The following is a 62,537-nucleotide window of genomic DNA, read 5'->3' as shown; positions in this document are numbered from 1 at the left end:
TTTTTGTTTCTTGCAGAAGAAGTAAAAGATGCATCCTCCACTTACACCACATAGACATCCAATGTGTCTGGAGGTGAGAGTTTACTGTATTTTTAGTTTCAATCCTCTTTTTGTGACTGCGTCTTTGAGAATAATATGATCCTAGTTTCTTATCAATCTTTTAACAGTGTATTTAGAGCTGTATGCAGAAGAGATGAACGATGTTGTAGATATATGCAATATCATCTCTAGCTTTAGTAAATCTTTGCAATGCAATTTAAAAATTGAGTGGAGTCTAGCTACATAACTGCATTTGGAAAAGAGTAAACCTTGCAGAAGAAATCAATTTGATCTCTTTTCTTGTTGTTACTAATTATTTCTGTTTGTCATATGTTTGCTAGATAATTGAGGAATTTCAAAAGTGTCATATAGATCATCCGATAGGGAAATTCTTCGGAGAATGTACAGAGCTTAAAGTAAAGCTTGATCGATGTTTCCGCCAAGAGGTAAGCTACTAATAGCCGATGAAGTATGTTTCAGTTCCAGCTCAAAGTTTTCCTTTCTTTGGGGGTGGAGTACATTGTCTTAGAGATATCTATACAATATTTTGCAGAAAGCTATGAAGCGGAAGGTAAATTTCGAACAAAGCAAGAAACTTCAAGAAAGACTGAAAGCTATAAGGAAAGAAGAAACCGCAGAGACTTGAGCATTGTTGGATTTCAATCCGATAAAGAAAATATGTCTATTTCAAAAGAACACATTTCTAAATTAATCCAGAAAGAAGAGTTTGATACTCTTTTGCCTCGTAAATGAGTGAAACATATAGTATTACACTTCTATTGATTAGGTTTTTTAGCGTTTCGAAATGAAGCAGTTATTGGAATGTAAGGCTTATTAGCTAGGTCTGCAACAAACATTGCTCTTAAACCTTTATTTATGGAAGTAGCTACATACTTCCATTTTATTGTGGCTACAAACTAGTTTTGCACTGACTTCTAAAGTTCCTTACCATTGGTTCTGTTTCCAAACTGGTACACTTCTCAATCTTATGTTCGATCACCATGACCGTTTCAGAGACTGTTGAGTCTGGGTTAACAGCATCTCTAATCTGAAAAAAATGTCTTCTTGGACTCTTAAGTTTCACCTTCTTTTTACTTGTTATACAACAAATAGGAAAAAAAAATAACGGCTCCGACTGGTAACCATTAAAAGAACAAAAAGAAAAGGAATAAAAAGAACAATACGGAATGGAATAAACAATTTTTGAGGAACGAAAAGGAAAAGATGCAGAGAATGAATAAAATGTACTATTACGATGAATGGTAACCAAACTTTTTTTTTTTTTGTCATCCAATTATTAGAGCTCAAAAGAGTCATTTCTGAGGAATGTTGTTTACATAGGTGATATGAAGCGGTTCTGTACGAACTTTTCGTGCCAGATTATCCGCCTTACATTAAATAGTAAATAAAAATATCTTTAAAGATATATTAAATAGTAAATAAATCAAATTTCAATGAAAAATACTAAATATATTTTTTTTTTAATTTGAAAATTTGTATTTGAACCTAAAATTTGTGAACTAAATTTATATATATCATTTTAAATAATAATATTTAATATTAACATAAAATAAAATTGAAAGAGTAATTTAAAATATATTATTCTTTTACAATATAAACATTTTTAAATTTATTTTACTATTTATATATTTTTCAAGTGAAGTCTTAAGAGTAATTCAACATGAAATTCTTATCAAAAATATTTTTTATGTTAATATATTGTGAAGATATGAAAATTATTATATAATAAAATACAAATATTATTGATAAACTTTATTTTTTATTTATTTTAAAATAAAAACGAATTTTAATATTTGTTCCTTTTTTGTTCCATTTGTTTCTCATCAATTTTGGAGAGGAACATTTTTGTTCTAGTGCTCCTCTTTTGGTGAGGAATGTAGAAGAATGATGTGGAAAAAATATTACATGTAAATGGTAAAAATATTGAGGAACAAAGAGGAATATCACATTCCTTCTCATTATTTTCCTAAATTATGGTTACCAATTGAAGCCAACATCGGAATTAAAGGACTGAGTTCAAAGAAACATGAAGCAAATGTTAGGAGCTATGTCTTTTTGCAGTTATGCTTTGCTTTAGTTTAGCAAGTAAATTACATAACTTCAAAGTAACGCTCATTAAATGTTACAGACCATAAGGTTTTTTTTTGTAATCAAAATTTTGTTCTACACAGATTTTATAGCATTGAAACAGAAGTGGTCAAGGAAAAATCACCCTTGAGGCAAAATCAGATCATGTGTTTGTTAGATTTCTGTTACAGAGTGTTTTGTTGGCACGTGGTCTCGAACATTTCAAAGAATTTTCTTCCAGAAGTCATCAGAAGAAGAAGCCAACCATTTGACTGATCAATTTATTTCGCAAGTTTCAAGAAAAATACTAAAAAACAACAATGGAACATTGTTTGATGCAAATATTTGCATTCGAGAAAACTCGGGGAAAAAATTTGCATGTGATTGAGGAAGTCACCACGTATGAGCCGACAAGGTTTCAGGGTAACGGTTATTTTGCTGGATCTTATTCTAATCATCACATGCTTTGTTTTTCTTTTCTATTTTTATTGTCTATGATTTGTTGGACCAATTTAAGACCAGAGCCACCTCCATATTCTCATTCTCACTTGTGTCCACTGTCCATGTATCATAAAAAGTAATTTGAACCAAGAAGTTAGAACTTTAGTGGGTTTTTTATTTTGTATTAGAGGTGTTATAACGAGCCAAAATCTGTGGGTTGGTACACTTTGCTTTAGGATTAGCAAGACCAGAACCACCTCCAAAATATAAGATATGTAAACTGTAAAATAAATAAAATTTTAGTTTGATACTGAAAATTTCGAAGTATGGTAGCCGGCCAGTGAGATACTTCGGTTCTCAAAGCGTATATTTACCATAAGCAGGCATAGTGAATCGATTCGCATTGAATCAATGAAAGAACTTATAACGGATGGACCGACCTGGTTTGACACGCCTAATTCAAATGATTGAAATCAGAGGTCAATCTTTATTGCACCTTTTTTTTTTGTTGGTTCTTGCGGATATCGTAAGTTTTCTGGACAAAAACATTCATGACTTTTCTTTTGTGACACTTGATGCTTGAACTTTATTACTGAGAAACGTTTTCTCGTAGAACAATACTCACTAGACGTTCACTCGTCATGTCGTACCATAATAGTGGGGTGGAATGGTGGATATATATTTGAATCTTGAAAATAACAAGAGTTTACTATTTAACCACCAAAATGCTATCTTGCGGATTTTTTGTTATGAATCGAGTTGTTTCAAATAAATGTCATCGTGTTATCATATTTAGGTTCAACCTAATTTAATGATCACATTCACTTGTGAATTGACGATCATAATAAGTTATATTTATTCATAAGTGAAAACAAACAAATTTATAGTAAGAAGCCGCAAGACCGAGAACATCTCACATTCATGTTTTAAATGGATATTTCGTGTAGGCGGCCCAAGATATTTATTTGTTTATTAACGATTCACATATAAATTATATATGCATACTAGTATAAGATTATATAGAGCATGTGACATTTCCAATCTGTGTATATTAATGAACCAAGTATCCTTCTTATGCCCAAGGCACGTTTCCGATGTATATATGTGGGTCACTTTCAATTCTTTTCAGTTCACACCGGATTTGCCAAATTGATCGAATACTAATTACGGCCTAAAGTCTATGTTCCCATTAGATGTACTTAATTGCACTGGAAAGAAAAGATGAACATAAACAGTAGTTTAAAAAAAAAAAAAAAATGAAGATTTATTTGTTCAAGCTAAGTGCAACCCTAGTTGTCACTCACACGGTTACACATTTTATCTGTAATAATCTATTTTTTCTGGAAACAAAAAAAAAAAAAAAGAGAACTACATTTTATTAGAACAATTAAGAAAGCTTTTGTACGATGTTCTCTATAGGTGGTGCTTTGATGGAGTATCTTGTTACTGAATGATATGACATGAACGCACAATTGGGATATTCTATTTCTAAGGACATGGTAATGATATCTTGACTGGTCTCAAGTGTCTAATTAATGGATATTAAATTTGAATTGATTGATTATATCAAATCGTGGGATTTTTTTCTTCTTGAAACTCAAATATCAAATCGTGGGTTAAGCCGACAAATGAAAAATGTAGTTGACAACGAAATCATGGGTTTAATTTGAGAAAAAAAAAAAGACGTAGATATAGTTGAAACCACTAATTTCGATTTGAAATTTATGTTAAGAAAATGCTTTGATTTGTTCATTTGGTTCTTGTTCCTCCAAGTCTCTTCATTCCAGTCCTCAATATGCTTACACAGTTACACTATAGATAATAATCATAAAGAAATTATGAGAATGGGTAATTTTTAAGGAACAAATCCATATTTTCAATCCATCGTAATTATAAGAAAACATGAATAATTTTATGTGCGTCATCAGATATCACCAAATATAGACAGGGCTTGATAGGCATTTATACTAATTTTTATTCCAGGTTGAATTTTTTGGTTAAGGTTTCAAACGAAAATATATATATCCTGTACCGGGAGAATATGCGTCGACAGAAAACAATTCGTTTTCAGATATCTATCTATTTAGGATGATATTTTTTTGAGATGAGTGATGAAAACTTGAGCTACCATGCAAATAAACTTAAATATAAAAAGTGGTAGAGCCTACTTGCGAGATTCTATGGGTTACATCAAATTATCATTGCGAACGATTGGACTGGTTTATCAATTTAGATTTCCGACAACTCATTTTCCTTCAACCAAATTCATATATCAATTTTACAAAAAAAAAAAAAAAAAAATTTGGTATTTTAAAATTAAAGATTGATTTTTACTAGACAAAAGTATTGTTACCGGGTTGGTCGAGGTTTGGCGTTAGTTGCAATTTCTTTTGGCTCTATTTACCGTGTTAATCCTTTGCGTTATACTATCCTCTAATCATTTTCATACAAGCCGAGTCAATGTTTCAAAGCCTTTTAACGCGGGAAATTTCCGAACATACAGCAATAATTTCTCTCCACATTATAAAGAAGAAAAAAAAAACAATCACAATTTTTGTCCCAAAGAAAAACAATCAGTTTTAACTTTTAAGCAAAGAACATTTGCTTGATAATCTAGTCGTTTCCGACCGAAAACCAAATTATTTTCCAAAACCTAAAAAAATAGGTACTTTTATTATTTAAATGTATTTACAATACCTAACCATAATCAAAATTGTAGTGAGAAGATTTGAAACAACCCTAGTTCTCAAACCTCATGATGAAATTTACAACCACTAGATCATTATAAATTGTCTACCAAAGAGAGAGTTTTAGGAAGATATCAAGCTTAAAAGAAAAAAAATAAGATTGCCATGAGGATGTGTTTTACTTGTGTCTCAAAATGTGTTTTTATTAGTATTTTACTTTAAACTTAAAGCGAGATTTTTCAAATAACGGGTTTCATTATTGATAAATAGAAGTGATTAATTAATCTATTTTTATTTTCAGTTGTTGGAAATTATATGTCTAAACTTCAAAATTGTTTGGTTACTCGAAAAATACATATATAGTGCTCTTTTTGTTTAATTTTATATGATGTTTAAGGGTTTGGCACATAGATTAAGGAATTATTTTATTTTTTATTTTTTCTATTTTAAAATATTACTATAAGTTATATATTTAAAAAAATTCAATCAATGAGAAATTAAAGAGATAATAAAATTTTACATTAAAAATTGAAAACATCTTATAAAAGAAAACAATATCATAATGAAATCAATCTCTCTAGAAACAAATTTTGTAACTTTCTTCAAAAAAACCCTCTGGTTGTAAAAAAAATCGAAACATCATTTATTATGAAACTCATATTTTAATTTGGTTTAAAATATGAAATTTCTGACTAGCATCATATTTGATTTAGATATGTTATCAATTATCTGTTATGTTTTAAAATTTGATATGTCCACATTTTACATTTTACGAAGGAAAATTTTGATGTTACATTTTCATATATTTTAAAAGTAGTAAGATAAATAAATGTTAGAAATACGTAATATTAATTTTGCAGACGCAACTTATATTTTCATTTCAGATTTTAGTTGAAACTGCGATAGGTTTGCTACATTTTTTTTTTAACACCTGGTTGCTACATATAATTGTGTAGCATGCGTTGAGGGTACCAAGAAATTCTTATAAACAAACAAAAATATGGTAAATATATTTTTGTTTAAATGATTATCTACAAATTATATTATGCGTTGATACTAATTATTGGAAAATTGATCAGCTATGAAGACTTTTTTATAGGAAACTACGAACATATAAATAAATTTAAAACATTAAATGAAAAAAAAAATGAAAAAAAAAAAACCACATTATTAATCGGAGGCCCAGTTGAGAAGTGGCGAGATCGAATCCGGATGGCCCACTATTGACTCACTAGAGTTGTCAATTAAAAATAATTTCAAGTGGTCCTTATTAGAATTTGGGTAATTTTGCTTGCATCCACTGTTTTATAAAATTAAAATTAATATAACATTTGCATTAAAAATAATGAGGCGGTTAGAACTATAATAGTTATCAAACTTCGCAATTTTTTTAATTTATTAGTAAAAATTATGTGATATAGTCGTGTTCAGTCAAACAACAAGTTTATTAGTCGACAAAAAAAAGAAGTACGTTTATTAATTATCGTAAGAGTACACTCTTGTTCTAAGCAAAGTTAATCAAACAACTTCAATACCTCAGTTGAAATATAAGTTTTGCTGGTCGTCGGATATTCTTACAGCAAATGAAACAAATCGAAAGAATTAGTGATAATTAAAATCAATTATCCGCAAACTTGAACTTTTGTAATTTGCGAAAAAAAAAAAAAGTTGTCTTCGTAGTTTTTCATTATCAAACTTAAGAATCTAAAAACACTTGAAGCAGGTGAATCTAAAGGTCCTTATTATTTATTTCACGATTTGCGAACTAATAAAGTACTTAGATAATGAGTTTCGGTTAATAAATACGAGCTCAACTCAGCTAAGCTAGCTCATAATTAAGATACACTAACTCATGATAAATTGAGTTTAGGTGAGCGAATATGGTCATTTGACACCCTTATCTTGAAGCAATGTATTACACATTTACACCCAATAATGTCTGTGACGTAGCTCTATACGTATTATGTAAAAGTTCACAGAAAATATATAGTAGGATTAGGATAAAGCGAGTGAAAAGAACTCACAAAAACTAAAAGTCAGATAAAGTAATTATACTGAATATGATATGTGGACTAATCAGCAAAGTTTAAATCATCACTTTCTTGATTCACTATTTTCTTCAATTATCCACGTTTTTTCAATTTGAATAAATAACGTCTAAGAAAAAAAGCGTCGGTAATCCCTTAGGCGCTTTTCCTTTTGGTTCTGAATAGGCAAATTGCTCAAAACTCTTTATTTTTTTATGACCGAAATATTCTGAATAAAAAACTCAAATTGATTTTTGAAGTTTATGAAAATTTCTAATATTATTACCATTTCAAAGAATATGTTAGCCACAAGTTGCAAAACATAAAAGACGAGATGTTGTTGGTGCTAAAAATAGGAAAAACAGTATAATTAGATGATAGATATATATATATATATAATATTATATTTGTTTTGGTAAAAATTTAAAAATATATTTCATTATAAGAATTTCAATAATTTGTGAAACATATGAATGACGGATTTTTTTCCTAATATATTTATTTTGTAAGAATAAAGTTTTTAATAGTGTCCCACAACATTAGGAGCAGAGCCAAAACATGTTGCTGTTCCGCAGACGATATTATCTCTTTTACCTTCTTTTTGTGAAGTTGAAAACAAAGCAACATTTGGATAAATGTTAGCAAAGCAAGATTTATGAGAATAATGATCTTTTGAGTTATCCATTACCATAAGTTACAGTTCTTTTAGTATATAATTGGTCGGTGCATCCTATCTTTATCCAAAAGCCGATGTGTTTTTATATAAAAAAAAATATTAGGGTTTAAAAAGCCGATCTAACTTTTGTAAAAGTTATTAAAATCGAAAAAGTTAAATGTATTTGAAATTTGATTTTTGTAATAATACCATCATATTTGTATAAATAAATCTAAGTATTACACATGCATGCGTTAGTCAAAGACAGACGCAAAAAAAAAAAAAAAAAAAAGTAAACTGTTTCAACTTTTGTATGTTGTTTGTTTTTGGGTTTGTATAGCGTCATATATGGTAAAAATCTCATGCTTTCGTTGGGGAAATAACTATTACGTCAATGAAACAATAAACATATAAACAAATAGTTATGTAACATATAAACATTGACAGTGCATATAATGAGAGAGAAAGTAAAAGTCCTCATGTTTCTTTTTCTTGGACCCCAAGCTTCTCTTGCTTCCATAAGTTCTCTTATTTTACTACCGCTTTTTAACGAATACGTACTAATTAATGAAACATAATGTTTTTATATTATTGGGTCTTATCCAGCCAAGGAAAAACTACTGATTAGTTTTCTGATTAATAATTGATCACAATAATTAAGAAATAAACAAACAAAAAATAATAGTACTAGTAAAAACAGTACAACATAGAAGGAAGTGAAAAACATAGAAACGAAGGACGGTGTCCAGACAAGCAAATATTCAAACCTTTGAAAATGAAACAACATCATGTTCTCCAAGACAGCCTCAACTTAATTTATTCTAATAATACCAAATTCATTAATCCCCATTATCGTATCTTGTCCACCACAGATATACAATAAATATACACATTACCCATATCGCATTTTTCTAAGATTTTTGTATTCAAATTCTACATCTGTTAGAACTACTTTACAGGTGAATTTTGATCTTAGAAAATCAAAAACAAAATAACATTACGATCTTTAGAGTAAAACTTTACTTTGATTAGTAAACTATCCAATTTCCAACAAAAAATTAGTTGCTAGTTTTTTTTAAACCCCATATACATATATAGACGTTGCAAAAGAATGTGATGAATAGAAAAAATGATGACTACTCATTAATAAATACTCCCAATTAATGGTGAGTAATTAACAATGTCGATGGGCGGCAAACAATATATTTTTCTTTCAAATATCTGTTTTTTTTTTATTGTCGACATGGTAATACTAAAAATCAAAATGTAAAAAAATTGCACTCGTATGTACATATGCATATGCATATAGGTGGACGTGTATATAAATGTTAGAATTGTGTCTCTCCTCACAACACGTATTTTGATAACCTTCACTTCCCATAATTCTCTCTAACTCTCACTCTTTTTCTTCTTCTTCGTATATCTCTCTTAGTGATTCTCATGGATCCACCATTCAACGAAATATACAAAACCCTTTTGTACAATCAGATCACAAACACAGAAAGAGATGTTCCTGAAATACCCTTTAGCTTCTCCGTCACGGCCGTCTTCGAGGAGGTGGAGCTTCCTGTGATTGACGTCAGCCGTCTCATCCATGGAGCCGAGAAGGAGAGAGAGAACTGTAAGGAAGAGATTGCGAGAGCTTCGAGGGAGTGGGGATTTTTTCAAGTAATAAACCATGGAATATCAATGGATGTGTTGGAGAAGATGAGACAAGAACAAATTAGGGTCTTTAGAGAGCCTTTTGACAAGAAAAGTAAGTCGGAGAAATTCTCCGCTGGGAGTTACCGGTGGGGAACGCCGTCAGCCACTTGTCTCCGGCAGCTTTCTTGGTCAGAAGCTTTTCATGTTCCCATGACAGATATTTCTAACAACAAGGACTTTACTACTCTCAGGTACACAAATATATCAATTATTAGTTTTTCTTGGAATTAATTTACTTATTAATTATGATTTAATATGTTAATTCTTTGGAAAAAATGTGGAGAATAATCCCAATAACAAGATGGAAATTAATTATATACTTACACCTTTTTCTCTTTCAGTTACCTTATAAACACTAGTGTTTTGCAGATTAAAAGTTTAATTATAATGATATAATTCTAATCTTAATTATTGTCCAGTGATTGACTATAAGTTACACAATTTGCAGACAAAATTCATTAATTATTCAACGATTAGACATGGTAGACAAACAGAGTTTTTAATTCAGTATATGGTGGTTTTGAAGCATATATATAATAGAGTGTTGTCATTTATATTTAATTAATACTTTGGATACTTTTAAAAGTTTAATCCTAGAAAATAAAGTTGTTGGGCATTGGGTCAAAGATTTATTCTCCATCTCTCATGCGTTTCTATGTTTTCCATTTTTAATACTATTTTGGAATGCGTCTAATTTCGAGATAGCAAGTTGGCATGTGAAATACAAATAATTAAATAATAAAGTAGTATATCATGTGTACTTGGAAAATATATAAGAAATAAATAATCTAACGTAAAAAAAATTTTTGGTAAAGAATAATCTTAAGATAGTTACTTAAACTCTAGCTAGCTTTAATGTTTTTTTTTCCTTTTTTTGGTTAAAGGGTATAGACGTATTTATTTTTGGTAAAGAATAATCTTAAGATAGTTACATCTAATGTTGGTATTTATTTTTTGGTTCATCGTACTCTTAGGCACTTCGTCAACTTCAAATTCTGTTACATGTTAGAAAATGGACTTCTTAGATTAGTTTGCATTAGCTGCGGCGCATAATGATTTTTTTAATGAAATTAAACCTTTAATATTTTATATATCCAAAATCATTATTTTTATCTACAAATAGTTCTCAGATTTTCACAATAAAAAAATGGCATCCAGACCAACTGATTTGGTCGGTTTTTGTCAGCAGAAATAATCTAAAACCATTAACCAACTCAAGGTTTTTTTTTTTTTTTTTCCGAAGACATAAGTTGTTTTGAAATAATATACAAACATTGCAATATTATACGAATTAAACGTTTACATCTGAAATTTTTTAAGCTGTTAACACGCCTACATAACTGAAACCAACTACACATTTTAAATATACAATATCTTAGTTATAACGTTTTTGTTTGTCCATGGGAAATTATGTTTCTCAATTCTTATGTATTCAAATAACAATTCTATCTTAAGAATGTAAATTTACTCTCCAAAACTTAGGCACAATCTAGAAACACATAGTACACATAAACTTGTGTATAATATAGATTACAGTATTATAGATGGTGATGATAAAAGAAAGGAAGAGTCACGAGAAAACTATCTGTTTATAGCAAAGAGAGATAATGTAATGGAAGAAGAAGTACTCGAACATGCCAGGCTAGCTATATATACATATATACGTATATATATTATCTTGTGATCAGTGTGTACTAAGTACTAACGTGTGCTGGAATCTGTACACATTCTTACATGTACATATATTTGCATGCATGTGGTCGTCTTACACATCTTATGCATTGTTTCAGCTTGTGTGTGTGTGTTTGTGTATGTGTGACCACATACCGTTGCTACTTTTCGTAGTTGGCGTTCTCTTGATAAGTCACTATTAATGGCAATTTGACAATAAATCTAAAATATTATTAATTATAACACTCCAATTCAACATATATATATATAATTATATATTATATAAGAAAATGAATGTGCATATACTTTGAAGACCAAGCTAATCCACCGGATAACAAAGTGAATAGAGTTCATCATTCAAGTGCCAAATGAACTATGTATACATAGATGCATATACAGAGTATCCAAAAAGAGAAATGATATAGAAGACTTAAAATTGGAAAAGGGTCCCATGTTCCTAACAGGTAGGAGATATCTCTATCATAGAGAAACAATGGATCGGACACGTACACGTACATCTCCTCCCAACCTGATTCATACCCATTTTAATTTCCTTTTCTTCTCGCCCTTGTTTTAGTCTCTTGGGACCCTTCTCCATTAGACCTCACATGTAACTCAAACTTCTTGCCATTTCACCTCCTTGCATGTGGACTGCGCCCCGTTTTTTCTCTTTCATCTGATGAATTATTTGTTCTATATGTGTTGACGATTTTATGCATGTTCACCATTTGTGTCATGTAACATGCACCAGAAAAAAAAAAAATCCTTTAGGCCAAGGTTTGACCCAATAGCTAACAATCATCAGCTGTGGACTTCACAGTTTTCTATCAAATCAAATAATCATGTAAATATGCCATTCTGCCATATTTTGAAACAACAACAGAAATTTTATATATTTTTTCACCTTAATTATAATATGGATCATGTCATAATTTTTACCTTTTGTATCCCACAGCTCAACAATGGAGAAATTTGCCTCGGAAGCGGAGGCTCTAGCATATATGTTGGCAGAGGTTCTTGCAGAAAAATCTGGACAAAAATCAAGTTTCTTCAAAGAAAACTGTGTGAGGAATACATGTTATCTAAGGATGAACCGTTATCCGCCTTGTCCGAAACCATCAGAGGTGTACGGATTAATGCCACACACAGATAGTGATTTCCTCACAATCTTGTATCAAGATCAAGTCGGAGGACTCCAACTCATCAAAGACGATAGATGGATCGCCGTTAAACCTAATTCAAGAGCTCTCATTATCAATATTGGTGACTTATTTCAGGTAATTTAGCTTTTTTGTTATAACATTCTACCATTACTATTATCATTATCTGGAGCTTACAAATTAGTTTAGGGTTCGATATTTTGATTTCTAGAAAAACATTAAGGCAATGTATTAACAATGTCTTTAGATTATTAAATTTTGAGTTTTATGTATGTTTTGTTAGGCATGGAGTAATGACATGTACAAAAGTGTGGAACACCGTGTGATGACGAATCCAACGGTGGAGAGATTCTCAACTGCGTATTTTATGTGTCCATCATACGACGCCGTTATAGAGTGTTCAAGTGATTGTCCTGCTTATAGAAATTTTAGCTTCAGAGAATTCAGACAACAAGTTCAAGAAGATGTTAAGAAGCTTGGTTTTAAAGTTGGTCTTCCTAGGTTCCTTAATCATCTCTACTAATTCATTACACCCAAATTTTTATTTATTTTAGATTTTTTATGATTTATTGGAATTGTTTTTGGTTTGATTTTTTTTCATATAATTTATTGTTCATTTTTTTAATAAGTATTTTCTTCTTCATTATCAAAATCGATTAGAAAACCAATTTTAAGTTATACGAGAAAAAAAAAACTGAAATTTATTTTTGTATCATTCGAAAGTCAAATTTAATTTTGTTTTGTACATTGCAATACTAAAAAAAAAACTCAATCCGATAAATTAAAAATAGATATATACTTTGAAATTAAACCGATTATTCTGATTAAAGTGGTTGGTTGAACCTCTATGAGTCCCGCAGGGAAATTAAAAAAAAAAAAAATCATTTTTATGTTATAAATATCCAATAGATTTTTAGAAGATATTAGACGAAGGGTCAATAAATAATTTACTTCAAAAAAACAAAAAGAAAGAAAAAGAAATGGCTTTTCTTTCGGCGATGAAGTTGCAGGGACGTCCACCATCGATCTCATCCAATCTCAACCCCAATTCCAAACCTGCAGGTTCGGATTCCGTTTCCTTAAACACCTCTGAACCTGGCTCCGAACGGAAGCCTCGGAAATTCAGCTCACAGCTAAACCGCTGGAACAGAGCAAGAACCTTAAAATCCGGCGCGAAGCTAGACCGTACGATTGCTAATGGATCAAACAGTACGAACGGTCCGATGCGTCCAATCGAAAGTTCGAATCGCTCTGATGTTTCGACACTTGACAGTGACTTGTCATCATCAAGTAACGGAGATAACGAGACGGATATGACGGCGGCGAAGTCGATTTACATAGTATCTGACGGAACTGGTTGGACGGCGGAACACGCCGTTAACGCTGCCTTGGGCCAATTCGATTATTGCTTGGTCGACCGTGGCTGTCCCGTTAATACACATCTCTTCTCAGGGGTATTCTCGTCTTTCCCCTCTCTCATTTCAATGCTTCAATTTTAGCTAAACCGAAATAAATCCGGTTTACTATTTTAGATTCCCTCAATTGTTAAACGGACCGAAAGTTATTTCTGTTTTCTTTCAACCGGGATTAATTGATTCCGGTTTATAGAAAACCGGAATTGAATCAATTTGGTTGATGAATATTTTTGATATTTTTGAAGATAGAAGATGGAGAGAAGTTAATGGAGATCATAAAGCAAGCAGCAAGAGAAGGAGCAATGGTAATCTACACTTTAGCTGATCCATCAATGGCAGAAGCAACCATGAGAGCTTGCAAGCTATGGAAAATCCCATCACTAGACATTCTTGGACCAATCACTGACTCAATCTCTTCTCACTTAGGCACTAATCCTTCCGGTCTTTCACGTGGCGTAACAAACTCATCCCTTAACGAAGACTACTTCAAAAGAATCGAAGCTATCGAATTCACTATCAAACACGACGACGGTGCCTTGCCTGAGAATCTTGAAAAAGCTGACATTGTTCTTGTAGGTGTTTCTAGGACAGGGAAGACACCACTCTCGACTTACTTAGCTCAAAAGGGTTACAAAGTCTCTAACGTACCGATCGTGAACGGTGTTGATCTTCCCAAGACTCTGTTTGAGATCGACCCGAGAAAGGTTTTTGGTCTGATGATTAATCCGGTCGTGTTGCAAGGAATAAGAGAGGCAAGAGCCAAGAGTCTTGGACTTGGTTCGAGTTTTAAGACTAAGTACTCTGAGTTGGGTTCTGTTAAAGAAGAGCTTGAGCTTGCCAAGAGAATCTTTGCAGAGAATCCGACTTGGCCAGTGATTGGTAAGACTATATATATGAGAATGAGATCAAGAATTTAAGAGAATTTGTCAAAGTTTTAATTTTATATGATTTGTTTTGTTTTGCAGAAGTGACAGAGAGAGCAATTGAGGAAACTGCGGCAGTGGTTTTGAGGCTTTACGATGAGAGACAAAGCAATCGAGCAATGCCTCGCATCTCTAAAAGCTACTAAATGATTATTATTCAAAGATGATTTAAATTAAGGTGGAAGAATATATAGAGAAAATATAAATTGATAAAACTCTTTTGTAAAAGCCCATTGGCACATTTTTACATGACCTTATTATTGGGTCAAAGCTAAAATCCATACAAATATTTCATTATTTATATGGTAGCCCAAGTTGGAGAGAATTGAAAGAGTTTTCTTTTTACCCCCACAAAACTATCAAGTATTAACAATCATATGCAATAATTTTTTATGGATTTTAGCTCATTATGTATCATATCTTTTGCCTACTTTTTGGCATATTATTTGGAACGAGCATATTTTTGGAGTTTGAGTTAGAGCTCCACCAAAAATTAAAGACTGCACTAGCTAACTTTTTGCACAACTCTTTTGGGAAGAAGAAAATGACATGATACACGTCAAGACGATGGGCAAAACAACTTATTTGATCATGGCCTCGTTTCTCCTTGGAAATATTTTTTTGCTTCACCAACCATTATTTTGTTGTTGGAGACAGTCTTTAACATAAGTAAAGACTTAGACCATATATCTTTATTATTGTTTGGCAGTTAAAAACTTTTCTATTCCGTCTTTAGTTATAACAATTGAAACAAAAATTCAAGAGTATTCAAAAACAACTGAAACAAAAATCCAAGAGAAAATAACAAAGCGACTAAAATGTACTATATAAATAATTTTTCTTCTAAAACTCCGATTGCATACCCCATTTCAGAGTTTAAAACCTACACCACAACTTTTATGGGAGTTGTGGACTTGTTTGGCAAAATTTCAACATCAAACTTTTAAAACCATGTGTCAGCTTTGCTTGATAGCAGCAAAATTCAAAATGAATTACATAATGTATATTGGCACGTAATACGTTCTAAAATTTAACCTATGATAGTGGGGTGATGTACTTTATGATCAAAACACTTGAAGAAACCTAAATATGGTAATAGCTTAGGTGAATAGCATGTGGTGACATTTATTCTTCCACGCTTGTGTAGGTTCTATTTGTTAAGATGGTCCATATATTACCCAAGTTTGAATTTTTAGTTTTTCAAAAAAAAAAAACATCAAATCTTAAGTACCTGTATATGGGAAAATGTGATAGTAATATAACTCCATGAATGATGAGTCTTAAAATGGGGGCAGGGCCGGCCCGCAGGACAGGCCACCCAAGCGGTAGCTTGGGGTACCACAATTTTTTTTTTTTAAAGGTTTTTTTTTTTTTTTGGTAAAAAGGTCTATAAAATAAAAATATTTGGTAGAAACTAAAGTCTTTTTCGAAAAAAATAAATAAAATAGGGTCCAAACAATTAAATTTGAATGTAATAATATTCAAAATATCATTATTTTTGTATAATTTACTAAAAATAGGTAAAAAAAAAATTTTAGCCCTAAAACTTATAAATATATTGGGCCTCATTTTATTTTTCGTGTAGGACCTCACAGATGCTCGGACCGGCACTGAATGGGGGAAGCTTTTCTTAAAGGAAATGATTTAGAAACTATTAGCTCTCGTAACAGAAAACTGATTAGATAGGGCAAGGAATATTTTCAAGAAATTCAAACAAAAAATATTGTTCTATTTGACTTATATCAAAATGATTAAAATAGACATCACTTGTTTTATGCATGTCCTTACACTTTTGCAGTTTAGACTTTGGTATGCACAATCACACCCGTCTTTTTATATGATCAGCAAGTCCAATACTTTTTAGAACACAAGCTTCAACATGATTATATTCTACTCCGTCTAGTCTCCAAAAGCCTTCACTTATCACTTGTGGAAGGAATGGGAGTAGACACCCAACTAATCCTATACGCTCCAATCATTGATATAGAATAGAATCACAAGTTTCAACATGATTGTTCTACTCCATCTACCCTTTCAAGCATTCATTTATCATTTGTGGAGGGAGATAAATGGGAGGAGGCACCACCACCGAGTTCATTCTCCTCTTCACCTTGCCCACTCCATCGACAAGGTGATTAGGAACCATAAACTTTCATTTTGCTCTGTTTTACTGAAAGTTCAATTTCATTTGTTCTTTTTTTTTCTGCATTTGTAAAACAAACTTTTTTTGTTTGCTAGTCAAATAAATATCACATTATGAATATCGGAAAAATGAGATTTATTAGAACATATATAACACGAACAGTGTAAACTGAACATACTGTAAGTCTGTAACACGACTCAGACTTTCTCTATATATTTGGAAAAGATAAACCAAACGAAAGCTAAAAATTGCTCACCAGTCACCACAATTGATATGTACACACATAAAGAAGACATACAAGGAAATCAGAACACATTACTCGATAAATAAATGTTTTTAAAAAAACAGAGGAAAAGAAGAATTTAAAAGAACAGAAGAGAAGATTCTCTGTCTTTGTCACAATAGTCATAAACTCTTGTCTTAAGCTTTTCTTTTCCAATCTCCCATATGATCTCGTGCGTGCCCACTTCCCACTTTCTCTCTCTTACTGTTTTCTTTTTTTTGTTTTCCATTTTTTTAAAAAAAATCATACGAAATAAAACTATTATCACAACCTTACCCTCTTCATTTTTTGTAATGTTCTTCTGTCTGATACATCTCCTCAAATGTAGGTCGGTGAGACTGTGGCATGTTCTATGGCCACAAACTTAGGTCGGTCGATGATATATATATGCGTTATATATAATGCTCTTCTTGTGTTTACTATTAGTCTAGAGGCATATCTCCGGGATTGGACTTGCTGATCGAGAGTGTGAATATGATTAACAAGATTGATCCCATGCTTGACCTGTCATAGAAAAATTTAACCCTACATCAATATATTCGTCAAAAACAACTTTACGTATTAAATTGTGATAGATAATTCTGATTTTCAGTAGCATGTCGTACACGACTTATAATAAAATTCAATACATTGACTAATTCAGACTTTTAATAGCTAATATAATGATGCAAATAAATAAATAAATTGATCTATATGCAATCCAAAAATTGAAACTAACAAGATATATAATTACTACTCCCTCCGTTTTCGAATAGTTGTCGTTTTAGAACTTTTTTTTTGTTTTAAATTAGTTGTCGTTTTAAGGTAATAATGTAATTTATGCTAATAACTACTCAAATTATCCTCATTTTATTGAACACAAATTATTTATAAATAATTACATGTCATTTTTATGAGGTTAATATAGTCATTGTATACCTTTTCTTAATTTGTCCAAATATAGTTAAAACGACAACTTTTAAAAAACAGAGGGAGTACTATATATAAAAGATGTATTATCAAGTAATTATTTATAGATCTATCTATGCATTTTGAGTTCTATATTTGTAAATCCTTTTGTTTTCCTCAAGTTAACATATCTTTTGGGGTTAAGTAAATAGATATACTATGATGATGAGATTAAAGGAAGTGTAATAATTACTTACAAAGTTGCAAAGAAGAGGACGATTTTCTTCGGATCAAGCATCCAAGAAGTATGAGAGCGTTTAAAACTCGATTTCCTCGAAAAGCCGAATCTTCTTTCTCTATTTTGGTCGGTGATCATATTTCCGGCGGCCGTGGCAGCCGTAGTAATGGTGATCTGATGAAGCGGCGAGGCTGAAACAGCTGTGGCAGCGGATGTGGCCGTGCCTGCATGTTCTGTGGGCCCAACGATGCTAGGCTTTTCCGGCGTGCTTGATCCTGCAACACATCAATTGCCATACCACAAGCTTTAATGAATAACAAAGAATAATGATTCTTTTTCTTTATTTGACAGGACAAAATAAATTGAATCATAACGTAGTCATTAGTTATTGTATGCCAAATTTAATAACAGTATGAGTGCATGCGCTGCACTGGTGCAGGAGAATTAAAAAGTTGGAATATTGGTTTGTTTGTGGTATGCATAAAGCTAATGTAGCTAACACAAATAACTTCTAATATAAATTATATAATTCAAAATAAAGACAAGAAAGAGATAAACATTAGAGTTTTTCCTATTAGTTGACTTGTAGATATTCTACACACAATGTGTCGTAGATAGATTGCAAGCATGACGTGAAAAGTTAGTTAGTAAGGTGAATGAAATTTTTATTTTAAAAAGGAGAATTGGTGAAGTTTTCAAAATATATAATGTATCAACCTAAAGTTAAGGTTTGCAGCTAAAAACGCATGGGTTGGTCACATAAACTAAAACCTACCTAACACTTCTAATGTCTACCTTTCAAAGACGACGAAAAGATCAATGGAATTTATATAATAAGGGTTAATTATAATATTCAACAATTTACTTAGATTAGGCAAACCAAACCTTCTTGCATTAGAGATAATATATCCAATAACAATTCACGGAGAGAAAAAATATCTAACCTCAAGAAATTCGAATTGCATTATCAAAAATCTGAAATATAGTATTTGTTTTCATCGTAAACACCCACCTTATTTTTGTTAAGTTTAAGATTTAATTATAACTCACAGTCGCAGATAAGCCCAAACCGAATTTATTTCAAGAATCTGCTAGGGCCATTTTAGATACTATTACAATTATATGGTACCAAAAAATAAGCAAAGAAACAAATGTACACTCATGGGCAGTAGAAAAAAATGGCATCTGTCTATCTACGTGAAATTAAAACGTTAATTTAATGTTTAATATATAGTAATTTAATAGACTGTATTTAAGACAATAATAAATCAAGAATATGACGTATATATTAAATTATGAATTGATGATATTGAAGAATCATTTTTACCTCTAAGTGGGGACTGAGGAAATGAGGTCTCCTTGTCATTACCATTTGCGTCAAATTGGAGTTTTCTCTCGTTGTTGCTTCTTGGAGACCCTTTCCTCGATACATTTCTCTGCAACTTTTATTTTCATTATTTATTTCAGTTTCTAAGTTCATATCATAATACAATAAATATCTCAATAATTGAGTTTCACTAGAAACACTCCAAAAGAGAAATTAAAATATCTAGAAGAAGCTTCATGCCAAATGCCAAATATCAGAAAGGAAAACAGAGAAATCCGTGAGATGATAAATAGTTTTATAACACGAAAAATATATTTTTCAAAAAACTGACACATTAAAAGTCAACTTTTAATTAGGGTTTTTTACTTTATTTCTTTACTTGAAAATATTAAATGAGACGAAAAAATGGGCAGAAAAATTGAATCGACGACTTAAGAGTAGTTATAAAGGATATGGGCGTTTCTTCCATGATTCTCACCAAAATTAAATACTCAAAAGACAAAAAAAAAAAAAAAAACAGAGAAGAAAATAGAAACAAATAATTGATAAAAATAGAAATTGTGGTGTTCTTGATGATTAAGCAAAGTTTGGATTTTAAAAAACTTACAGTAATTCTGGGACTAGAAGAAGAGAAGTCTTTGTGGATGACATTAGAGAAACTTTCGACATCGATCGTCACAAACCCATCTGGGTTAACTGGTTTTTGAAACCCGGATCCGATTTCTTGACCCGGAATTGTTCCACCGGTTTCCATCGATCTTCAACTGGTACAAAAACAGAGACATGATCATCAAACATGTTCATGAAGAAACTAGAGAGGAAATATAAAGAAAGATGAAATAAACTTACTTTAGAATTGAGACAGAGGAGATTAAGACAGAGTGGGAACGAACGTCTCTGTTATGCTCTCTGTTTAAAGAAGAAGAAAGGTGATTAAGGTTTTGTTTTGGTTGGAGACAAAAAGGGAAGAGAGAGATTCTGGGGAATGTCGAAACTGAAAGAAAGGAGAGAGAGCCTTTTACTTTTTATTTATGTTGCCCATTTTTTCTAAATGGGTTGGTGTCTGTTTTTATTTTATTTTATTTCTCAAAGATAAGTCACAACTCACACGCACGAGAGAGAGAGAAGAGATAGACTAATGAGTGATTACTTATTCATAATCATTATCATGATTCTGAGATGTTTAATTTATGATTAGTTGATCTTACTTAGTGGAATGGCAGATGGATGAATATGTTATCATTAAAACCCTTTGATCTAAAGTTGTGTTATTTGTGTATGTGTTTGATTTGGTGTTGTCTTGCTCTCTACGATAATTCAAAATATTGTTTCAGAATAATGTTAAAAAGAATAAAAATTAGAATTGTGGCTTGTTCTCGAAATGTAAATCTGAATAAACAAAAATATGAAAGAAGAGTATAGTTACAAGATTCATAGATTTTAATCAAATGAACATTAACTATTATTTGTGTAAGAAAAATTGTTGCGTACCATTCATCAGAAAATTCTAATATTGGTTTAAGTTAGGTATGCTATTTTTTTTTGGAGATTTTAAATATCACAATTTCTTTTTTTTTTTTTGGTAACAAGTTCCATGATAGTTCTCATATGCTGTGGATTGAATTGTCCACGTATAGATAGTATTTTGTTTGTTTGTTACGAACAATATTATTATTTAGAATCTAATCAGTGTTAGGATTTATAAATGAACGTGATTAAGAATAAGAATAAGAATTTTTGGTTATAATATAAAAAAGAAGAAGCTTGGTGATCATTTGAGGAATATGCGATGAAGAATCATTAAGGTGAGCAACTAACTTCCCTATTTTATGATCTGCTTGCATAAAACATGTAGAAAATAGAGAAAGTTGGAGATAACATATCTTTGCATTTTGTTCTTAAACAACTAATTCTTTTTCATCGCGATTGTATAACACATATAAATTTATGTAAGAGAAACCCTCTTAAGTTTCCATTAATTTAAGGATAGTATCTACAATATTGAATTAAAGTGCTAGTTACTTGAAAAGATTAAATTATCAAAATAGACTATATACCTAATCACCCTCAAAACTATAGCAACAAGCACATCAACAATAATTGCAAAACTTTCATTTTAAGATGTTGTCAAATATCATATTTTATCTGTTTGCAGCCTAATAAGTTCGTTTTTTCCAGAAAAGAAAATTAGTTTGTTCCAAAAACAAAAACGATAGCCTCTAAAATATAAGCAATTTTTTTTGTTTCAATATGATTTTCTTAGTTTTCCACCTCGCCTAAGAAATACGATCACATTTACAAAAAGCAACTGAGAAAAAGAATTACCGAAGTCTGTAAAAAGTTATCTTTGCATGTATAAAGAATTTACCACTTTCCAAGATATTTTTTCGTTAATTTTGGAGTCTAATGGGCGAAAAACAAAGCAAACCGAAAAACAAAAATGAGACACATATGCGACAGAGAGAGGACTCGAGCTATATGACAAATTTTAAAATAAATCACAAATAATGAAATATGTTATCGAGTGTTGATGAGAATTGAGAAGAAAAAAATTAAAATAATTAATACTATCTATTATCTAGAGGATCTTTGGACGTTAGATATTTTCAAAAGGAATTGTGAAAAATAAAATAAAAAATTGTGCTGCCAGACATTATCTCCTCGTATAATTCTATCTCCTAATTTGAAATACAAAGGGTCATTTGGAATAACTTTAGTCTTTAGGGGTAAATTTGACGGCTGATTAGTGTTTTAGTCGATGTGTACACTATTTGTTTTCTTTTTGATTACTATTTGTTTATACTGCAATTTGTATAAATTTAAGCGTATACGAATGTACGAAAGTTTAAGTTTGTGCAAGGTTGTCAAGGAATGTACAACAGAGTCTTTGAGGCTTGAGATTTGGTATTTCGATCAGATTCATTGGTGGCAATATTTTTTTTTTTTGGTCAAGCAATATTTAACTCTTAGTGAGTAGTTTGAGTCCAATTAAGTTTAAATATAAATTTCACTACCAGCTTAATGAATCTAAAATGTTGAAAGACTGAAAAAAACATCTAAAACCATCAATCTAATAAGAGGTTTGTGATAAATTTCACTACCAACTAATTAAGTTGATTATTTAGTTCGTGATATTGATACTTTACTTGCAAAGAGTCTCGTTTGTTTTGTTTATTTTGCGTTTTCATAGACTATGATAAAAAATAAATTGATTGTTATGATTTTGTCTTATTATGTCAGTAGAAAAACTAGCTAGGATGCATCTAGTCAAGCTTGTACGTTCCAAGCTTTAATCAAAGTTACGATAGCCTGACAGTAACCCTAAACCGTTAAATCAAAATTTTACAGAGAATACAAAAAGATATACGTAGGTCTCGATATACTTATTACTTAAAAATAAGAAAATTAAATAACATGTGATATATATCGAATAGTTGGTTTAATCACTTTCAGTAAGATTAATCAATCACTAATTATATCGTATTTGTCTAATTCTTATACTTGGTACAGGCGTAACTAATTCTTATATATCAGAAAAACACAATATTAGTGGCCATTATAAAACCATGCAATAAAAGGAAAAAAGAAACATGGTGGACCGTAACATATGAAAGAGATTACAGAATATATAAGAAAAAAACATTTGATTAATTGATTAAGGGAGTGACTCATACTAATGAATTGTAGCCAGAGAAGCTGTCTCACAAAAATACATTTGAAAATTTCGAATAATGCAACCCACGCATAGTCCCATACTAATAATACTACCAAAATAAAAATAAATATCCAACTTTCTATATATATATATAGATAGAGACAATTATATTGTATAGTCTTAATAATTCACACTTTGTTGTACTATTAACTTTGAAGTTTTAAACCAGTTACTTGGTCTCGACGTAAAAAACAAAACAAGTCCATCATCGAAGACATATTAAACAAAACTAATTTCTGTCTTCTCTTTTCACTGTCCTTTTTCTTTTCTTTTTATAAAATGTTAGTATGGCAAAAGCAATTCAGACAGTATAGAGACCGTTGGATGATACCCACAAATCTCGGGTATTTTTTTTTGGAATTTTGTCACAAAGTTTTCTAAAATTAGCACGAGAAAGGAAATTAAAGTACATGATACATTTTTAATAGATATTATTGGTGTTTTACTTTGTAAGTCTAAATCACTGTTAAGTTACAATCTTCACTTGTACACGAATCTTGACTTTGATTGTTGTTTAAATTGTTTTTAAAGCTTTGTCTTGCTACATTGATATACGTAAAAAAATGAAGCAAAATTAGTAAAATCTCAAATCAAATGACATCGAATCAAGTTTTTCTCTTGTTCACAATCTGAGCTCGAACAATCTGCTTTCTCCATTCGTGAATTGGGACCTGAAGTCAGAACAAAATTTCATATCAATTACTAGGAAGCCATTTTTCAGCACTGTTTCAGTTGGATATATATCGATCAATTCGAGTAAATGTTTTTACTAATTCTTGATGAAATGTCGAAGCAACGTTTAAGATCTTGATGAAACTTGGGAAACAATAAAATGATATAGCTTAAGAGATTGCTTACAGCAGGAAAGCCTCCAAAATCTCCTGGCTCAGTGATGTTTTTAGTAACACAACTATTAGCCGCAAGTCGAACCTAAACACAAAAGGAAGTTTTTGTGAACCGAACCACATCAAGAACCACATTTTTGAAACCGGTGACACCTATTATACCTTGGATACAATGGAGACATGGTCTCGAACAGCAGCTCGTCCTCCTAAAGCCACATAGTCACCAATTCTGCAGATTGTTTTTTGACTTTTTGAGTCCTTGAGAAACTTCAAAAAATTGTTTCTTTCAATGGAACCAAAAAGAGTTCAGATTTGTACGTTACTGAACCAGCGATGCCTACTTGACCACAAAGCAAGCAACACTTTCCTATGATCACATTGTGACCTATCTGCAAAAAAACAAGAAAGAAAACAAGTATGATACTGTTTTCTCAATTTAAAAAGGCCAAAAACAAAAAGAGACCAAACCTGCACTAAGTTGTCTATCTTAGTATCATCTTCGATTACGGTATCTCTCCAGCTGCATAATTTGTCATACACAGCTAATGAAACCAAAAATAGTGCGCACTGATGGAAGTTAGTCAATAGATGCAGATCTGTTACCTGCCTCGATCAATGCAAGTATTTGCTCCAATTTCAACACGATTCCCTATCTTTACGTTTAATTTCTAAGGGATTCATAAAGAGAAATTACTTTGGAACCGCAAATTGTTGAATCAGATTCAAAAAATGCAAAAGAGATTTATTACTTGAGGCTTCTTCACCATGTTTCCATGTTCATCAACGTAAAAACCGAAGCCTGAAAGAAAAATAAACAAACAATCAAAAGACCAAATCTCAAATCAAAACCTCCCCCAGCCTATGATCTTGGCTAGTCTACGTGAGTTTGGTTCATACCATCTTGACCTATGCAGACTCCATTGTGGATAACACAAGAATCACCAATACTACAGTTGCTGAGTGAAACGTTATATCTGTATAGAAGAAAATAAACTCAGCAAATAGAATCTTATAAAGATGCTGAACACAACAATGGTCTATTCGAAACATGTACAAGAAATGTTACCCGATTCTTGTGGAAGGACTGATTTGAACTGATGGTCCAATTACAGTCCCGGATCCTACATGAACCTCCGCACCTAAGACAGCTTTTTCATGAACTACCGCACCAAACTCAACCAAAGCTGAAGAATCAATTAGAGCCGAGCTATGACATGTCCCTCCTCCATTTCTCCATCTTAGAAACCCTTCACTGACAATACCACCACCGGTATCAGACCCTTGACAACAATCAATCGCAGGACTTACAGTAAGTTTCAACATCTTAATATTAGGATCCTTAACATAGTAGCAGCATAAAGAATAAGATGCAGATATGCCTCAGTCTATACATATTTAGCCTTGTTAAAAAGTAAAAAGCTACAACTTCAACAAAATAATGGAAAGGTCTTACTTCATTATTTTTATGCTATTAAGTGTTAGCTAGCTTTGTCTCCTCATCAGGCTGTTAAGTCTAAACCTTTAATATATGAAGCAGAACTATGTCTCATACACCAACTGATCTGAATCTAGTGTAATATACAGCTACTAAGCATTTTGTCAGAGGCATTTCTACAAACACTTGGTGTTCCCAATAATAAATTCATCGAACTAAATTCAAACTGAAGTCGAAATAAGCTAGAAATCCGCAACTAGACTCACCTGCATTTGAGTAAACCTCAGCAGTCGCAGAGCCAAACTGATAATCTAAGCAAAAAGATAAACTTCGAGAACTCCAAGGAAGAAGAAGCTGTTTCCGGATAAAGGGTTTGTTCAAGGTGATTCCCTGAACAGAATTACGTATAGAATTGGAGGCAAATCTCCCAAGAGTAGCCGCCATAGTCACAGTAATGGAGAAGAAGAAGTTATGGAACTGGGTTCGTATCTAAAGCTCGAAACTTTATTTTCTCCCAACAAAAAAGCATTAAACTTTCGCAGAATAAAACATTCCTATAAAACTAAATTTTAGGGTTTAAAAATTGAAACTTTGTGTGACTGCAACACTTAACGCGCAGACAAATCTGTGAGAGAAACATCGTTTAAAGAAATCGAAAACGACGCTGATCTTCTGAAGAAGCCAGGCTGCGATGGTTTTGGAAGCTGGAGAGACTCAGGCTCAGAGCTAAGCATTGAAACAACTGAATCCATTGTTGGTCTTTTTGAAGGATTCTCTTGAACACAAGACAGAGCAATTTCTAAGCATTGCATTGATTGTTTCTTGTTGTAAGATTCCAGAAGAACAGGATCTATTAGTTCCATTGATGTTCCTTCAATCCAATTTTGCCAAGCCTGCAACAAAATGAAAGAGAGGCAAAACATCACTCCTTGAAATTTGTTAACCTGTTGTTGTTGTGTGTGTTTCTTGTTGTTTACTTACAAAAGTTGGGAGATCTGTGCCTTCACCAAGCCCTAATCCACTGTTTCTTTTACCTGTAATGATCTCAAGAACAAGAACTCCAAAGCTATAAACATCTGTTTTCACTGAGAATCTTCCGTGCATTGCATACTCTGGGGCCATGTATCCACTACAGAAACAAGAAAGATGAGAGATTGAGATTGATTCTTGTGTTTTGTTGTTTTTGGTTTTGAGTAGCTAGGACTTACTAAGTTCCAACAACTCTTCTTGTTATTGCTTGAGTTCTATCGAAATCGAATTGTCTTGCCATTCCAAAATCTGAGATCTTAGGTAGCATTTGTTCATCTAAAAGCACATTGGAGGATTTGAGATCACGGTGGATTATCGGAAACTCTGAGCCTTCGTGTAGGTAAAGCAATCCCCGGGAAATTCCTACGATGATATTGTACCGTTTTTCCCAGTCTAGTTGCTTCTGCTTGATAGGATCTACATTCATTAGCAGAGGAATTAATTAAAACAGAGAAAAGCTAATCATCCTAAGGAGAAAAGATCGAATGAGAGATTATATATACCGAACAAGAACCGATCAAGACTTGTATTTGGGATAAACTCATAGACAAGAAGTCTTTCAGATTCTTTGATGGAGAAACCAAAGAGTTTAACAAGATTGTTGTGTTGCAGCTTAGTCATTAAGAGTACTTCTGTCTTAAACTCTGCATTGCCTTGTCCTGAGTGTATCGATAACCTTTTCACAGCTATCTCTTGCCCATCTGGAAGATGACCCTGATGGATTTGATGGCAGGCTTAGTTAATCACAGTAAGTGAAGTTTATCTGTAGATTAAGATCAGGACAAAGAAGAGTATAATTGGATGAGTTTACCTTGTAGACAACCCCAAAACCACCTTCACCGATCTTATTCGTTAAAGCAAAATCATCTGTTGCTACTCTTACGGTCTCAAAATCAAAATGCAATGAGTCTGCACTCTCAAATTCATCTGCAAATCGAAATTAGCAAGCGGAAATTTTCTGAAATAAGGAAGAAGGAGACGAATAATAGGGTTTTAGCATCATTAGTTATCTCTAAAATCAGCTGCACGAACTCACTTTCAGCATTATCCTTCAGAGTCTTCTTCTTCTTCCTCCTCATTAAGTAGATAAAGAGAAAGATAAAAACTAATACAATCGCCACAATGGGAACCACCGCAAAGATGAGTGTTTTGGACCGGTCTTTACTGTTTCCTGCAAGTATCAACAGAGAATCAAAAGGGTGATTCTAAATTCCTAATCCATTTTATGACATTTGCTTAACTTGTAAATACCTTGATCACTTCTTCTGGTGTTATTGTTATGAGGAGAAAGAGGTTGTATCTGTTCTGAAATAACCGAAAGATCGAAAAACGGATACTGTTCAAACCTGAAATAACAACTTGGATTCGTCCACCATCCACCTGTCTTTCCATCACAACAAGTAGGAACTCCAGCAAAGATCTGAGCAAGACAGATTCTACAATCTGATTCAGACAAATCTGGTGTACACTGAGCCAACGCGTAGATAGACCCTGTCACTCCTGCTGCAAACTTAATCTCTTCAGTCTCATTCGCAGTGTCGATTTTCTCTCCCAATGAATCCAATAGCTCACCTAAACCCTTGCTGAAACCTTCCTTGTCTGTTACGCTAAGATTGCTTGATGTGTAGGAAAAAGGAACCGGCTCCATTTGACCTAAAATGATTCGACTTGTGTAGCGAAACATGCATTTCTCGAGCCAAATATCAGCTTCGATGATGTTAGGACAGCTTTCTACAAGCTGTTTTGCGGCAGTTGTGATGCAAGTGATGCAATCTTGATTTGGTTTGACATCTCCTCTGCACAAAGCTATTGCGTTGACTTCTCCATTGGTGGAGATGTTGTAGAAGCCGTTGATTGTTGGAGTTAGATCAGGTAGAGAAGAGATCAGACGGTTGAGATTAAGAGAATATGAAGAGTTGGATGTGAAGTTGCCTCCATCGTAGTAGCAAATTGTGTGAACGGTGACGTTTTGCTGAGCATAAGTGACAAAAAAAGTCAAGAAGAAGATGGAAAAAAGAGAAGAAAGCATTATTGAAGTAGAAGCCATGAAAGACAATGAAAATCAATATGAGAAACAGAGTAAATCAAGAATCTGACAATGACAGGGTTTTTTAAATTCTCGTTTTACTCGTCGATTCTCCAAACCTTTGACTAATTTTGTTATTCAAGGAAAAAAATTCAGATGTCAAATCAGAGAGTGGTTGCGAGTAAGTCGGATGACGTAATCCTTATTTTTTTGGAAACTTTCTCTAACGAAGAAAAGAATACATCGATTGTTTCCTTTTTTTTTTAACGTTAAGGCATCGTTTAGGTTCGTATTTTCGCTTAGTTTGCACATTTAGGCTTTTTATAAAAATTTAAAAAGAGTTGGTCGCGGCCGATGGATAGACGAGAAGAAGAAGAAACGGAATCTGAGGAAGACGAGAGTCGTATTGGTAAGATTTTCGAGCTGATTCCTCTTGATCTGACTCCTGATATACTCTTGAGACTGCCCGCTAAATCTGCTGTGAGGTTCCGCGTCGCCTCGAAGCTAAGGTCATCCATCACCACTCGTCCAGATTTCATCAGGTCGTTCGCGTTTCATTCTTCAACTCGGCTTTGTCTTATGGCATGCGTCAAAGCAAGAGACAAGCGTTTATTTATCTCACTGCGCCACGGCTTGGTATGTTTCGGAGATTTTTACAAGATCGTAGTTTGGAATCCTTCAATGAGACAACATGTTACCTTACCCGAACCCAAACCTAGAGTCATGTACTTTATACGTAGCTGTTTAGGACACGATCCGGTCGAGGATAAGTATAAAGTATTGAGCATCTCAGGCTACCACAAAGGCCACCACGATCCTCTCGTTTTTACATTGGGACCTCAAGAATCATGGAGAGTGGTCCAAAATAGCCCTTTACATATCCCTCTACCAACCATGGGACGAGTAGGTATATGCATCAACGGGCACGTGTATTATGAAGCGGAGATACGTTTTAAAGTAGATGATACTTTTGAATTTGAAAGAATCCTTATGCTCAACTACCATGGAAAATTAGCATGGTTTTGCTACGGTTTTTCTTCTATAAGGTTTTGGGTTTTAGTTGATGGAGACAAACAAGAATGGTCGCTCATAAACTTTGTTTTGCCTTTTCCAACCTTTCCTCAAAGTGACCCGATCTTTGAATGTAGTCTGGAGCTGACTGGTGTTACTCATGATACTGGTGAGTTCATTTTTACTGCAACAAAGTTTGAAGCATTTTATGTTTTATATATATTATGATCCAAAGAGAGAGCGTGAAAGGAGGATCGAGTATGAAGGGATTGGAAACAAAGAATTCTGGATTCATAATGGAATTTTGGATAATAACCGCGGTCTCACTATTGATTGGTTTCCCAATCATAATGAGAGTCTCATGTCTTTGGTTAATGTCCTTATAAAGGCCGATTAGTAAGAGTAAGAATTATGGTTATAAATTTTTGTTGTACCTGGTTGGTTGTAGAGATTTTGGTTTTAAAAGCTATGATTATTGTTTAAAATATTGATTTGTAGCAAAAACTATAGAGAAATTGTTAAAAATGCCCCTTTTTCAGTACCCCTTTTCAAAAATGCCCCTTTTGAGAGTCTATTTTTAAGTTTGCCCTCTTTTAATTTTTAATGACCATTTTACCCTTATTTGAAACAAAATTAGGTCCACAAAATACAAAATATTTTTTGGCGGGAAAAGTGATCCCGCAATTTTCCCGCCAAAACACTTGTAAAAACCTTTAAAATACCTTGTAAAATTTTCCCGTAAAAATTTTTCCCGCCAAAAAATTTCCCGCCAAAAATTTTTTTTTGCGGGAAAAGTGATTCCGCAATTTTTTTGGGGGGAAAATTTTTGGCGGGAAAAATTTACAAGGTATTTAAAAGGTTTTACGGAGTATTTACAAGTGTTTTGTAAGGTTTTACAATGTATTTTAAAAGGTTTTACAAGGTACTTATAAGGTTTTATAAGGTATTTATAACTTGTAAAACCTTATAAAAAACTTGTAAAACCTTATAACTTGTAAAACCTTATAAAAAAGCTCTTAAAATCTTATAATATCTTATGAATACTTTATAAATCCGTTGTAAAACCTTTTAAAATACATTGTAAAACCTTATAAATACCCTGTAAAAACCCTTTAAAATACCTTGTAAATTTTTCCCGCCAAAAATTTTCCCGCCAAAAATTTAACGCCAAAAAATTTGCGGAATCACTTTTCCCGCAAAAAAATTTTTTTGGCGGGAAAATTTTTTGGCGGGAAAAAATTTTACGGGAAAATTTCACAAGGTATTTTAAAGGTTTTACAAATTTTTACAAGTGTTTTGGCGGAAAAAATTGGGGGATCACTTTTCCCGCCAAAAAATATTTTGTATTTTGTGGACCTAATTTTGTTATATTTCCTTATATATTTATGATATCTTTTATTAAAAGAAGAGTAATTTAGTCATTTTGTACATAAAATGAGTATTTTTAAAAATGGACATCCAAAGGGGGCATTTTTGAAAAGGGATATTGAAAAAGGGGCATTTTTGTGAGTCTCCCAAAACTATAAAAGTTGTGATTGTTATTTTAAATACTGTAGAGATTTTTTGTTTTTGTTTTTGTTTTTCAAGAATATAGATTATGGCCATAACAACATAGTTAACAAAAGCTACTATATATATACTAGATCATGACCCGCACATATACGTGCGGGGTTTCATATTTTTAAAAAAGTTCTAACAAATTTTAATTTAATATAGATTATTCGTTGTTTATATGATATATATTTTAGTGTATTAGATATGGATTCACGCGTACGTACAGAGATGTTTTAAAAATATAAAATATTTTGTTGTGTTAGTGAACTTTATAATAGTATAAATATTATAAAATTAGAGTAATGAACGAAATTCAGTTACGTTAGTGCATAGTTATATTTTAAGATCCGCACCTACACGTACGTGCATAATTATATTTAAGATAAAATTAAGATATAATTTAGTTGCAAAAGTTAAATGATGTTACTTTTTTATTTTCTAAACTAATCAAAACATTTCTAATAGTTTGATTACATGTGTTAAATAGGATTTAGATTCGGTTTGAGTTTGGTTATTTCATGTATATTAGCTAGGCGTAACTATTTTAGAACGGGAAACCTATCCCGTCATGTATCTGTCATAAATTCTTGGTCCCATAAACCGTCTCGTATATGTGAAATAAAAATATGATGGTCCAGTATCCGACATAAAGAATATGTGTAACTGAAAATGTACGTACAGGGTTATGTATGTAAACAAATTTATTTTATATAGTGCTTATAACCTGAACTCATACCAATTGGGTATTTAGTTTGATTTTTAATTTATGTTCTCCTCTCATCCCGTCTCGTAATTCCTATTCTCATTTCATTCCATTAAAATTATGTTCCAAATTCTTGTTTGCTTACTTTTAAATATCATACAATACATACTGTGAGTTTTACAGATTAATATAAATGCCGCTAAAGTTACAAATATATTTTAACAAATTTATTAATATTTATTTTCTTAGCTAAATTTTGCATATTTTTATTTTTATTGTTTAATCATAATTAATTTTATTTTTGGACTAAAAATAAAAATTTGAGATACATCTCTAAAAGGGATATGCTATTGCTGCATAATTTGTTTTGAATTCAAAATATATAATTAGTTTACATTATTTGAAAACTGTGTGCAATATATTAGGGATTTATTTAAGGAAAATCCGGTTGAAAAACAAAAAATAAAACGCAAAATAATTTAGAAATTAATATATACAATCTATTGATAGATATTTATCAAACTTGCTCTAAACGAAGGTTATAATGATAATTACTTTAAATTTATTATTATTTGAGTTTATTTCATCATAAATATAAATAGTTGTTAATATCTAATATCGTATTTTAGAAATTGTGAAATAAAATTTTGTTTTATATTTTAAAATTTGTGAAAATATTAGAACAAAACTGAATCTTAAAATATTTGTATTTAATTTTAAATTTAATCTTAAAGTCTTCCATTGATAAATCTTTTAAACGATAGTGTTTTTAATTTTGAATTAAAATGATATTATTTTTCTTTTTTTTTTGATATAGAATATTCTATTACGATTGGTTTAGATAAAATCTTAGTTGGATATCAAATCTTAGTTTTTCAATTCTTATTGGTTAACAATTTTTTAAAAATTAATTTCAAATTTTCGTTTATAATTAATAAAAGAGAGAAAATTAGTGTTTTTTTGGAAATTAATAATTATTTAAAAGAATTAAACTATTTTTAATTAAATATATTAATTTTGTGATTATTATTGTACCCTTAATGAAGTTATTTAAAAATACTAAAAACCAATGGCATTTTTTGTAATATTTTACTCTTCATAAGGTTACTTAATATTTAGTGATTTCCAATTAATAATATAGATTACATGTTATGGTCAAAATAAAATCAAGAAAATTTAAATACGATAACACTGATCCTTGTTACACTACCTCCTTTTAACGAGATTCTTGCCCTCACCACAGATTCTTCACTCACACGCTCACTACGTACGGTTCCTTGAGAGATATGTTTTTCAAACTTTAGCGTATGCTATATGGCGTGCACGTGAAAGGAATAGAAGAAGGCATGGGGACAAACCTCTCTTGCCAAATCATCATATTGCCAGTATAGATCCCAACTACTGTATTTGCATTCCGTAGAAATTGAAAATATAAAAATTAACAAAAACACAAAGAGTAATGTGACTTACATATTTTTTTTGAACGATTTTATCTTTCACTATCGAGTAAATGTTTTTAAAATTGTTACTAATTAATGTCGAAATCTAAGGCGATGAATGCTTGGGAGTTCTAAAGTGGTTTTTAGATTCTAGATTTTAATTTGATTTTTATGTATTAAATTTGGTTTCTAATTTTTAGGTTTTGCAAAAGAAAAAATAAATTTTTTGGTAAACGCTCTAAAACACTAGTAAATTTTTTTTTGCAAAAACTTTCAAAGTGCATGACAAAACTTTTATGAATGGCAAAATCGGGGAAAAACAATTATTGGGTGTGTCTAGAATGTCTCAGAGGAAATAGGAATAAAAGAAAAAAGAGGAAGAGAGAAGAAAAGAAAAGTAAAGTTAGAAGAAGAAAAAATTCTACCATGTATTTATGGTATGAAATTTGTTACTTGTTTTTTGTAAAAGTGGAGGAAATGAAAAGAAAAGATATAATTCTGCTGGAAGAAAAAATCTTTTTGACTGGTGAAATAATGGAAGAACTGAGAAAATTTTGTTTTCTTCTCGCTTCTTTTCTTCTATATATGATGACCAGTCATACCCATTATTGACAATGTGTCACATCATTACCATTTTCTTAATTTACTGCTCCTATTAACATTTGACAAATTAACTCTAAAATAATCATTTTTAATGTCAAAAAGAATAAATTAATATTTGACCAACCTCTGGATCTTTGATGAATTCATGTTCTATGAAGTTCAGAGGAGACGCTGCGTACTTGTCCCCTTCTTAATTGAAAGCTGTTTTTTTCTAATAAATTAAAAAATGCAAAGATGAGACTTGTCTTAAGGATCAAACTTCAAACACATTACACAAAACATTCAGTCATTCACCATGTCAAATCCAAAACCATTTAAATAACATTTTCTTCTTATCTTAAAGGACACATTCCACAGTTTCAGACAATAACTGTTTCTTCACCTTCTATTTAGAACTGTTCTTCTCTCTGAATATTGCCACAAATCGCAGGTAAATCAATGAATATCTATCTTAAATTTCATTGTTTAGTACGTAAGTCAATGAGATTACTTGCAGCCTACTCATCCGAAAGCAACTTGCAAATGTAATGTGCTTACCACTCTTTGAAACCTTCAATATAAAGAACAACAATGGTTTATTAGATCACAAGCCAACAAGAAAACATTTCAAGCTTTGAGGCAAAGAAAATGAAGGCCCTTTTTGTCCTTTTTCTCCTCCTTCTATGTGTTTTCGCGATCAACGCGAATCAAGAAGAAGCGATAAAACAAGAAAACCAACCACAGTCTCATCATAATCTGCTTCACAAAGTCCAACAATGGAGAACATCTCTGAAAGAATCAAGTTCTGCAGAACTGAAGCTATCTTCAGCAATCATTGTGGCCGGAGTGTTATGCTTCCTCGCTGCCTTAATCTCGAGCGCAGGTGGAATCGGCGGTGGAGGTTTATTCATTCCAATCATGACAATAGTTGCAGGTCTTGACTTGAAGACCGCTTCAAGCTTCTCTGCTTTTATGGTAACCGGGGGATCGATTGCGAATGTAATCAGCAATCTCTTTGGTGGTAAAGCATTGCTTGATTACGACTTAGCCTTGCTTCTTGAGCCTTGTATGCTTTTAGGAGTAAGTATTGGTGTTATCTGCAACAGAGTTTTGCCTGAATGGCTCATCACAGCTCTTTTCGCGGTGTTCCTGGCTTGGTCTAGCTTGAAGACTTGTAGAAGTGGAGTTAAGTTTTGGAAAATTGAGTCTGAGATTGCGAGAGGAAAAGGACATGAGAGGCCCGAGAAAGGACAAGGTGAAATAGAGGAGGACAACCTTAAAGCTCCTTTACTTGAAGCTCAAGTGAACAGAAATAAATCAAAGATTCCATGGACGAAACTTGGTGTCTTGGTTATTGTTTGGGCGTCTTTCTTTGTTATTTATCTTCTCCGTGGAAACAAAGACGGCAAGGTAATGATATAGAACTTCATTTATGGATTTTGCTGTAGCGAAAATCGACTGATTCTGTATATGTTTATGTGCAGGGAATCATAACGATAAAGCCTTGTGGTGTGGAGTATTGGATTCTGCTTTCACTTCAGATACCTCTTGCTTTGATTTTCACAAAGTTGGCTCTTTCAAGAACCGAAAGTCGCCAAGAACAATCCCCGAACAATCAGGTAAAATGCAAAAGCTAGAAATCTGATTGAAGTCAGGAAAAACAAATCAGATACTAAACATTTATATCTTACATATGAGCAGAAAAATCAAGAAGGTACGAGAATGGACCAGTCCATGCGGTTAAAGTTCCCAGCAATGTCATTTTTAGCCGGTTTATTAGGCGGTATATTCGGTATTGGAGGTGGAATGCTTATAAGCCCTCTTCTTCTTCAATCTGGGATACCACCACAGGTATCTACAAAAGAAACAAACAAGCTTTTTTCACATTTTCATTTGATTTTCTTGCAAGTGTTTCAATCGAATTATATGGTTGATGCAGATAACAGCAGCGACTACTTCTTTCATGGTCTTCTTCTCAGCAACAATGTCTGCAGTCCAGTACCTGCTACTAGGAATGCAAAACACAGACACAGCTTATGTATTTTCATTTATTTGCTTCCTTGCTTCGCTTCTTGGACTGGTTTTGGTTCAGAAAGCTGTAGCTCAGTTTGGAAGAGCTTCCATTATAGTGTTCTCGGTTGGAACAGTGATGTCTCTGAGCACAGTCCTTATGACTAGTTTTGGAGCTCTTGATGTGTGGACTGATTATATGGCAGGCAAGGACATGGGTTTCAAATTGCCATGTTAAGCCATCAAATCTTTGGATCATCAACAATAGAGGTCTAAACAAGATCATCCGTTTCACTTTTCGTCTTCTTTTTTCTTGTTTTCGCAACAGAAGCTCTGAATTGACTTCTATGTAAGAGGGAGATTTAGAGCAATATGGCATTGTTATGTTTATCTGTTTTGTAAAAGTTTGTATTTTGGGGATGTAACTATAGCTAAGACCTTCACTTTATGTGTCGCAGTTCAGTAGCTGCTAATGATATGTGTTTAGTCTAATGTTCTGTAAGCAAACTAACCAGAATGATAACCAATAGATCACTAACTCAGCTTTCTCCTTGGAAAAAAAAATCGGATGATATATTAAACATTCAATAGCAGATGATTATGTTTCTCATACAACATGGAGATGGCCACATTGCTAAGACAGCAAGCTGATCCACAATCATAAAGATCCCGAAACAAATGTTAGTAATGGGTTTGAGAGCTTACAAAAGAAGAGATAGATGTGTCAAAACCCACAAGAAAAGAGCTGTGAATCACTAGTTGGCAGATTTTTATGAACAGTTTTAGCCATAGCTTAAGCGAGAGTCAAGGAGCTTCGTTGAAGTTTGTCTCCTAGGTATACCAATTTCACACGCATTCACTCTTGCAGCAAACCGGAGAGAGCAAAGAGACTCTCCAGCTGAAGATGGGTCAGGCGAAATGTTTACAAACATCAAGGTCTTTGAATCTCCTCCTAGGCAAGGCTGTTCAAAGATAGGCCCTTGTTACTAAATTTTGCAATGACATTTTGAAAACTGATTTATGTAGCCACACAATTTAAACGACGAAAACAAACCTGGAGCAGATATGTTAGCTTTGAGTTTCTGAAAGGAACATGATCTTCTTTCTTAGCCAATGCAAAGATAACATCACTCAAAGCTGATAAACTTTTGTTTATAGCCTGTTGTAGTGCAGAACAAAGATCAGTAATGATATGCTGAAGCCAAAAGCTTGGAAAGATTATGTTTGAGACAACAAAAAACCTGTGTCTCTTTTAATCGATCTCCAGTTGCCCCACTCTTTGATAGCCTCTCGCTTCCAGCAAGATCGATTAGGTTGAGAACACCTTGTACCTGCTGTTCAGTGCTCTGAAAGAGGAGAGATGGTTGTTAATAAAGGATTTCAAAGTAGGAAAGTCTACATTACAAGGCAAGAACACACTCCAGATTGCAAAGAAATTATTACCTCATTAACACCCGAAATCCGCATAGTAAACACAAAATGACTTCTGGAAGATTGCTCATTCATTTGAGTCTTCCCTACTGACCTGCAAAAAGAGAATTCACTCCATGTTTGGTCAATTGACAGAGAGTTATTTATTTGTTACACTATGCATTCAAGAAAATCCAGTTTCAGTTACCATGTCATACAAGAACAAGAATGTTACTATATTCTCATAATCCACGGCTAGCAAAAGAGGCCAGAATTCATCATAAAAGGTCCAACACAATACCTGCTCTGAGCAGCCTGCTGCAAGAGTGAGGATATCTTTCCAATGCTGCACACATCAAATATGGTCAAGTCGCTGACATGGGTGTGTCCATTTACGTCATGAGTGATTGTATATTGCTTTCCTGAAGTGCCACTGTCTGCTCGCACCAACTCCATAGAAGTTGTTCGATTTGTAGAGAGCAAATCTCTGATGGTCTCATTATATATTTCCAACATCGATACCTACATTTTAAAGAACAATTTGAAATCCAACAAATAGTTAGAAAAAAGGTAATGCCAATTAAATCAATCAGCAATATGGGATGAAAAGTACACCTGCATTTTGTACTTCCAGCCTTGTGCACCGAGTGATTGACTGGCTTGGAATATCTGTTCAAGTGATCGAGGGATCAGACCTTTCTGTTCTGGCGTCTCAGGCCTGCCCATCATGGTGTAGGTCTTGCCAGAACCTGTCTGACCGTAGGCAAAGATACAAACCTGTATTCAAAAAATATTTAAGATAGAGGCATCAACTATAGAACCTGTCTTAAGAATTTTAACACTAAAAAGAAGGAGCTATATCTACACAAGCACTCTGTGCTACACATACGAAATACTCCAACATTACTTCAAACGAGTTACTGTAACTAGAATTTTTTTACATAGCAGGTATATCGAGAGTACGTAAATTAGTGAAGAGAAAAGACCTTATAGCCATCCAGTGCACTCTGTACTAGTTGAGATATTTCAAAAAATACTTCTTCCTGGGAAGCTTCGTGATTGAAAACTTTGTCAAAGGTGAAAGGATGTTTGTTCCCTGTTGACATATAGAATAGCACCAGGCAGGAAAAAAGGATTTAATGTCTTTGAGAATAGTCATCCATAGCAAAAAGTAATTCAAGTCAGGCAATAGTCATACCACTCTGAACCAAATCAACACCTCTTCCTCGAGCTTCTGTTGAAGTAGGATAGGCTATCACAGTTGCTTCATGTCGTCCTCCATCGTCTGGTAACAAGGGGCGCACTCGGCAGAAGACCCGTATATTTCCTTTTAGTTCCTGAATTTACAGCTTCTCTTAGCTTATATCAAGACAGCCACATATATAATAGTAAAAAAAGAAAAAACATTGTCATACAAGAATAGTGTTATGAAGCTTCTTCCGCAATAACTCTGCCTCACACAGTTGATGCTCCATGTCTGCAAGGCGGTCTTGTAGTTCGCACAGTAGATGCTTCTGCTCCTCAAACTCTGTTCTAGTAAGAGATACTGATGCATCTGCCATCTGTATTCACAGTTATAAATATCTATCAAATTAGCTATTCGAAATAAAGAGCATCTGATAGTCAGGCACATCATTAACTTCTGAGATAAACTATATCCTCCCGGTACCTTTTGCCTTTCACTGGCGATTGCTAATTGCTGCTCTAACATATTTATACGCTCCTTTTGCAACGAACATGTCTCCTGCAGGGTAAAACTAAATATGAGAAAGGAAAGAGGAAAATGCAACTTTAAACTAACATCCAATACTTAACCAAACAAGTACTAACCTCCAACGATCCTGATTTCGCTATCAAGATGTCTAGCTCTTGTGATGACTTTCCGACATTCTCCTGGTATTTCCCGATTTCCTCAGCCAGCTTCTGTGACTGAACAACTTGGCGATCACGGTCATCCCTAACTTGTTGGAGCTCATTCCGGAGATTAGTAACTTCCAAAAGCAATGAATCCTTCTGTTTTATAGCGTCATCTTGCAAAACCTTGATCACAAAAAAAGGAAGAGGAACAAGTAAAGAAGAAATTAGACCAATTAAAGTAGGCATGCGACTATAAGGGCAGTGGTAAAGAAGAGAAACTTACTCTGCTTGAAGCTAATTGATCCTGCAGCGACTTGCTGTGACCCCTTAGTGTACTAAGATTCTCCAGGATGCTTGACTTCTCTTTTTCAGCACGTGTGAGTGCAGCTCGAACTGTTTCAAGATCAGTCTGGAGTTTGCTGTTATATTGTTGCAAACTTGTGTTGTACTCTTGTAGCCTTTTGTACATATCCTCAAGTGACGTCACCTGTAAATACAAAATAGTCCAATTTCCATAGTAACTAACAGATCATGTAGAACTACCACGAGAAACAGAAATGAAACACCTAAAGAAGACAACAGAAGACATATGTTATATACCTTCTGCTTGGCAGCCATTTTCTCTTCTTTAACTTTATAAAGTTCTTCTCCAAGAGAAGCCTGCACTTTCTCAGCTGCAACTCTAGATTCTTTTTCTCTTCTGTGACATTCAATGGCATCCTAGTGTTCAACAAGTAAGAGGAGAGAAAACTCATTTAATGAATTGCATTAAGAGAAAACATTCGCAATGAGAAAAACCAGGCACCAAAAGCCTTGCCTGTTTACAAGACTCCTCTTTTGCAAGCTTTTCATGTAGTGACACTACATTCTCTTTCAAATTTGATATAGTGGCATGTAGCTCTTCTTCTTTTGTCCTAGCCTCCAACTCTAAAAGAGTCAAAAAGTTAGGGACTACAACCAAATGCGTGAACAACTTGTTTCATGTTAAGGAATCGCAAGAAAGAAAATAACCTTTGTGGTTGTATTTTTGTTCTGCAGATTCCAAAGAAACCCTCAAACTTTCCTTCTCTTGGACATGGGTTTCATCAGCTTGTTGAAACCATTTAACACAAATCTTCAGCCTCTTGATAATATCCGTCATTTGCTCAATCTTAGCCTGCAGGGACAGGAGAACAAAAACACTCCTTCTGAGTGAAACCATAAACGAAAACATCTGCAATGTTTAGAGCACAAAACAAGTGTAACTCAATCAATATACCTTTGTATCAAACTTTCCAGCTTTTGCTCTCTCACTGAGCAACGCCAACACTTCATCTTTTGTAAACTCAACTTTACCACATTCTTCTATGCTCCCCACATCGCTGTTCATCGTGACATCTTGTTTGTTCACAGCCGAAAACGCTTGTCTTCTCCCAGTCCCTTGCGTTTCCACTTTCCTTCGCTTGTCAAATGGAATGCCACCGAGACCCTCCTTTTTCTGAAATTGAATCAAAATCCACAGATATTTCATCAATTTCATAACAAAACCCATATCCAGCTACAAGAAAAGTGGAATCCCAGAACCCACGACCACCCTAAACTTTATCAATAACCCATCAGAGTAAGAAATGCAAGGCCGATGAAGATAACACCTTGGTAAGCTCACAAATAAAACCCTAAATGCGAAACGACCAGTCCTAGGGTTTTTCTCAAACCCATCCTCCAGGAAACACAAAGGTGACGACGAAATTTAGTGGGAAAGCATGAAAAAAAGGAGCTTACAGCGTTTGGACTGCGAGGAGGACGGTTCTGGTTACGAGAAGCCATCTCCGAGAATCAAAAATTAATACAAATTTCCTCTCCTTTCGCTCGTCAATTGCATAAAAATCTCAAATCGGAGTCTTCTCCCGAAATTCGGGTTACCGACGCAGTGTCCTCTAAAATCTCCGATTGATTCTCAATAAGATCTTAGAGAATCAAACCGAAATCTTCTCAATCGAATTCGAGAAACTAGGGTTCTTACTTTTTCCTAATTTGGGGATTTTTTGTCTGTGTGTGTGTGTGTGAGACTGAAGCAGGAGCCTGTAGTTTTTTCGAAATTCGAACGATTTTGAAATTAGATGTGGCGGACTTTTGGAATTATTATAACGTTATTCTCATTTCTTTCTTTCGCTATTAATTATTATCCATCATTAAATAAAATATTTAAAAGTATGGGCTAACTTTGGGCTTATAAAGAAAATATTCGGCCCAAATGTTTAATCATGCCACGTGGCTTTAGGACGGAGAAACAATCTGAAACGTGGCTTTGTATGATTGGCTAAAACCATATCCTGACTTATCTAAAGTAACAGATAAGGCGCTCTGTGTCGGAGAATGAAACCAACCAATCATATAAGCATAACCAATAATCATCGCTTCAATTTTCGTCTTGAGAAAGAAAACAAAAAACAATGGCTTCGATTGGTGGATTACACGGTGCATCTCCGGCGGTTCTTGAAGGAAGTTTAAAGATCAATGGCTCGAGCCGTCTGAATGGCCCTGGAAGAATGGCCGTGGCTCAAAGGTCTAGACTTGTCGTCAGAGCTCAACAGAGTGAGGAAACTTCTCGTCGATCTGTGATTGGGCTCGTGGCTGCTGGTTTGGCCGGTGGCTCGTTTGTTCAGGCTGTCCTCGCAGATGCTAACCCGATCAAAGTTGGTCCTCCTCCGCCTCCTTCCGGTGGCCTTCGTAAGTTAACTAACTAACTTATCTTCCAGTAAGATTATCAATCTCGTTTCTTTTGAATTTAAACGTGATTTTAGGTTATTTAGATGAAAAACCTAAAACCTAATGGTACATTTTTTGTAGTCTTAAAATGTGGATGTTTTTGTGTAAGAGTTTATAGAGTCCTTACTAATCAACCATGTGTATGAGGAGGAATGTTTCATCAGGATTTAGGTTTAAGTTCTTAATAAGCAAGCTGCAAGCATGTGTTCGATTTAGTTCTTTACTTCTTTATAACAATTTTTGGTTCGGTTTAGGTAATTAAAATCAATTCTGAGTATAACCGAAATAAACATCCTTAAAACTTGATTTTTATATGACATAAGTGATAAGACGGTAGATACACACTTAACATTGTTTTATTTTTCTGAGTCGTGACAACATTGTGTTTTGTTTGGTGAGCAGCTGGAACAGATAACTCAGACCAAGCAAGAGACTTTGCATTGGCATTGAAGGACAGATTTTACTTACAGCCATTGCCACCAACAGAAGCTGCAGCTAGAGCCAAAGAATCTGCAAAGGATATCATAAATGTGAAGCCATTGATCGAGAAGAAAGCTTGGCCATATGTTCAAAACGATCTCCGTTCCAAGGCTTCTTATCTTCGTTATGACCTTAACACAATCATTTCCTCCAAACCCAAGGATGAGAAGAAGTCCCTCAAGGAACTCACCACCAAGCTCTTCGATACCATTGACAATGTAAGTTTCTCATCTAACTTCCATTATGGCCTCAATAATTTATTAAGCTCATTGAGAGCAATTATCAAGATTGTGTTATGTTTCTTATTTGTCTGATCGAAAGTTTGTTTATGATTGATTCTCCGGCAGCTGGATTATGCGGCGAAGAAGAAGAGTCCTTCGCAGGCTGAGAAGTACTATGCTGAGACAGTCTCTGCTTTGAACGAAGTTCTTGCCAAGCTTGGTTGAGCATTTTAATTCTGCTTTTTCTTGTAAATTATCATGTCATGATTTTTGTTTTCTGAGTACTTTAGACTCAAATTCGTGAATCTGAATTTATGTTTCACGTTTTCACCAAAAAAATGGTAATTTCTTGAGTATGCATTAACTTTTTTTGCATGGTGATTTAGCAAACAACATCATTAAGGGCCTGACTGGTTTAACGCAGCGGTTGCGGTTGCGGGAGTTTGCGGAAGCGGGCGGTTGCGGTTTCAAGCGTTACCAAGCGTTTTGAACGACTGGTTTAGCGTTTGAAAATGGATGCGTTTGCGGAAGTTTTATGACTGGTAAACCAGCGGATGCGGTAGCAGTTAAATAAAAAATGAGTAAAAAAATAAAAAATATTACAAAAAAATAAAATAAAAACACCAATATATTATTATGATAATATTAGAAAAATTGAACATGCTTAATGATTAAAACCATAAATAAAGTACTAAATAATTATTCAAAAATAAAGAAATTTTATAATAAGATAGTACTTTATGCTGGGTTAACACCAAAAATTGTATCAAGTAATGGGACAAACTGTAAATAACGTTGAATTCAATCAAAAAGCAAGTAATTTTCTATTCGAGAAAACAAATCGAAACATATATTCAATCAAAAAGAAAAGCAATATATAATGAAAAGAAAAAAATATTCAAATTGATTTTCATCAGTTTGGGTGGAAGACATTGAGAAAATAAGGTTTTAGAATATTGATTAGGGTTTCTGATGAGAACGTGATACAAAGATGAAAGATATATATAAGATTAATATATTTTATAATAACTATAAGTAAACGTTTGATTTTTTTTTTTTTTTTTTTTTTTAATCCAACCGCTACCACCCGCAACCGCAAACGCTTGCGGGAAGGAGCTTTTGAAATTCAGCGATTTTGAGCGGTTTGAAACGGTACGGAGCAGTTTCTATGATTGGTACCAACCGCTAACAACCGCAACCGACCGCTAGCAACCGCTTTTTTGCATGGTGATTTAGCAAACAACATCATTAAGTCAATTCGTACAATTCTTAAATCAGGCTTTAAGCTAACAAAGTAGTAAATGAAATCGATTGGTGGAAACTCATTGGTTTATATAAATGCTTCTACACTAATATTTGTAGTTGATTCTCTTAAAATACGAATTATGCAAATTAAGTAAAAATATATATTTGAGATCTCTATTCTCCAACATGGTGTAACAAGTTCAAAACCGAATCAAAAGAAATTAGGCTAACCAAAAACAACCAATCCTTAAACCGAGCTCGGTTCGATGTGGCAGCGATTTCACTTTAATTGGGCCGAAATACTCAATAGGCCCATGTTTGAGTTTCATTTGCACGTGTCTTTGTAGTTCCTCGTCTGCCCTAGTTACCCGCGCCCTTTCCCCGGCTACTTCACCGTCGTCGTCGTCGGCAACTCGCTGACTGAGTGAGTCCCCGATGACGAAATCATTTAATCTTTGAATGTTTACTTCTCATTTCTCTACTTTACCAAAGACTATGAGTATCTCCTCAGTCGCTAAGCGCTTCGTTCCGTACAAAAAATCCCTTCCACTGAGAAATTCGTATCGATTTCTCGAAGAAACTCTCCCTCGTCGACTTAGTTTACTTTTACAAGATTGCTCTAACCTAACTCTGCTTCGACAAGGTAAGCAAGTTCACGCCTTTGTAATCGTAAACAGAATCTCCGGTGATAGCTATACCGATGAGAGGATCTTGGGGATGTATGCAATGTGTGGTAGCTTTTCGAATTGTGGTAAAATGTTTTACAGACTTGATTCACGACTTAGTAGCATCAGGCCATGGAATTCGATTATCAGCAGTTTTGTTCGAATGGGTTTATTGAATCAAGCTTTGGCGTTTTACTTCAAGATGCTCTGTTTTGGAGTTAGTCCTGATGTATCTACGTTTCCTTGTCTCGTCAAGGCTTGTGTTGCTTTGAAGAATTTCAAAGGGATTGAGTTTCTTTCTGATACGGTTTCTTCTCTTGGGATGGATTGTAATGAGTTTGTTGCGAGTTCTTTGATCAAAGCTTATCTTGAGTATGGAAAGATTGATGTGGCGGGTAAGTTGTTTGATAGAGTTCTTCAGAAAGATTGTGTTATATGGAATGTAATGCTTAATGGGTATGCAAAATGTGGAGCTTCGGATAGTGTTATAAAAGGGTTTAGTTTAATGAGGATGGATCAGATTAGTCCTAATGCTGTTACGTTTGATTGTGTTTTATCTGTGTGTGCATCTAAGTTGTTGATTGATCTCGGAGTTCAGCTTCATGGTCTAGTGGTTGTTTCTGGGTTGGATTTTGAAGGCTCTATCAAGAACTCACTTTTATCTATGTATTCAAAATGTGGTCGTTTTGATGATGCGATTAAGTTGTTTCGGATGATGTCTCGTGCTGATACTGTGACCTGGAATTGCATGATATCTGGATATGTTCAGAGTGGATTAATGGAAGAAAGCTTAATCTTTTTCTATGAGATGATATCTTCAGGTGTCTTACCTGATGCTATCACATTTTCTAGTTTGCTTCCATCAGTTTCTAAGTTTGAAAACCTTGAGTATTGTAGGCAAATTCATTGCTATATTATGAGACATAGCATATCGCTGGATATCTTCTTAACGAGTGCTCTTATTGATGCCTATTTTAAGTGCAGGGGTGTTTCTATGGCACAAAAGATTTTCAGTCAGTGTAACTCAGTTGATGTTGTAGTGTTCACGGCGATGATCTCTGGGTATTTGCATAACGGCTTAAATATCGATGCTCTAGAGATGTTTAGGTGGCTTGTTAAGGTAAAAATAAGTCCAAATGAGATAACTCTGGTGTCTATTTTACCGGTAATTGGAGGTTTGTTGGCATTGAAACTCGGGAGGGAACTTCATGGTTTCATCATCAAGAAAGGTTTCGATAACAGGTGCAATATTGGATGTGCTGTTATCGACATGTATGCTAAGTGTGGGAGAATGAATCTTGCTTATGAAATTTTTGGGAGACTCTCTAAGAGGGATATTGTTTCGTGGAATTCAATGATCACACGTTGTGCCCAGAGCGATAATCCGAGTGCGGCTATTGATATTTTCCGTCAAATGGGAGTTTCAGGAATCTGTTTTGATTGTGTGAGTATTTCAGCTGCTCTCTCTGCTTGTGCAAACTTACCTTCAGAAAGTTTTGGGAAAGCTATTCACGGTTTCATGATAAAGCATTCACTTGCTTTGGATGTATATAGTGAAAGCACATTGATAGACATGTATGCTAAGTGTGGAAACCTGAAAGCTGCCATGAATGTGTTTGATACGATGAAAGAAAAGAACATTGTTTCGTGGAATAGTATCATTGCTGCATATGGAAACCATGGGAAGCTAAAAGATTCCCTCTGTTTATTTCATGAAATGGTTGAAAAAAGCGGAAATCGTCCTGATCAAATCACATTTCTTGAGATAATATCTTTGTGTTGTCATGTTGGAGATGTTGATGAAGGAGTCCGCTTCTTCAGATCCATGACTCAGGATTATGGAATCCAACCGCAGCAGGAGCATTACGCGTGCGTTGTGGATCTGTTTGGACGAGCTGGTCGGTTAAGCGAAGCGTATGAAACTGTTAAGAGCATGCCGTTTCCTCCAGATGCAGGAGTTTGGGGAACATTACTTGGAGCCTCTCGGCTTCACAAGAATGTCGAACTTGCTAAAGTTGCTTCAAGCAGGTTAATGGATTTGGATCCCTGGAATTCGGGTTACTATGTGTTGATTTCGAATGCGCATGCTAATACGGGGGAATGGGAAAGTGTGACGAAAGTACGGAGTTTAATGAAAGAGAGAGAAGTTCAGAAAATTCCTGGTTATAGTTGGATCGAAATCAATAAAATAACGCATTTGTTTGTTTCTGGCGATGTAAATCATCCCGAGTCTTCTCATATCTATTCTTTGCTAAATTCGCTTCTCGAAGAGCTGAGGCTAGAAGGATATATCCCACAGCCTTATCTTCCATTGCACCCAGAGTCATCAAGAAAAGTAAATCCAGTTTCAAGATTCATTGAGAAAGGAATGAGAGATCCAGACAAAGTGTAGAAAACCAGGTATATATCTTTAAGTCAAACTTAAACATTGCGTTAAATTTATAGAAAGGAAAAACGGGGTAGAAAATTTTTCAAGCGTGGCCTGCGCTTGTCTGTTCTCGTGTTGAAGCAGTTGCAGAGATGTAATAAGCAACAGCAAAGAGTCCGTGAATGAAACAGAGGATCCCTCCTATGGACAGAACCCGATGGTGCGATATCCCGCAGTTTTTTCTTGATCTTGAGTTTGCCATCGTCCCTACGATCAACATCGAGAATGCAATCGCCAATATGATCCTGAGAAACACACAAAAAAGGATCTTGAATCAAATCTCTCTGCCAGTCCCCTTCTTCACCACATTAGATTTACACATTTGTTCTGTTTATGTGGTGTTTTGACTTACCAGGAGAATATCAGAGAAGCCACAGCGAGCTGTTTATTGGCAGAGGATTTTTCAAGGTCTTGTCTAGAGGCAACACAGAGACACCCACCGAGAAAATTAGCTGTTACATGGGCTAGCACCAAAAGGATGCACGCAGCTAAACCGTACTTGAAGGCTGTGTAACTCGGGTCTCTACACTCGAAAATCCACATCTTCAAATGCTTCACCTGCACCCCAAAACAAACAAATTAGTGAAATCTGCAACTCCTGTCGACTTGTGGGTGTGTGTAATGTACCTTGTTCTGAGCTATTTCGGCTTCAATGCCGAGAATTCCAGCTGAAACATCCATGGCTAGGATCAAAATGCAGATGAAGAACCCTACATTTCTTGCCATTGTCGATGAAACAAATTATTACCAGCAAACAAAGAAGCAGAAAGTATTGTTGTTGAAGTACTAACTTGTTCTTGTAATTTATAGACAATTAGAGTTTTAAGCTTTAAGAAACTCTCTTCGTTGGATAGAATAAGAATAAAGTTGAACATAAGTTTCCTTTTCTTGCATTTTTACTAAAGATCATGTTAAGAGCATAAAATTTAGCTGTGATCCTCTCTTTTTCATCAGAAAATTTTATCTTTTACACGTTTATTCAGTAATGTGCAAGTCCTCGAAAAGATTTGTCTTCTTTATTCCTCCCTTCCATTCCATGTTTAATAATAAAACCTTTTCAATATTCGGATTCTTGACAGAGCAGCCAAGCAAAGAAGAGGAAAACGTTTGCGTTTTGAAACGCTGTAAAAGACAAAAAAAACGTTTCAAATTTCCAATTTATGCGTCTCCAGTCGCTGTGGCCCAATAAGTTGAAATGGGCCTTTAAAAAGAGAATTATCCTTAAATCCCGTCTCGTCGTTGATAATGACGTGGCTACGTAAAAAAAGAGAAACGGATTCGAGAAGGCGGTGATGACGTGGCACATTTCTCTAGAAGCAGCTCCATTCTTCGACTTGCTTATTTTCTTTTTTTTAAAAATTTCGAGAAATGTTCGATTCTTCGAGAGTTCGAATTCTCTCAGGGAGAAGAAGAAGAAGAAGAAGAAGAGTTGAACAGAGAAAATGGCGGCTTACTACAGATGGAAGAGTTTCGAGGAGAACGAAGATCGTCCAGAGAAGCCTCGCCGTTACGGTGTAACAGAGATGCGAGGACCTCATTACTCCGTTCTCAGCCAGAACCTTCTTCAGGTACCTATGTAAAATGATAGTTTCTAAAGAAAATTGTTTTGCTTCACGATTTTGATTGAGATTTAGTAGATTAGGCTCTTATGGTTGGTTAATCGTGTCGTTAGGAAATTTTTGAATCAATGGGACAATTTGTCGATGGGTTAAAGTTCTCGGGAGGATCCAACAGTTTGATTCCAAAATCATTCATCAAACAAGCTATAGAAATGGCTCATGAACATGGTGTTTATGTTAGCACTGGTGATTGGGCTGAACATATGCTTCGTAGTGGTCCTTCAGCTTTCAAAGACTATGTGGAGGTAAAGATCTTTGACATCCATAGGAAATGATTGGTATTGGAGAAGAATTAGGTTTTTGTGAGGTTTATTTTGTTTATTTGGCGCAGGAGTGTAAGCAGTTGGGGTTTGACACTATTGAGCTAAATGCAAATTCTCTTGAAGTTCCTGAGGAAACTCTTCTACGATATGTACGTCTGATTAAGAATGGTGGTCTCAGAGCTAAACCAATGTTTGCTGTGAAATTCAACAAGTCTGATATTCCTGGTAGGAATCGAGCATTTGGTTCCTATGTTGTTCCAGAACCTCGATCAAGCGGTAAGAAGAAACAACTCGGAGTTGTTTGTTAGATGAGCAGTGAGAGTTTCAGGTTTACAAGCTTACTGTGAGAATACCTTGTTTTACAGAGTTTGTTGAAGACATAGATCTCTTGATCAGAAAGGCTGAAAGGTGTTTAGAAGCTGGGGCAGACACGATTATGATTGATGCGGATGATGTTTGCAAATACCCAGATTCTCTTCGAGCAGACATAATTGCTAAAGTCATAGGACGTTTGGGAATAGAGAAGACTATGTTTGAAGCATCTGATGGGAAGTTGGCTGAGTGGTTCATCAAACGTTATGGTCCAAATGTATTTGCTGATACTCCTCTCTATTATTTTTACCTTTTGTTTGAATGGTCACCCTCACAAGATTCATGTCTCTTCGTCTTGGTTTTTCAGGTGAATCTGTATGTGGATCATTCTCAGATTATGGATCTTGAGTGCCTTCGCGGTCGTCATCTGGGTAAAGATCACCAATCCGTTCTCAGTTCCTCATACTTCTTATTTTAAAATAGCTCTCGCTCTACGTCTAGTGCTGCGTGAATTTCCTATGTATTATGTCGTATGTGTTTGATGTTTTGTGCTTCTTTGACGTTGTAAGAATGCAAATGTTTAGAGAATAATGTGATATGCAATATTTCGGTGATCTCATAATATCTTGGTCGTTCTCCTATGTTAGTCTCTCAGAATGTATACAACCTAGTAAAGTAATGATCATAAGGCTTGTTTGTTCTTGTATGTCTCATATGATCAAGAGTTTCACTGACTGAATGAAATAAGCAGTTCATTATCCTATAAGTTATGAATCCAAAATATCAGTTCTGTATCCATGCTTTTTACTATTTTGATAGAAACTTCTCTGTAATATCATTTGAAAATATAGAAGAATCATAAATTCCTACCAACCATAATCAATTGCCTAATTTTACTAGGTGCTATTCTTGTCCAACACATATGTCATGATTACATTTCAATATATTTTTTGTAACTATTGTAACCATAGTTATCATAATTATAATCTAAATATAGCTTGTGCCTAACTGTCATATGACAATAACAACCATTTTTTCGTGCTTTGATTTTTGTGCTTGTTAGTAGTTACAACGTTTATTTACTGCAAGATACAATCAGTATGTGTATTGATTGGTTATTCTGTCATTTTTTGGAGCCAAAGTTTGTTTATCAGTTTAGCTGATAAACAATGGAGATCTATCTATAAAACAAAGAAAAGCTTGGAGAACAAACACTTCTCTTGAAAAATGAAAAAAACTCCGAAAATGGATAGTTCTTTAAGATTCTGTTTTGTTGCTATAGCATTTGGTTTTGTGTTTATAATGAATGGAAAGCTTAGCTCTGGAACAACACCCCACGAGGCAGATCCTCCCCAGGCATCAAACTTGGCCTTCTCTCCCGAGGCTGCTCCTCCAGACACCTCTGCTATGGACGATGACTCTGACATAAATTATGAACCTGTGCCACCATTTGTCCCCGAGTTCCCCGTATGTACTCTTAACTGTTTTAGATTTGCGAGGAACATGTTCTAATTGCTCATGTGTTCATTATTTTTCTGATAATAATAGGTTTTTATATTTTACTTGGGGGAAAGGAAACACGATGATCCTAATTTGGTGACTCAATCACATCTTGAAATCCTGAAATCGGTTCTTGGAAGGTAAAAGAGTCATTGAAGATTTTGGGGTGTATAACTTAGCTTCTAAGGTGGTTACTGAATTAATTTTCTGGTTCGAATTTTGTGTTACAGCGAAGAAGCAGCCAATAAGTCGTTGGTCTACAGTTATCACCATGGGTTTTCTGGCTTTGCAGCGAAGCTCAAACCAGCCGAGGCAGAGAAATTGAAAAGTATTGTACTTTATCACATATTTCTCGCTTGTTCATGAGTTCTTAAATTCCAAAACTCAGAATGTGTTTTTACTAAGCCATTTTTTGTGTTTCTGTCTACTAGAGCATCCTGAAGTTATTATTCTTCTGGAAAACCGAAAACTTGGGTTGCAAACGACACGGACATGGGATTACTTAGGCCAATTTTCAACTCCAACTTCTTCTAAAGGTCTTCTACATGAGACCAACATGGGCAGTGGTGCTATTATTGGCGTTATCGACTCTGGTATTATATCAGTCTCTCTATTAATTTGTTTCGTTCTCAACTTTTTTTAGCAGAACGTTAACAAATCCGACATTATATGAGCAGGGATATGGTCAGAATCAGGTGCCTTTGACGACGATGGATATGGACCAATACCAAAACAATGGAAAGGACAATGTGTATCTGCAGACCAGTTCAGTCCTGCAGATTGCAACAAAAAGCTTATTGGAGCTAAATACTACATTGATGGTCTTAATGCAGATCTCGAAACAAGTATCAACAGTACTATAGAATATCTATCTCCAAGAGATCGTAATGGCCACGGGACTCAAGTATCCTCAACGGTAGCTGGTTCCTTCGTTTCTAATGTGACTTTGCCCGGTCTCTCCTCTGGGTCAATCATGAGAGGTGGCGCTCCAAAGGCGCACATAGCTATGTATAAAGCATGTTGGGATGTGGAAGGAGGGATGTGTTCAGTTGCTGATGTCTGGAAAGCTTTTGATGAAGCCATTCACGATGGTGTTGATATTTTGTCGGTTTCTATTGGTGGCTCAGCCCTGAAATCTCTTGATGTTGAAATCGACATCGCAATTCCAGCACTACACGCCGTGAATAAAGGTATTCCTGTTGTTTCTCCAGCTGGTAATGGAGGATCCCGCTATTCATCGGTTATTAACATTTCTCCATGGATATTAACCGTGGCTGCGACTACCCTTGACCGGTCTTTCCCCACATTGATCACACTCGAGAACAATAAAACCTTTCTGGTATATACATTATATAATACATGTTAACTTTTGAATCTCGAACGATCCAAAGCTTGTGATTCATGGTAAAGTTGCCTTTTCATGACCTGTTTTTCAGGGTCAGAGTCTGTACACAGGACCAGAAATTAGCTTCACTGTTCTGATTTGTACTGCTGATCATAGTAATCTTGATCAAATTACAAAGGGTAAAGTTATAATGCACTTCTCGATGGGTCCCACGCCTCCAATGACACCGGATATTGTTCAGAAAAACGGTGGTATCGGTCTAATTGATGTGACAAGTCCGAGTGATAGTAGAGTTGAATGTCCCGCTAACTTTCCATGTATCTACTTGGATTTGGAAGTTGGATCTGAGCTATATACCTACATCCAAACTACGAGGTTATTTATCTTCACAAACTTTGCTCGGTCAAATTAATATCTCATCTTCTTACATATGAGAATCTGAATTGTTGTTTTCTTGCAGCTCACTAAAAATTAAGATAAGCCCATACAAGACAATAATTGGCGAAAGAGTAGCAAGTAAAGTCGCAAAGTCATCGGCAAGAGGGCCTAGTTCATTTTCACCTGCCATTCTTAAGGTTTTGTTTCCTTCAGCTCTTATTCCGGATCACTAAATGTAGGTTTTATTCTTCAACTAACTTCTTTGTATTTTCTGTGTAATGCAGCCGGATATAGCAGCTCCGGGTGTGACCTTGCTAACACCTAGAATACCAACAGACGAAGACACCAGCGAATTCACTTACTCAGGAACATCAATGGCAACTCCGGTAATTGCAGGAATAGTAGCACTCCTCAAGATTTCGCATCCTAATTGGTCTCCTGCTGCAATCAAATCAGCTCTTGTCACAACAGGTTTAGTTTAATTTATGTCTCTTTAAAACTCTTTTCTCAATAAGAAACTCTGCATTTAAACACAAACTCTATGTCTTTCAGCCATGAAAACTGATCCATACGGCGAGCGTCTGACTGTAGATGGAGGTAACTATAAGGTAGCCGATGCATTCGATTACGGAGGAGGTCTTGTGAATCTGGAGAAAGCCACAGATCCTGGTCTTGTATACGACATGGACATCAATGATTACATACATTACTTATGTTCACAAGCACTTTACACAGACAAGAAGGTTTCTGCTCTAACCGGAAACATCACTAGTAAGTGTCCAAGCTCATGTTCATCGATTCTTGACCTCAATGTACCGTCAATTACCATTCCAGACCTCAAGCGAGACGTCACAGTGACCCGAACCGTGACAAACGTAGGACCTGTCAAGTCGGTTTATAAGCCTGTGATCGAGACCCCATTAGGATTCAAGGTTGTGGTTTCGCCGAAGAAGTTAAAGTTTAACAAAAGAAGAAACAAGGTTGCGTTTAAGGTGAGAGTGTCTACAGGCTCACATAGAGTGAACACTGCGTTTTACTTTGGGAGTTTGACTTGGAGTGATGGACTTCACAATGTCACAATCCCAATCTCTCTGAGGACACGTTTTATCGATAATTTGTTCCTGTAAATTGTTTAAACCCCGATAATTGAAAATGTTGATGTTTTCATCGAATCCATTTGTTCGAGAGGAAAACTAAATAATCTTTAATCAGTGTATTTACTACATTGAAAATTAACTCTCCAGTGATTGCAGCCACGCTTATGATTGAAATTTTTCCTAAACAATGTATTAATAACAACTATCGCTGTTATCACATACTATTTATGTATTGATCTATGTAACAGTAGCATATGATTAATTTCTTAAAATGAATTTTGTCAAAACTCAAAACGTCATTTGCAAACAGAATCCAAAACTTAGCAGAAAAATGGTTTACTAAGTGATAAGGGTATTAGAATAATTTTCCACTTCCTTATTTTCATTTTCATACTCATTTTCTTAAAATGAAAAAGCTTACTGCGAATTGATGAAGAAGCATCGACACGAAAGAGATACTGCAAATGCTAGTGCTAAACTGCTAATTCGTCTTCCTCGTCGATCATCATTAACCTAAGCTTCTGTCTATCCTCTCTTACTTTCCTTTTCTGATTGAAATAATTGCGAACCTAACCTAATGTGAGATCGTCTTCATAGTTCGTAGTAAACCCTAATTGTGTAATTGCTAGTTCCTACTCATTCGAAATTGATTTCTAACAAAATATGTTTTTCTAAATTCATCGTATGTCATTATAATCTTATTTCATAAATGAATTTTAGAAATGCAAAATAAATAAAATGATAAAGATGGAATTTTTGGTGAAGAGCTGTTTCCAGTAACAGCCCCAAATTAACAGGAACGACTTGTTAAACTGATAAACTGTCTCAAGGCGAAAATGGATTTGTCTCGTTTAAATCTATTTGGACATTTGGTTTGTTCGTTTGATTAATTCCTTTTTTTTTTTAATTATTGTTGGTGATTGGTTATTATGAGCAACTACCTGCTAAGCTATTCATGTCAATTTGTTGTTGTGTAAGTTTTTGAAGACTATTTTATGCATAAAAATCCACACTTTTAAGGGTTAACCCAATAAGGAAAAAAGCAATTCTTCCCAAAGAATATGGGAATTGTGAAGGGAAGTCCCAAAGCTTGTCTCTTTATTGGAGTCTTATTCACTCTGAATCTTGGGTTTTGCGTGTTTGCTCAAGAAACTAGCAATGAGGAGAGAAAGGTCTGTATAAATGGTTCCTGGGTTTATTCTTTTGTTTCGTCCTTGTTGTGTGTTATGTTTGGTCAAATTGTGTGACTAATGAAACGTTTTCTTTTTTTCCTGTTTCTGATTGAGGTAGATATATATAGTGCATTTAGGCGTTAGGCAACATGATGATTCTGAGTTGGTCTCTGAATCACACCAGAGGATGTTGGAATCGGTTTTTGAAAGGTATAGGATAAAAACCGAGTTCTTGATTTCTTTTCTTATTTTAATGAAGATGATGACGTCTCATGGTTTTCAAGCTAATTATTTTGAATTGATGATGAAGCGAGGAAGCTGCTCGAGATTCCATCGTCTACAACTATCACCATGGATTTTCCGGGTTTGCAGCCAGGCTTACAGACTCACAAGCTAAGCAACTTTCAGGTTTGTTTTTGACTTATATGAAACAAGTAACTCAAGAGCTTCTGTGAAGCCTTGTTGTACACATCTTCTGACACATTTTCTGGTTTTTGGATGGGTTTGTTTCATGTCATGTCCAGACCGTCCTGATGTTTTCAGTGTCACACCAAATCGAAAAGTTCAGTTGCAGAGCACGAGGGTTTATGATTATTTGGGTCTTCCGCCGAGTTTTCCCTCAGGAATTCTCCATGAGAGCAACATGGGAAGTGATCTTGTCATTGGTTTTCTTGACTCAGGAGTATGGCCAGAGTCTCCGGCTTTTAATGACGAAGGGCTTGGACCGATACCGAAACATTGGAAGGGGAAGTGTGTAGCCGGAGAGGGTTTTGACCCAGCAAAGCATTGCAACAAGAAGTTAGTAGGAGCAAAGTACTTCACTGATGACTGGGATGAGAAAAATCCTGGGAACCCAATCACTGATGACGAATTTATGTCCCCTAGAGGTTTGATTGGACATGGGACGATGGTCTCTTCAATTGCAGCCTCTTCATTCGTGCCTAACGCGTCATATGGTGGTCTTGCACCTGGTCTCATGAGAGGCGGTGCTCCAAAGGCTCGTATAGCTATGTACAAAGTTGTCTGGGATAGTGTTACTATGGGTTCAACCACTGCGAATATGGTCAAGGCATTTGATGAGGCCATAAATGATGGCGTTGATGTATTGTCGATTTCTCTAGCCTCTGTGGCTCCTTTTCGCCCAATTGACGCTATTACGGAAGATTTGGAGCTTGGATCGTTCCATGCGGTGACAAAGGGCATTCCGGTTATAGCTGGTGCTTCTAATACAGGCCCTGATGCTTACACTGTGGCTAATGGAGCTCCATGGCTTCTCACAGTCGCTGCAACTAACGTAGACCGTACCTTTTATGCAGACATGACTTTTGGAAATAACATTACCATAATGGTAGGTAAAATGTTTTTTCAGTTCTTTTCACCGGGTTTCATTAGTCTTGGAAACTTACTATTTTCCCTTAAAACTGTTCCAGGGTCAAGCTCAACATACAGGTAAGGAAGTATCTGCTGGTTTAGTTTACATTGAAGACTATAAAAACGATATCTCTAGCGTGCCGGGAAAAGTTGTCCTGACGTTTGTGAAAGAAGATTGGGAAATGACAAGCGCATTGGCGGCTACAAGTACCAACAATGCGGCGGGGCTGATCGTGGCACGAAGTGGTGATCATCAAAGTGATATTGTCTATAGTCAACCATTCATCTACGTAGACTATGAAGTCGGAGCTAAGATTCTACGATACATCCGGTCGTCAAGGTATATATCCTTTATTTTATATTTTTAGTGATTGATCCTTCCGAGTCACATAGTATGTAAAACTGATCATTTTCTTATGGCTTGCGGTCTCTTCAGTTCTCCCACGGTTAAAATTAGTACTGGTAAAACGCTCGTAGGACGTCCTATTGCGACTCAAGTTTGCGGATTCTCATCTAGAGGGCCTAATATAATCTCTCCAGCCATTCTCAAGGTTCTTTCCTTAAACAATGTTTCAAAATCTTGTCTGTCATTTCCAAGGATTTCTGTTAATGATGGAAATTTCTTTGGGCTTCTGGAAAAAAATTTAATAAATGATGCAGCCTGATATAGCAGCCCCCGGTGTGACGATTTTAGGAGCTACAGCTGAAGACAGCCCCGGTTCTTTCGGCGGTTATTTTCTAGGCACAGGGACATCCTATGCCACTCCCGTTGTTGCGGGTCTCGTTGTACTACTCAAAGCTTTACACCCTGACTGGTCTCCTGCCGCGCTAAAATCCGCCATTATGACTACAGGTTCTTGAAATCGAAAACCACTTTCTCCTCACCAGAAAATCACCATTCGTTAATCTAATCTTACAGAGTTTTTTCTGTTGTTATTACAGCATGGAAGACTGATCCATCCGGAGAACCAATCTTTGCGGAGGGAGAACCACGGAAACTGGCCGATCCATTTGACTACGGTGCAGGACTCGTGAACGCGGAAAGAGCCAAAGATCCAGGACTAGTTTATGACATGAACCTCGATGATTACATTCACTATTTCTGCGCCACTGGTTACAACGATACAGCAATCACTCTAATCACCGGAAAACCCACGAAATGCTCGTCTCCGTTACCGTCTGTCCTCGATCTTAACTATCCGGCCATCACGATTCCCGACCTTGAAGAAGAAGTGACCGTCACAAGAACGGTGACTAACGTCGGACCTGTGGATTCAGTTTACAGAGCTGTGGTCGAACCTCCACGAGGTGTAAAGATTGTTGTCGAACCCGAGACTCTGGTGTTCTGTTCGAACACGAAGAAACTTGAGTTTAAAGTTAGGGTTTCTTCGAGTCATAAGAGTAACACTGGTTTTATCTTTGGTAGTTTCACTTGGACTGATGGGACTCGAAATGTTACCATTCCTTTGTCTGTAAGGACTCGTGTTTTGAACCCTTGAATAAGAAGATTCCTCAATTCGTCATAATTTTTTTTTTTTTACTATTTTTCTCTATAATGAAAACAAAAACATATAATAAAAATTGTAATTTCATTCTCTGTGTTTGACTCTAACTGAAATCACATTCCCTAATAACAAACTGAGACTAAGATTCTCTCTTTTCTTCTCTCTCTACTAACAGACTTCTATCTACATGAGAAGCAACTATATAACTCATGTCTTTTACCACCATTACATAAACAAGAAAAAAGAAACACTTTTGTCTGAAAAATTATCAAAGAAGAAAGAAGAGGAAAATTAAATGGGTGGAGGAAGCAGATTTCAAGAACCAGTGAGGATGAGCCGTAGGAAACAAGTAACAAAAGAGAAGGAAGAAGATGAAAACTTCAAATCTCCAAATCTTGAAGCAGAGAGACGTAGAAGAGAGAAGCTTCATGGTCGGCTTATGGCTCTGCGATCTCATGTCCCAATTGTCACCAACGTAAATCCGAGAAATCTCTATTTTTGTTTTGTGTGTTTGTGTGAAATTTGGGGATGATTGTTGTTTTTTTCTTGTTTTCAGATGACTAAAGCAAGTATTGTTGAAGATGCGATTACTTACATAGGAGAGCTTCAGAATAATGTTAAGAATCTCTTAGAGACATTTCATGAAATGGAAGAAGCTCCTCCTGAGACTGATGAAGAACAAACAGATCAAATGATTAAACCTGAAGTTGAAACTAGTGATCTTAAAGAAGAGATAAAGAAACTCGGAATCGAGGTTTTTAAATTTCTCTAATCGATTCTTGATTCATTTTCTTTATCTTACTTGATGTTTTGTTTTTTTTGGATAGGAGAATGTGCAATTGTGTAAGATTGGGGAGAGCAAGTTTTGGTTAAAGATCATAACAGAGAAGAAAGCTGGGATCTTTACAAAATTCATGGAGGTTATGAGATTTCTCGGATTCGAGATTATCGACATTAGTCTAACAACTTCAAATGGAGCCATTCTTATTTGTTCCTCTGTTCAGATACATCAGGAACTCTGTGATGTTGAACAGACAAAAGATTTTCTTTTGGAAGTTATGAGAAGCAATCCGTAAGTATACATACATCTTGGAAATTTCTGCCACTAATAAGATTTCCATTGATTTTAATACATTGTTGTTCCATTTTAAATATGATTTTGGTTCAGATGAAACAGAGTATGTGTTACAAGCCATTGAGCTTCTTCTTGTCTCCATATATGTTTCTACAAAATGCTCATGATCCTCTGTTTGATAATATCTCTAGGATCCGACCCGGCACGACCCGAATCCGACGCCGGTGAACCTACTAATAGGGTTTTATCATAAATGGGCTTTGAATGAACTAGCTCTTAAATGGGCTAATTCTTAAGTTGAGCCCATTTAATTTCTACTATCCTCCTAGTGATGTTTATTTGTGTAAGGTTGGGAGTTGGAACCTAAGTTTTTGTTTCGAAATCAAAATATTCGATAGAGTTCAAATCAAGAGACATTTTGCCTACCCTTTAACTAACACTTTAGAAAAATGATAACATACGGTTTTCATCTCTGACTTTTCCCACTCCACGAAATATTAATAACAATATTAAATAATTCATAGTTTCCACTTTCCATTATGGAATGAAAATAACAAGATGGACCGTTTTCTTAAGTCAAATGAATCAAATCAACAATCTCTATTCTTATAGAACGTTGGTCTTAAAATTCTGTTGAACTCAAATTGTATGAAAAGAAGTTAAATTTGATTAGTATAAAGACAAAAAAAAAAACACTAAACGTTGATTAATTAATTAATTATTTAGTTGGTTAAATTCTTTATATTGAAGTTGGTGTGTAACCTAAGTCACTAGAAGTCTACAAATGTTAATAAATTATGTATTGACTGAAAATATTAAAAATCATCTGTTTAGTCCAACTATATGACGTGAGCACATATTTTGGGAATCTTTCTAAATTTAAATATCAAACCAAAAAGAACCCAAATGGATTGGAGGGGACGGTGTGACTTAAACCATATACATACACATATTTGTTTGTTAGTGATCATATCGGAAATCGGAATATTAACAATTCATTTTAATCGTGTTCCTTTACCAAATATAAATTATAATCGAAAAAGTCTCCATTCATATAGTTGCATTTTGAATAGATATTGATCAAAAAATTTATATTTTTGTGGTCAATTAGGCATAAAAAAATTTTGTATGAAAAAAGAGTCAACACGTTACACGTGGCTTTGATATGCTCATATGTACCTGTGTACACAAAAGACGTCCGTATAAAGTGTGGTCGACTGGTCGTATACGAGGCCAGCCAACAACTACCCTTTTGCGATGGATTTGGTAACGCTGACTTTCTTTTTTCTTGTACGTATTCATCGAACATCCCAAAAAATGAATAAATTATTTGGCCGACAAAATTATGATTTCTATATTGACATAGATAACGGATTAACGGTGACGTCATTTCTGTTGTGAAATTATTTAATTATTTAATCAGTCAACCCCAAAACAGTTATCCCTCTATTCCTAGAAGATTGATGTTCTAGAGATTTCATATATATTAAGAAGCAATCATTGTTTAATTATTTGTCAATTACTTTTTTATAATAAATATTTTTTAATAACTTTGAACCAATAGTATTAGAAAACAGTTAATCATTACGTCTTGAAGTTTACGATATATTAATTTTAATCAATAAAAAATAAAATAAAAATCTAAAAAATCAAACTTTGTGAAATAAACTAAAACTCTAGAACATCAAATATCTAGGAACAGAGGGAGTAGTTAATAACGAATGCATTTCCATAAATTTTGCAAGTAAAATAAATTCCATACCCGTACGATGTGTTGTTAAAAATATATACACTTTTTTTTTCTTTAAATCAATTTTATTACCTTTTGTATTTCCCCTTAGGTTAATAGTTCCAACATTTAATTTATCAAACATTTTAGTTTCAAATACCTCCAACTAAATTATTAGCTAATACTTGTAATTTATAGTATTACCATCTCACATCAAAGAGTAACAATAGTAATGATAATAGTAAGAAATTAACTTTGGTTTATAATGTTTAAGAAAGATAGGGTCACAAACTTACATGTAGTATTATTGTATTGGGTTGTTATTTAATTTCCAAATCAGAACTAAAATTTACATTTTACTACGTTGGTAAAAATTGTCATCTTTTAATTACTTATGTTTATGACCTAACTTCATATCGACTACTCTGATAAACATACATTATCTTTGTTCCCTAGTGATCAAATGACTAATAGATTAGTTAGGGAAGTACCGATAACATATAAAACTCTTGTAACATTTTTTAAAAGATAAATATCATGACTTTTGTTGTTGACTTAAACCTCATCGCCACATATAAATACAAACCCCATCATCAACATCATTATTGTCTCGTGCAAACTCTGACACTTACGAAGAAATCAATAGTAACAAACCTAAACCATAGTCTACGTAACCAACAAGACATGACAGAAGAATTCGACACTACGGGAGTTTGTAACGGAACATGGTGGAGCTCCTCCAACGGCATGTTCTCCGGCTGTTCTCTGCCACGTTCAGCGGAGATTGTCGTCGATCTCGGTGGATTTGAATGGCAAAACATTGATACCCTTGATGCCAAAACCTACAATGAGAACTATCTTGATACTTCCACATTCTTAGGCAATACAAATCTTGATACCACCTCACAAATCTACGTTTCGAGTCAATCTAACATGTAAGTCCATGTATATCTTATGTGACGTATGTAAAATCATGAGTCCCTGACCTTTTTTCTTTTTCTTTTTTTTTTCCAGCCATGAAGAAGAACGATACAATCAGATAAATAGTTTTCTAGAAGGATTGTTTGATTCTAATTATGAACAGTTATCATTTCCTGACTGTCCCAAACCAGAACTATTCGAAAGCTTTCACTTCTTTGATGACGTTTTCTCGAACGAATCAAGAATGATATCAGTCTTTGATCACGACAAACCCAAGGACGACATGCAAGCCTCCAAGAGTCTGATTACTTGCAAGGTACGTAAATCTATTTAGTTTCTTTTACCACAGATGTTTTTACAATATTTAGATTTTGACGTTGTGACCAATTATTTTTAGAGAGCAAGTGAGAAAACTGAAGAACACGAAGATATTGAGTCATCACAGCCATTAAAAAGGCCAAGGCTTGAGACACCATCTCATTTTCCGAGCTTCAAAGTTAGTATTTAGTAACAAAAGATCTTACTTCACTTTTCAAAGATTGTCACTTAGAATTTTAGTTATTGAAAAACACATACCCATGCACAAACTATTTCTAATTTTCTTCCGAAAAACTATTTTGATTGATAAGGTTCGTAAAGAGAAACTCGGAGATCGAATCACTGCGCTTCAACAGTTAGTTTCACCCTTTGGCAAGGTTTGTGTTCATCATGATCTGTTATATTAATATCTCAACTAAATATCAGCCATACTTAATTAGGAAATTATTTAGTTACTTCCGTTTTCAAATTTATTTATTATTATTATTTTGTGATGATTTCTGCAGACAGACACTGCTTCTGTCCTCCATGATGCTATAGAGTATATCAAGTTTCTACAAGAACATATCACTGTAAGTTGATAATTAATCTCACATAAATAAAATACTACTAATTGTTGGTTTTAATTAACTGTTAAATAAATTAATTCTAATTTCATAATCATTTATAAATAGGAAAAGGTCTCGAGTAGTCCACACCTGAACTCTAAAGGATCTGGTGAACAGAAGCAGGTACTTAAGTTAGTTTATGGTTAAACAACTCTATATAATCTAAAATCGATCAAGTAGTTTGATTTTTGTTCTTTTGCTTATGATCATAATTAATAAGATTCTTTCAATT

At 34.4% G+C, this 62,537-nt stretch overlaps 17 protein-coding genes across 19 annotated transcripts in view; 12 read left to right on the top strand and 5 right to left on the bottom strand.

The window, feature by feature from the left end:
* The window catches only part of LOC110226942 (COX assembly mitochondrial protein 2 homolog), a 1,378-nt gene extending 407 nt beyond the window's left edge, over nucleotides 1-971 (top strand). Inside the window, exons 2-4 of the mRNA XM_021019936.1 lie at nucleotides 17-73; nucleotides 381-485; nucleotides 593-971. Of these exons, the coding sequence (XP_020875595.1) occupies nucleotides 29-73; nucleotides 381-485; nucleotides 593-685 (243 nt within the window). The 5' untranslated portion in view covers nucleotides 17-28 and the 3' untranslated portion in view covers nucleotides 686-971. The remainder of the gene's footprint in view (nucleotides 1-16; nucleotides 74-380; nucleotides 486-592) is intronic.
* Nucleotides 972-8,944: 7,973 nt separating this feature from the next.
* Nucleotides 8,945-13,140, top strand: LOC9305971 (gibberellin 2-beta-dioxygenase 8). 2 transcript variants are annotated; one of them, XM_002869854.2, is made up of 3 exons: nucleotides 8,952-9,832; nucleotides 12,268-12,589; nucleotides 12,756-13,140. In XM_002869854.2, the coding sequence occupies exons 1-3, from the start codon at nucleotides 9,378-9,380 to the stop codon at nucleotides 12,993-12,995; spliced, it is 1,017 nt and encodes a 338-aa protein (XP_002869900.1). In that variant the 5' UTR covers nucleotides 8,952-9,377; the 3' UTR covers nucleotides 12,996-13,140. The 2 variants fall into 2 exon arrangements, with proteins under 2 accessions (XP_020872347.1, XP_002869900.1); XM_021016688.1 differs by lacking the exons at nucleotides 12,268-12,589; nucleotides 12,756-13,140 and adding an exon at nucleotides 11,434-11,556 and having other exon boundaries at nucleotides 8,945-9,832.
* Nucleotides 13,141-13,393: 253 nt separating this feature from the next.
* Nucleotides 13,394-15,155, top strand: LOC9303932 (pyruvate, phosphate dikinase regulatory protein 1, chloroplastic). The gene is made up of 3 exons (XM_002869853.2): nucleotides 13,394-13,926; nucleotides 14,133-14,766; nucleotides 14,853-15,155. The coding sequence occupies exons 1-3, from the start codon at nucleotides 13,453-13,455 to the stop codon at nucleotides 14,954-14,956; spliced, it is 1,212 nt and encodes a 403-aa protein (XP_002869899.1). The 5' UTR covers nucleotides 13,394-13,452; the 3' UTR covers nucleotides 14,957-15,155.
* Nucleotides 15,156-17,135: 1,980 nt separating this feature from the next.
* LOC9303931 lies at nucleotides 17,136-20,742 on the bottom strand. Of its 2 annotated transcripts, none has more exons than XM_021019717.1 (5): nucleotides 20,539-20,742; nucleotides 20,297-20,453; nucleotides 19,690-19,798; nucleotides 18,382-18,637; nucleotides 17,136-17,740 (listed from the first exon to the last, which is right to left on the bottom strand). In XM_021019717.1, exons 2-5 carry the CDS (start codon nucleotides 20,441-20,443, stop codon nucleotides 17,659-17,661), a joined length of 594 nt encoding a protein of 197 aa, XP_020875376.1. In that variant the 5' UTR covers nucleotides 20,444-20,453; nucleotides 20,539-20,742; the 3' UTR covers nucleotides 17,136-17,658. The 2 variants fall into 2 exon arrangements, with proteins under 2 accessions (XP_020875376.1, XP_020875375.1); XM_021019716.1 differs by having other exon boundaries at nucleotides 19,690-19,804; nucleotides 20,539-20,741.
* A 3,076-nt stretch (nucleotides 20,743-23,818) lies between these two features.
* Nucleotides 23,819-26,272, bottom strand: LOC9303930 (probable UDP-3-O-acylglucosamine N-acyltransferase 2, mitochondrial). Its single transcript, XM_002867812.2, has 10 exons — nucleotides 25,951-26,272; nucleotides 25,316-25,529; nucleotides 25,147-25,223; nucleotides 24,999-25,048; nucleotides 24,853-24,917; nucleotides 24,718-24,769; nucleotides 24,568-24,638; nucleotides 24,412-24,478; nucleotides 24,263-24,334; nucleotides 23,819-24,075 (listed from the first exon to the last, which is right to left on the bottom strand). The coding sequence occupies exons 1-10, from the start codon at nucleotides 26,126-26,128 to the stop codon at nucleotides 24,010-24,012; spliced, it is 912 nt and encodes a 303-aa protein (XP_002867858.1). The 5' UTR covers nucleotides 26,129-26,272; the 3' UTR covers nucleotides 23,819-24,009.
* Nucleotides 26,171-28,841, bottom strand: LOC9305970 (cysteine-rich receptor-like protein kinase 27). Its single transcript, XM_002867811.2, has 7 exons — nucleotides 27,965-28,841; nucleotides 27,750-27,884; nucleotides 27,525-27,640; nucleotides 27,217-27,427; nucleotides 26,893-27,130; nucleotides 26,666-26,813; nucleotides 26,171-26,577 (listed from the first exon to the last, which is right to left on the bottom strand). The coding sequence occupies exons 1-7, from the start codon at nucleotides 28,758-28,760 to the stop codon at nucleotides 26,293-26,295; spliced, it is 1,929 nt and encodes a 642-aa protein (XP_002867857.1). The 5' UTR covers nucleotides 28,761-28,841; the 3' UTR covers nucleotides 26,171-26,292.
* Nucleotides 28,842-28,886: 45 nt separating this feature from the next.
* On the top strand, nucleotides 28,887-30,147 carry LOC9305969 (putative F-box protein At4g21240). The gene is given in 2 exon segments (XM_021017248.1): nucleotides 28,887-29,969; nucleotides 29,971-30,147. Coding segments are annotated over 2 exon segments (1,053 nt in total). The 5' UTR covers nucleotides 28,887-29,093.
* A 4,284-nt stretch (nucleotides 30,148-34,431) lies between these two features.
* Nucleotides 34,432-36,545, top strand: LOC9303929 (sulfite exporter TauE/SafE family protein 5). Its single transcript, XM_021017246.1, has 4 exons — nucleotides 34,432-35,438; nucleotides 35,513-35,647; nucleotides 35,730-35,879; nucleotides 35,968-36,545. The coding sequence occupies exons 1-4, from the start codon at nucleotides 34,677-34,679 to the stop codon at nucleotides 36,274-36,276; spliced, it is 1,356 nt and encodes a 451-aa protein (XP_020872905.1). The 5' UTR covers nucleotides 34,432-34,676; the 3' UTR covers nucleotides 36,277-36,545.
* Nucleotides 36,546-36,589: 44 nt separating this feature from the next.
* Nucleotides 36,590-41,528, bottom strand: LOC9305968 (kinesin-like protein KIN-14C). Its single transcript, XM_002867810.2, has 17 exons — nucleotides 41,067-41,528; nucleotides 40,564-40,782; nucleotides 40,317-40,461; nucleotides 40,123-40,232; nucleotides 39,906-40,025; nucleotides 39,589-39,792; nucleotides 39,279-39,488; nucleotides 39,118-39,192; nucleotides 38,864-39,010; nucleotides 38,647-38,785; nucleotides 38,435-38,544; nucleotides 38,064-38,225; nucleotides 37,750-37,970; nucleotides 37,482-37,563; nucleotides 37,280-37,384; nucleotides 37,093-37,197; nucleotides 36,590-37,000 (listed from the first exon to the last, which is right to left on the bottom strand). Exons 1-17 carry the CDS (start codon nucleotides 41,109-41,111, stop codon nucleotides 36,821-36,823), a joined length of 2,379 nt encoding a protein of 792 aa, XP_002867856.1. The 5' UTR covers nucleotides 41,112-41,528; the 3' UTR covers nucleotides 36,590-36,820.
* A 148-nt stretch (nucleotides 41,529-41,676) lies between these two features.
* LOC9305967 (oxygen-evolving enhancer protein 3-1, chloroplastic) lies at nucleotides 41,677-43,122 on the top strand. The gene is made up of 3 exons (XM_021017250.1): nucleotides 41,677-42,014; nucleotides 42,456-42,751; nucleotides 42,881-43,122. The coding sequence occupies exons 1-3, from the start codon at nucleotides 41,738-41,740 to the stop codon at nucleotides 42,977-42,979; spliced, it is 672 nt and encodes a 223-aa protein (XP_020872909.1). The 5' UTR covers nucleotides 41,677-41,737; the 3' UTR covers nucleotides 42,980-43,122.
* An 854-nt stretch (nucleotides 43,123-43,976) lies between these two features.
* LOC9303928 (pentatricopeptide repeat-containing protein At4g21300) lies at nucleotides 43,977-47,980 on the top strand. The gene is made up of 2 exons (XM_002869849.2): nucleotides 43,977-47,064; nucleotides 47,177-47,980. Exon 1 carries the CDS (start codon nucleotides 44,459-44,461, stop codon nucleotides 47,054-47,056), a length of 2,598 nt encoding a protein of 865 aa, XP_002869895.2. The 5' UTR covers nucleotides 43,977-44,458; the 3' UTR covers nucleotides 47,057-47,064; nucleotides 47,177-47,980.
* On the bottom strand, nucleotides 47,052-48,059 carry LOC9305966. Its single transcript, XM_021017252.1, has 3 exons — nucleotides 47,720-48,059; nucleotides 47,445-47,650; nucleotides 47,052-47,337 (listed from the first exon to the last, which is right to left on the bottom strand). The coding sequence occupies exons 1-3, from the start codon at nucleotides 47,816-47,818 to the stop codon at nucleotides 47,136-47,138; spliced, it is 507 nt and encodes a 168-aa protein (XP_020872911.1). The 5' UTR covers nucleotides 47,819-48,059; the 3' UTR covers nucleotides 47,052-47,135.
* Nucleotides 48,060-48,401: 342 nt separating this feature from the next.
* Nucleotides 48,402-49,988, top strand: LOC110226263 (protein HEAT-STRESS-ASSOCIATED 32). The gene is made up of 5 exons (XM_021017249.1): nucleotides 48,402-48,660; nucleotides 48,765-48,956; nucleotides 49,043-49,250; nucleotides 49,340-49,563; nucleotides 49,654-49,988. The coding sequence occupies exons 1-5, from the start codon at nucleotides 48,535-48,537 to the stop codon at nucleotides 49,762-49,764; spliced, it is 861 nt and encodes a 286-aa protein (XP_020872908.1). The 5' UTR covers nucleotides 48,402-48,534; the 3' UTR covers nucleotides 49,765-49,988.
* Nucleotides 49,987-53,710, top strand: LOC9305965 (subtilisin-like protease SBT3.1). The gene is made up of 9 exons (XM_021017243.1): nucleotides 49,987-50,753; nucleotides 50,835-50,926; nucleotides 51,017-51,114; nucleotides 51,218-51,379; nucleotides 51,464-52,125; nucleotides 52,223-52,506; nucleotides 52,592-52,706; nucleotides 52,794-52,980; nucleotides 53,062-53,710. Exons 1-9 carry the CDS (start codon nucleotides 50,514-50,516, stop codon nucleotides 53,634-53,636), a joined length of 2,415 nt encoding a protein of 804 aa, XP_020872902.1. The 5' UTR covers nucleotides 49,987-50,513; the 3' UTR covers nucleotides 53,637-53,710.
* Nucleotides 53,711-54,005: 295 nt separating this feature from the next.
* LOC110226262 (subtilisin-like protease SBT3.12) lies at nucleotides 54,006-57,688 on the top strand. Its single transcript, XM_021017245.1, has 8 exons — nucleotides 54,006-54,778; nucleotides 54,897-54,988; nucleotides 55,089-55,186; nucleotides 55,303-56,126; nucleotides 56,209-56,489; nucleotides 56,586-56,700; nucleotides 56,810-57,002; nucleotides 57,092-57,688. The coding sequence occupies exons 1-8, from the start codon at nucleotides 54,668-54,670 to the stop codon at nucleotides 57,646-57,648; spliced, it is 2,271 nt and encodes a 756-aa protein (XP_020872904.1). The 5' UTR covers nucleotides 54,006-54,667; the 3' UTR covers nucleotides 57,649-57,688.
* A 218-nt stretch (nucleotides 57,689-57,906) lies between these two features.
* LOC9305964 (transcription factor DYT1) lies at nucleotides 57,907-59,173 on the top strand. The gene is made up of 3 exons (XM_002869847.2): nucleotides 57,907-58,129; nucleotides 58,211-58,408; nucleotides 58,482-59,173. The coding sequence occupies exons 1-3, from the start codon at nucleotides 57,950-57,952 to the stop codon at nucleotides 58,728-58,730; spliced, it is 627 nt and encodes a 208-aa protein (XP_002869893.1). The 5' UTR covers nucleotides 57,907-57,949; the 3' UTR covers nucleotides 58,731-59,173.
* Nucleotides 59,174-60,546: 1,373 nt separating this feature from the next.
* The window catches only part of LOC9303927 (transcription factor bHLH103), a 2,258-nt gene continuing 267 nt past the window's right edge, over nucleotides 60,547-62,537 (top strand). Inside the window, exons 1-6 of the mRNA XM_021017247.1 lie at nucleotides 60,547-61,393; nucleotides 61,473-61,695; nucleotides 61,777-61,875; nucleotides 62,009-62,074; nucleotides 62,204-62,269; nucleotides 62,372-62,428. Of these exons, the coding sequence (XP_020872906.1) occupies nucleotides 60,996-61,393; nucleotides 61,473-61,695; nucleotides 61,777-61,875; nucleotides 62,009-62,074; nucleotides 62,204-62,269; nucleotides 62,372-62,428 (909 nt within the window). The 5' untranslated portion in view covers nucleotides 60,547-60,995. The remainder of the gene's footprint in view (nucleotides 61,394-61,472; nucleotides 61,696-61,776; nucleotides 61,876-62,008; nucleotides 62,075-62,203; nucleotides 62,270-62,371; nucleotides 62,429-62,537) is intronic.

The sequence above is a fragment of the Arabidopsis lyrata genome (genome assembly GCF_000004255.2).
Source record: "Arabidopsis lyrata subsp. lyrata unplaced genomic scaffold ARALYscaffold_7, whole genome shotgun sequence".
Taxonomy (NCBI): Eukaryota; Viridiplantae; Streptophyta; class Magnoliopsida; order Brassicales; family Brassicaceae; genus Arabidopsis; species Arabidopsis lyrata.
The sequence above is the reverse complement of the archived record's forward strand: the minus strand, read 5'-3'. Positions and strand labels throughout refer to the sequence as shown.

What these genes read in the sequence shown, in the direction of transcription:
- LOC9303928 (XM_002869849.2), top strand. Translation starts at nt 44,459, where the DNA reads ATGTTTACTTCTCATTTCTCTACTTTACCAAAGACTATGAGTATCTCC.
- LOC9303932 (XM_002869853.2), top strand. Translation starts at nt 13,453, where the DNA reads ATGGCTTTTCTTTCGGCGATGAAGTTGCAGGGACGTCCACCATCGATC. An exon ending in ATACACATCTCTTCTCAGGG is followed by an intron (nt 13,927 to 14,132) that starts GTATTCTCGTCT and finishes ATATTTTTGAAG; the next exon opens with ATAGAAGATGGAGAGAAGTT. An exon ending in TCCGACTTGGCCAGTGATTG is followed by an intron (nt 14,767 to 14,852) that starts GTAAGACTATAT and finishes TTTGTTTTGCAG; the next exon opens with AAGTGACAGAGAGAGCAATT.
- LOC9305968 (XM_002867810.2), bottom strand. Translation starts at nt 41,111, where the DNA reads ATGGCTTCTCGTAACCAGAACCGTCCTCCTCGCAGTCCAAACGCT. An exon ending in CGAAATCAGGATCGTTGGAG is followed by an intron (nt 39,193 to 39,278) that starts GTTAGTACTTGT and finishes TTTACCCTGCAG; the next exon opens with GAGACATGTTCGTTGCAAAA. An exon ending in ATCGATTAAAAGAGACACAG is followed by an intron (nt 37,198 to 37,279) that starts GTTTTTTGTTGT and finishes GCACTACAACAG; the next exon opens with GCTATAAACAAAAGTTTATC.
- LOC9305970 (XM_002867811.2), bottom strand. Translation starts at nt 28,760, where the DNA reads ATGGCTTCTACTTCAATAATGCTTTCTTCTCTTTTTTCCATCTTCTTC. An exon ending in CACCAGAAGAAGTGATCAAG is followed by an intron (nt 27,885 to 27,964) that starts GTATTTACAAGT and finishes TGATACTTGCAG; the next exon opens with GAAACAGTAAAGACCGGTCC. An exon ending in GCACAGATCTCCCAACTTTT is followed by an intron (nt 26,578 to 26,665) that starts GTAAGTAAACAA and finishes ATTTTGTTGCAG; the next exon opens with GCTTGGCAAAATTGGATTGA.
- LOC9305967 (XM_021017250.1), top strand. Translation starts at nt 41,738, where the DNA reads ATGGCTTCGATTGGTGGATTACACGGTGCATCTCCGGCGGTTCTTGAA. An exon ending in GCCTCCTTCCGGTGGCCTTC is followed by an intron (nt 42,015 to 42,455) that starts GTAAGTTAACTA and finishes TTTGGTGAGCAG; the next exon opens with CTGGAACAGATAACTCAGAC. An exon ending in TCTTCGATACCATTGACAAT is followed by an intron (nt 42,752 to 42,880) that starts GTAAGTTTCTCA and finishes ATTCTCCGGCAG; the next exon opens with CTGGATTATGCGGCGAAGAA.
- LOC9303930 (XM_002867812.2), bottom strand. Translation starts at nt 26,128, where the DNA reads ATGGCGGCTACTCTTGGGAGATTTGCCTCCAATTCTATACGTAATTCT. An exon ending in AGTCCTTCCACAAGAATCGG is followed by an intron (nt 25,224 to 25,315) that starts GTAACATTTCTT and finishes TCTTCTATACAG; the next exon opens with ATATAACGTTTCACTCAGCA. An exon ending in ACTTGCATTGATCGAGGCAG is followed by an intron (nt 24,770 to 24,852) that starts GTAACAGATCTG and finishes CAAATTATGCAG; the next exon opens with CTGGAGAGATACCGTAATCG.
- LOC9305964 (XM_002869847.2), top strand. Translation starts at nt 57,950, where the DNA reads ATGGGTGGAGGAAGCAGATTTCAAGAACCAGTGAGGATGAGCCGTAGG. An exon ending in ATGTCCCAATTGTCACCAAC is followed by an intron (nt 58,130 to 58,210) that starts GTAAATCCGAGA and finishes TCTTGTTTTCAG; the next exon opens with ATGACTAAAGCAAGTATTGT. An exon ending in TAAAGAAACTCGGAATCGAG is followed by an intron (nt 58,409 to 58,481) that starts GTTTTTAAATTT and finishes TTTTTTGGATAG; the next exon opens with GAGAATGTGCAATTGTGTAA.
- LOC9305971 (XM_002869854.2), top strand. Translation starts at nt 9,378, where the DNA reads ATGGATCCACCATTCAACGAAATATACAAAACCCTTTTGTACAATCAG. An exon ending in AAGGACTTTACTACTCTCAG is followed by an intron (nt 9,833 to 12,267) that starts GTACACAAATAT and finishes TGTATCCCACAG; the next exon opens with CTCAACAATGGAGAAATTTG. An exon ending in ATATTGGTGACTTATTTCAG is followed by an intron (nt 12,590 to 12,755) that starts GTAATTTAGCTT and finishes ATGTTTTGTTAG; the next exon opens with GCATGGAGTAATGACATGTA.
- LOC9305966 (XM_021017252.1), bottom strand. Translation starts at nt 47,818, where the DNA reads ATGGCAAGAAATGTAGGGTTCTTCATCTGCATTTTGATCCTAGCCATG. An exon ending in CCGAAATAGCTCAGAACAAG is followed by an intron (nt 47,651 to 47,719) that starts GTACATTACACA and finishes TTTGGGGTGCAG; the next exon opens with GTGAAGCATTTGAAGATGTG. An exon ending in GCTTCTCTGATATTCTCCTG is followed by an intron (nt 47,338 to 47,444) that starts GTAAGTCAAAAC and finishes TGTGTTTCTCAG; the next exon opens with GATCATATTGGCGATTGCAT.
- LOC110226262 (XM_021017245.1), top strand. Translation starts at nt 54,668, where the DNA reads ATGGGAATTGTGAAGGGAAGTCCCAAAGCTTGTCTCTTTATTGGAGTC. An exon ending in GAAATAACATTACCATAATG is followed by an intron (nt 56,127 to 56,208) that starts GTAGGTAAAATG and finishes AAACTGTTCCAG; the next exon opens with GGTCAAGCTCAACATACAGG. An exon ending in TCTCTCCAGCCATTCTCAAG is followed by an intron (nt 56,701 to 56,809) that starts GTTCTTTCCTTA and finishes TAAATGATGCAG; the next exon opens with CCTGATATAGCAGCCCCCGG.
- LOC9303931 (XM_021019716.1), bottom strand. Translation starts at nt 20,443, where the DNA reads ATGGAAACCGGTGGAACAATTCCGGGTCAAGAAATCGGATCCGGGTTT. An exon ending in CTTCTAGTCCCAGAATTACT is followed by an intron (nt 19,805 to 20,296) that starts GTAAGTTTTTTA and finishes TGAAAATAAAAG; the next exon opens with TTGCAGAGAAATGTATCGAG. An exon ending in TCCTCAGTCCCCACTTAGAG is followed by an intron (nt 18,638 to 19,689) that starts GTAAAAATGATT and finishes GATGTGTTGCAG; the next exon opens with GATCAAGCACGCCGGAAAAG.
- LOC9303929 (XM_021017246.1), top strand. Translation starts at nt 34,677, where the DNA reads ATGAAGGCCCTTTTTGTCCTTTTTCTCCTCCTTCTATGTGTTTTCGCG. An exon ending in AACAATCCCCGAACAATCAG is followed by an intron (nt 35,648 to 35,729) that starts GTAAAATGCAAA and finishes ACATATGAGCAG; the next exon opens with AAAAATCAAGAAGGTACGAG. An exon ending in AATCTGGGATACCACCACAG is followed by an intron (nt 35,880 to 35,967) that starts GTATCTACAAAA and finishes TGGTTGATGCAG; the next exon opens with ATAACAGCAGCGACTACTTC.
- LOC110226263 (XM_021017249.1), top strand. Translation starts at nt 48,535, where the DNA reads ATGGCGGCTTACTACAGATGGAAGAGTTTCGAGGAGAACGAAGATCGT. An exon ending in CTTTCAAAGACTATGTGGAG is followed by an intron (nt 48,957 to 49,042) that starts GTAAAGATCTTT and finishes TATTTGGCGCAG; the next exon opens with GAGTGTAAGCAGTTGGGGTT. An exon ending in TCCAGAACCTCGATCAAGCG is followed by an intron (nt 49,251 to 49,339) that starts GTAAGAAGAAAC and finishes CTTGTTTTACAG; the next exon opens with AGTTTGTTGAAGACATAGAT.
- LOC9305965 (XM_021017243.1), top strand. Translation starts at nt 50,514, where the DNA reads ATGAAAAAAACTCCGAAAATGGATAGTTCTTTAAGATTCTGTTTTGTT. An exon ending in CTGAAATCGGTTCTTGGAAG is followed by an intron (nt 50,927 to 51,016) that starts GTAAAAGAGTCA and finishes TTTGTGTTACAG; the next exon opens with CGAAGAAGCAGCCAATAAGT. An exon ending in TTTCACCTGCCATTCTTAAG is followed by an intron (nt 52,707 to 52,793) that starts GTTTTGTTTCCT and finishes TGTGTAATGCAG; the next exon opens with CCGGATATAGCAGCTCCGGG.